Source organism: Leptosomus discolor, chromosome 4 (genome assembly GCF_034619465.1).
Source record: "Leptosomus discolor isolate bLepDis1 chromosome 4, bLepDis1.hap2, whole genome shotgun sequence".
Classification (NCBI taxonomy): Eukaryota; Metazoa; Chordata; class Aves; order Leptosomiformes; family Leptosomidae; genus Leptosomus; species Leptosomus discolor.
Window position 1 is genome coordinate 44531333 of NC_141394.1, and position 50914 is coordinate 44582246.

At 39.9% G+C, this 50914-nt stretch overlaps 1 protein-coding gene across 1 annotated transcript; it reads right to left on the minus strand.

Moving 5' to 3' along the window:
* Nucleotides 1-20788: 20788 nt before the first annotated feature.
* RBM46 (RNA binding motif protein 46) lies at nucleotides 20789-35619 on the minus strand. Its single transcript, XM_086464270.1, has 4 exons — nucleotides 35469-35619; nucleotides 29916-30383; nucleotides 28288-29070; nucleotides 20789-20814 (listed from the first exon to the last, which is right to left on the minus strand). Exons 1-4 carry the CDS (start codon nucleotides 35617-35619, stop codon nucleotides 20789-20791), a joined length of 1428 nt encoding a protein of 475 aa, XP_086320396.1.
* Nucleotides 35620-50914: the final 15295 nt, after the last annotated feature.

Here is a 50914-nt window from a genome sequence, read left to right on the forward strand (position 1 = left end):
AACTGTGGATGAGCGAGCTGCAGTATTTTGTCTCTCTCTCTGGTCTCTCTTTAGCCTCACTGTTGCTGAGCAATGTGTGAGAACATACTAATCCTAAATAGAAGCTAGTGATGCAAGTTGGACTCCCACTAGAAAATATCTTCTTGTTTTTAGCAGATGCTGGCAAGTGTAAAAATGGGAGTTGATGTTAAACTTGCCACTTAAGCTTTGTCTTAGTGACAGATATATTATAATCATTATTAGTTTAACTGAATTTAACGAACTTAAATAAATATATATTTTAAATATTAAGATCATTATTGTAGTTGTTTTCACATGTAGCTTTTCCTTCTTTGAGGATGGCTGTTGAGATGACAGTTTATTCGTCTGAAATGACAGCTGCGCTAGCCAGGAGAGCTGTAACAGTTTTTGTGCTACTGAAAAATAGACACATCTTCCCAAAATGGGGATTATTTTTCCTAAAAGTGACCATTAACTCAATTTTAACTTATTTGATTTCATAGATGGACATTAATACTAAGCAGATGAAGAATCCCTCTGGATTTGCATTTTTATATCTTTTTAGTACCAAAAAAATTCATCATGACTAAGTTCATTTTTAGTGTAGTAATAAAACTTAATCAGAAATGGCTGTCTTTAATTCTGAATGTTATAAATCACATACAAGTCTTACATCTTAAAAAAACTTTTTTGCGAAGAGGATTAGACAGGATCTTCTAATCCTCATTCCATTTCATCTGTTTTACTAATAAACTATAAATACTCATTCTAATTATGTCATGCTTACCATGGGCCTGATCCTGAGAGATGTCAAGTATCTGGCATGTGGACGGCCACCGACATCCTGTTCCAGCATCACTCCTGCTTTCTCAGCAGCCTGCTTTAGCCAGAGCTGTTTTGTCCTCTCTTGTCTTAGCTTTGGCTATATGCAATCAGTGGTTCTTCCAAGCTGACTACCAGCATATTGCAGTTCTTTAGATGTCTGTGCTTGAAAAGTATGGTGTAGCTGTAACAGGTTTCCCAGGACATCAAGCCTGCAGAGGCATGCCTGTACTTATATTTCTACGTTGTGTAGTCCACTGGGTCTTACACATCTGCAAGTAATTGTGTGGTTCAGGAAGTGTTATATTACATGAAGATAAAAATCACAGGTGTTCGCGTCTTGCTGTGGTTTATGCCAGTGGTCACAGGTGGGCAGGAGGGAATGCTCACATGCACAAGAGAAGAATGTGGGGGTTTAACACCAGGATTGTGACAGACATGCAATATATCTACAGCTAGAATTTGTCCGCTTGAGGTGTCATCACTGCCTGCCATTTGATAATACATGGCATTGGTGAAATTGGTAAGAATTTTCCTTTTGCATTTGGCATAGTCAGGGTTTTGCAAATCATTACTAATAATGCCAGGAAGAGGTGAGAGAGACTTGAAATAGATGCAGGTGGGGAAATAGAGGAAGGGGACACTGTATTGAGGGCACCTAGTGAAAATGGGATGGTGATAGCATAAGATTTCTACTCCTGCCTCTGCGATACATTCACGCAGTCAACAGGAGTACAGAAACAAGCTGAACAGCATATTTCAGGTAACTCCCTCCAAGTGGTTTTCCTTTTACTGCTTTTTACAGTCCTACAGTGCAGCTCTACACCAATAAATAAGATTCATAGCAGGTTTCCTGGAAAAAAGGTGCCCCAGGAATTATCCAGGACAGCTTGCCAGCATTCCTGGAGCCTGCCAGGAGCAAGCTATGAGCCAGATGTGACTCCTTTGGTAGCAGCAGTATAATCCAGACTTTGGTGGCTTCTGACCATACAAAGATGCGGGCACATCCAGTCATAGAGTGGGAAAGTTTGAGGAAGTCATGGAAGAAGAGGGTGGCTGGAAGCTCTTCGCATTGAAGAACAGTTCACCCGATATACCATTGTCCCCAGGCTGCTCTCGAGTTGTCCCAAAGAAAGTGGGAGCCATTGCTTGAGATGAGATGGACAGCACTGCATGAGAAGTTCTGGTGATGGCAAACTGCTCTTCCTTGGGAACAAACTGGAGGTAGTTGTAGGTTCAGTAAGTCTGAAGCAGTGCTCTTGTTGACTGAGGCTGGTCAAGTGAGATGGTTCAGGGATCTTCTCTGTATTCATGTGTCTCTGCTGCTATGTTCGACAGATAGCTCTGCTCAGACAACTCGTAAAGATAAATAGACATGGTCTTGGGAAGCTGTGAGGAAAACTAAATGGATGAAAAACACTCAGCAAGTCCTGTGTTCATCAAACCATGCCATTTTTAACTTTTAACAACCACCTGAAAGAAAACATTGAAATTTGCAGCAACCCTCAAAATCTCAAACTACTGAGACAGACCCCTCAAACAGCACCAAAATAATATACAGCTCACTTTGTAGATCTTGTTAAAAATTTATTATTTGTCTTCTGATTTTTGAGATGACAGAGTTCCCCTGAGACATACTTACAAGTTTTTCTTTGTAACTAGCATCAGCAGAAAAACATCACTTAATTGGTTAGATTTTTTTTTTCCCTCCAGCAGTTGGAGCTCAAAGTAAACCCCATGACAAAAAGTTTCAACAAATTGGTGAAAGCTGGTGGTGTTGGTATTTGAATCAGAGGTGAATTCATAAGATAATACAAAGGTTAGTTCTTTCTTTTAGTAAAGTAGTGGGGGCAAGATTAGTGCCTGTAATCTTCAGTGAATAAGCAGCTCTGTAGCTCTGTGAGTGGTGTTGGGAAAAGCACAGGAGAAAAATTTGCCATGAGTAAACCTTGGTTGCAAGATGTAAGAAAGTCCTATCTCTGAAGAGCAAAGCTCTGGGACAAGCCCTTATAGTAACAGGAGCAGCAGTGGTTGTCTTCTAAGAGAAAGGTGGCTTGGCTCATAGAGGGAACAGTGTTGGGTGCTCTGCTTCCTCTGTGAGAGTCTTAAGAGGGTTCCTGGTCCTCCTAAAAGAGAAATCCCTACTGTGGCAGCTCCCCAGTGGTGCCTATCTGAAATGAGCAAAGCGCTCCTAAAGCAAGTCCAAAATGTTTTAATTTTAACTCCACAGTAAGAGACCGAAATTTTCTTGGAGATGTAAACCAATAATGATCTATACAATGCTTAACTATGTATCCAACAAAAGACCTAATTATCTAAGTTAGATTGAGTCTTGTTAGTGTCTCCCAGATTATGCTGGGATGCTGGCCAGGCATGATTTCAGGAGACTTAGAAAGGACCAAAGAAAAGTAATTTGAACTTATATAATTCTAGCTTGTGGCTTTGTTGTTGTTCTGTGTTTAAAACATTAAACACTTGATAGCAGTCTCTTTTTTTTTTTTTCTGGTCATGTCAAACAAATTTTCTTTGATATAACTTGTTAGAGAAGAAACAGGATTTGAACCATGCCCTCTAAATGAAGACTTGTACAATCATTTCCTACAAATTATAGTGTAGTAAAATGCAATTAATATTTTGATGTGGCTCAAAAGTGACCTTTCCCAGTCTCCAACAGCAGGCTTGCTCTCACAAATGTGCTGCTCTGAAAAGCTGATGTGTGTGCTGGGCATAATAAAATGAAAAATATGAGCTGATTTCTCCCCTACCCCCAGTTCTCACTGAACTATCACAAGATATTATGAAAAATGGTGGAGGTCTCAACCTTCAGGGTTGAGATGCACTGTTTGCTGGTGTGCCAGCCTGCTGCAAGGACACACTTGCACCTTTCTGCATTACAGTTTCTGCTGGAAACTGGTCTCTTCCGCACAGACACCAACACTACCACACTACCAACTCCTCACTCCCCAGAGCAGTCAAGTAGGGGTGCAATTTGTAAATTTTGGATACATTAGGAGGAGTATACAGATGCAATTTTACATGCTGTCTTGATTTTAAAGATTGTGAGGCTCACTTTAACTTAAGCCAGGTTAAGATTAAAGCAAACAAAAATATTTTATTTGTGGAATTCAAACAGAGCTTATGGAGGTTTTTGAAGATGCAGGACAGAAGGAAAGGAAAATGCATGCAGTCAAGACGTTACACTATGGAATCTTTAAAGGCTTCTCTTCTCACATCCCAGTGAGAAGCAGACTTACCTGACAGATAGTGCTGGGACTCCTGCTGTGCTGAACATCCTTTGTCCTTGGGCAGCAACCACAGGAGGTACACTTGGATGGGCGGCAGGGGGAGTTTCCCATCCCTTTGGTTCATGGCTTGATGGGAGAGAGGGATGCAAGGATGTCCTTCAATCTCAGGCCTTCCTGCTCTCACAAATGTTATATTTCCTGACTCAGTTACCCTCTGGAAATGCTGATGATGCTGGGTATGGCCAGCTTATAACATCTCCCATCCAGGCAACTAACAGATTTTGTTTGCCTTACCCCATGTACTTTCTAGTTTCACAGCCTCATTCAAGTCAGATGGGACCTTCAGAGGTCTCTAGTCCAACCCTTACTCCAGCAAGACCAACATCTAAGTCCGATCAGGCATGCCAGCAAGACCAACATCTAAGTCCAATCAGGCATGGGCGATCTTGTCCACGGGAGTTTTGAGTATCTGCAAGGACAGAGATTTGACATCCTCTCCAGGCATCCTTTTGCAGTTCTTAACCACCTTCATTTGGGGAGGAGATGAAAGAAAAAAAAGTTAGTTGGAATTTCCCTTGCTCCTACCCATAACCATTGCTTCTTGTGCTTTAACTGTGCACCTCTGAGAAGGACCTGTCTGTCTTCTGTCCAGTCCTCCCCACCCTAGCAGCAAGGGCAGCCAGCCATCAGATCCTCCCCCAGCCTGCCCTTCTGGAGGCTCAGCACGCTCAGCTCCCTCTGCGCCTCCTTGTGCATTGTGTGCTCCAGCTCTTGACCATCACGGTAGCTCTCCATTGAGCTCCCTCTCTCCTGTGCTGGGGAAAACACAGCCAGACACTGTTCCAGGTGTAGCTTTGAGTGATGGGTAGCAGGGGAAAAAGACTTCCCTTGACCTGTTGGCTAATTCTTACCTAAACCCATGTGTAGCTAGCCTTCATTGCCACAAGGATGTACTGCTGACCTATCTGCCTGCCTGTGCCCTTTGGCAGAGCTGGTCCTCAGCAAATTCTGTGCTGAAAGCATAGGCAGCATGCTGCAGCTACCCAGCAGGACAGAGTTTGCCTTCCAGTTTACCACATAATCCTTTTCCCCATATGCTGAATTCCATTTTGCATGAATCACATTTCTTCAGTCACATACTACATTGCTGTGTACATAAGATTAGTGTCTACTTCTGCTAAGGACCACACTTGAGAGCAAAGAAATATACCAGAGTGATACTGGGTGACTTCAGACAACTGAGCTCCTGCATCCTCTTGCTGGCATGCTATGTGTAAATACTATGCATTTGACATTGTGTCCTTGAATACACTGGTTTGATAACAATTCCTCAGTAGATCAACAAGCTGTGACTTAATCCTTTTCCTAATGTAACGCACATTTGACAAGTTGTTGCTGAAGCTGAGTACTATTTATAGGTTGGTTTACTATTAAGTTCTGAACCCATGGTGCCTAATAACAAAAATGATACTGTACAACCAGCAAGTATTTTTTAAATACTTTCTGATAGGTCTCCCCTAACACTCTAATTTGATTTTTTTTTTTTTTTCCATGAATTAAGGAGGGGGGAAAGTTTAAAATAGTTGCTCCTTTCCCTTTTTTTTCGGGAAAAAGACACCACAGAGCATATTTCTAATCCAATGCCTATTAAAAAAAATATTGCATAATAAAATTTCGACACTGAAATACCAGCTCACTGAAAGTCAATGGGATTTTCACCAGCAATTTTGTTGCTGAGCTTCTTTTACACTCTTTTTCCTCTGAAGGAAGAAGGTTGAATTGGTCAGAAATGCAAGAGCATTGCCTGTGGGGAATTTGGTTTGTTACAATTCAGTGGAATTCTTCCCCGAGCCAGAACAAGACTCCATTCATCTTGCCTCCTCTTTTGAATGTTATTTTTAGCCTATTTTAATTGCATAAATAGACTGAAGTTGTACAGGTGTGATAGCAGAGGAATGCCTCTACAGTGGCAGTATTAGACTGTAAGATGCTTCCACCAGTGAATGTGGCTGTCACCACTGGGATGCATCTATCATGCTGGGAGGACCTTTTCCAATTTCCTTAACAAGTTAGTGGGGGGCAGGAGGTAGAGAAATACCACGGGATGGACCCTGCCACAGGAAGCAATGTTACCCTTCTTCCTTGCCGCTTGCATCTCATGAGTAAACTCCTCCATGCTACAGTGGTGGGTGTCCTTTTCCACAGCTGGAGTACTTCAAGCCTGAGGAGGGTGGACTGAGAAATGGGGAAAGAAGTAGGGATATGCTTTACACCTCAGGGTACAACATCTTGGATAGATCTCCAGTAATCCATTTATATAGACTAAACATGTACGAGGGGAGGCAAGTTATTAAGGGCACAGAGCTAGGACTCACTGAGATTTCTCACATCAACAGGATGAATTTGCAGCATCTATGCTAAAACCTGCTGATCAAAACTTCTGGGCTTGTGTAAGCGTTCGGGCTGAAAATTGAGGAGCAAGAGAAGTGGGAGATGGTGCTACTGCTGTAGGGCTGCCCCTTGGGAGCAGCTTCCTTCTGCCTGGCACAAGTTGGCACTCTGAGCCCAAGGATGCCCCCCGGCACCCACACATGCCTTTTTTTTTTTCACATCACAGGCTACTGCAGGATTATGGTTCATCCGTCTGGGCCGATTAAGTCAGACAATTAAAATGGCTTTTGTTTTCTGCTGTCAGATTAATCTCTTGGCCATAGTGCTAGAATTATGACATTTTTTATTCATCTTCTAAAAACTCGTTTTCTATGTCTGTGTGCTGAGACCCTGGTTCAAAGTAATAGCAGTGTAATAAAAAATAAATAAAAAAAAAAAAAAGCCAAACTTTCCTGCCGGAGAGAAGCCAGGGGACTTATTCAAAATGTACTCAGAACTGATAGGAACTGGCCATCTTAGTGACCTGAAAGGCAGTCTTAATTTTTTTAAAACTGGAAGTTAGCCAAATCCCTAACTTTTCAGTGTGCTGAAATTTATTGTACAGCTGGAAGGGGACGTTTTGCATATTTACAGCCCTTTGTTGCCCCTGGGGTTCCCACTAAGGCCAGCGTTCCTGCAGAGCTGCCCTTGGCTGCTTTGGGGACCTGGCGATGGCAGCACCCCCAGCCCCTGCTCAGGAGGGCAGCACTCTTGTTCACGCCCTGGGTTTTGCCCACCTACATTAGGATATTGCTGGCACTGTCCTGTCCCTCAGCTTTCTCCACTATACTTGTCTTCAACAGCAGCATAAAAAATTCTTCAAGCCAAGCCTTGCTTCTTTCCCCTTTGCCTCTTTTCTAGCTTGCCTGGGTATTTCAAGGTATGAAAATATAAGCATTGACTGAGGTTTATTAGGTGTGCACACCTTTCAAAACCAGATCTTATTTTAAACATTTGATACTGAGCTTTCGCTGTGGAGGTGTTATATTGAATGCAGGCTCTGGTCCAACACAGCCAAACAGAGCCAAGGCAGACTCAAGACTGATCTTGTTGCCCTTCTGTGATATGCATTCGCTTGTAAAAACTCATGAATTAGTGGCAGTATAGAAGCTTTGTTCAGTGAAAATCTAGTCTGAAATGTTATTGTAGTGAGTGTCTTTGATTATGACAGCATGAATAAGTGCTTTGGGGAAAAAAAAAAAAAGAATATTAAATAAGCAGCTCATATTCACATGAGAATCTGTTTCTTGAAAGCCTCTAAAATTCTTCTTCACTTATTATTAGGGGTTGCAACGCTGAAGATAAAAGTAGCCAACATTAAAAAAATTAGAATAGCTTTCATTTCATAAAGCTGTAAGTTAATTTAATAATCAGAGCCTTCATTGTCTCAGTAATTTAAATTGCCGTTAGTTGTCTTGTCATCGTAGGCTGATATGAATAATGACTGTTACATATTGCTCTGTCTGGTACCTTGCACGTACAAGTATTCATCGTGATACCACGTTTCATCTTTCATGTAACTGCTGCTATTAGTGCTATTACTGAGCTTGGCTGCCTTCAAAGCCTAACTTGAGCTACTGACTTTATTCCCCTGATTTCCATCGGGATTTAGTCCAACAGGGATAGTGCAGTCATACCAGAAATTCAGTTTAATAATAACAATGTTTTGAAAGCAGTGTTGGTTGAAAAGTAGAAGATGGGTTTTTCCCTTGTCAGGCTTGTCCTCATGTTCTTCCCAGCCAAGGTGTAACATGCATTTCCAGCACAAGTCAGCACGTGGTGTGAAGCTTCTAGTACCAAGAAAAAACAGGAGTAGAACTTTCTAGAAGAGCCTACACAGAAATCACAAGCAAGCCTCTGCTTTTTTCCCCTCATATTATAGTTTAATTGCTCAAGACTTTAAGATCTGATTCAGATAGGATTTAATTAGAACTGGCTTTAACATTTTGATGGGAAGTTTAAGAAATCTGTGTCTTCATTTTGCTCTCCGAAAGTTTGATGTATATCTGCCAGAAAATAAACTTCTCAGTGCTTTCAAAAAAAAAAAAAAAAGTCTGCTTCACTATTAACATTCTGTGAATTCAATAGTAGTAGGTTTGTCTCTTGATCCCTTATTAAATTAGTGCTTAGCCAAATATGCATATTTAGCTTTCATGATCTTTCCTCAAACATTTGTCCCTCCAGGACCACACTCCCTTTGATGCTTTTCTCTGAGCTCCACGTGAATGTCTTTGTTTTGGATTATTTTTCCCCAGAGGTAATAGTTTTCATATTTTCAAGCCAAAAAATCATGTTACTATCTGTTCTGGAATTGTACATTTTTTCTCATCGATGACTGGAACATTTCCAGGTTGAGGACGCTTTCTAACTCTAAGAATGCATTAATTTTCTCATATAGGTCAGGACTTAAGACGTGTGTTGGCAAATACACATACCAAATGTTTATTTCTGGTTTGGGTTGGTATTTGCTTTAAATGTTACTTATTTACATTTTTTTGGTTCTCCACTCCTAAATTACTTAGCAGAGAAATTACAGAGACTATCTACCTTGAGGGCTGCTGAGGGCTGCCAAGGGCTTTTCAGGCCCCCTGTTCTCTCCCTCAGCAGGGGATCTGGGATTATCCCAGCTCCTCAGCATCCTGCCTTTCCTGCAGTAAGATGAAGCCAGCAGCTCATGGATTAGACAGGTATACACTTCACTGGGTAAAAAACTGGCTGGACGGCCGAGAACAGAGAGTTTTGGTGAACAGAGTTAAATTCAGCTGGCGGCCAGTCACAAGCGGTTTTCCCCAGGGCTCAGTATTGGCACCGGTCTTGTTTACCATTTTTATCAATGATCTGGATGAGGGGATTGAGTGCTCCCTCAGTAAGTTTGCAGATGACACCAAGCTGGGCAGGAGCATTGATCTGCTCAAGAGGAGGAAGGCTCTGCAGAGGGACTTGGCCAGACTGGATCAATGGGCTGAGGCCAGTTTTATGAGATTCCACAAGGCCAAGTGCCAGGTCCTGCACTTGGGTCACAACAACCCCATGCAATGCTATGGGCTTGGGGATGGGTGGCTGAAAAGCCGCCAGGCAGAAAAGGACCTGGGGGTGTTGGTCGACAGCCAGCTGAACATGAGCCGGCAGTGTGCCCAGGTGGCCAAGAAGGCCAACAGCATCCTGGCCTGTATCAGAAATAGCGTGGCCAGCAGGAGGAGTAGGGAAGTGATCGTGCCCCTGTACTCAGCACTGGTGAGGCTGCACCTCGAATGCTGTGTGCAGTTTTGGGCCCCTCACTGCAAGAAAGACATTGAGGTGCTGGAGTGTGTCCAGAGAAGGGCAACAAATCTGGTGAAGGGTCTGGAGAACAGGTCTTATGAGGAGTGGCTGAGGGAACTGGAGCTGTTTAGCCTGGAGAAAAGGAGGCTGAGGGGAGACCTTATCGCTCTCTACAACTGCCTGAAAGGAGGCTATAGTGAGGTGGGTGTCCGTCTCTTCTCCCAAGTAACAAGCGATAGAATGAGAGGAAACAGCCTCAAGTTGTGCCAGGTGAGATTTAGATTGGACATTAGGAAAAATTTCCTCACCAAAAGATTGCCAAGCATTGGAACAGGCTGCCCAGGGAAGTGGTGGGGTCAACATCCCTCGAGGCGTTCAAAAAACTTGTAGATGTAGCACTTCGGGACACGGTTTAGAGGGCATGGTGGTGCTGGGTTTCCAGTTGGACTTGATCTTAGAGGACTTTTCCTTAATGATTCTATGATTCTTTGAACTCTGTGCATCAGAGACTGTATCTAACCAAGTCCAGGTAGCCTAACCTAATGGCTCTGGGTGTCGGGGAACACCAGACAAGTCCAAAAAGATTGGAAGCTAAAAATGAATGAAAATATAGATGCAAACAAATGCACGTCTTAATGCATATTGACTTGTTAATTTGTACATTAAAAATAAAAATCCAGCTCTGACTAACTGGACATCATGCAGGAATGTACATGAAATAGCTGGGAGATTGAAAATGCTGCTGCTGTTGCCCAGGCTAAGCAAGAGACTGGTAGAGGTGTTTACGATGTGGTGGGACAGCTCAGGCAGGTGAAACTCTGCAGGTTGGAAGGGAAATCTACAGGAAAGGAAGGGAAATCTGTTAAGCCTTTCTTCTTCCATAAACAAGAAAGATCTTGGCCTACTGTCATAACTCCGTGTCTACTTTTGAAAAAATTCAGTTGAACAGACACTAATTGCACAGGAACAAAGTTTACAATACCAAAATTAAATACCCATTTCTGTCTGTTACAAATTCTGTTAGGATGGATGGTCGGTCCTTCACAAACATAGTTCTCTGGAGAAGGAATTCCCAATGTGCTGCAAGAGCTTTTAGATAGGAGCAGCTAACATGGATGTTGTGGAAACCTGGGTGCATCCTGGGTTAGGGAATGCAGACTGGGAGCATCAGCAGTGAATTGTGCTTGTGCAGTCTGTGTCTTTTTGCATCCCCAGCTCGAAATCTCATTTCAGAAAGCTCTTCTTGGCTTTGGGGATTTTTACCCCCATATACCTCTGCCACCTGGAGACCAACTTAACTATGAACTTTCATGTACTTCCTCTGTACTTCACTTCTAACTTTCTCTTGCAATCCTCTGGTTCATTTTCAATAGGCATTTTGGCTGCCACGGCCTGAGTCTCTTTTATACATCCTCTACTCCCTGTATCTCCCAGAACTGACCAGATAGTGAACACTGAAAGTTCGTCATGTGCTTAGTGAATTGTGTTTGCACACTTGAAACGATTCTACAAAGATACTGTACTACTACATTACCTGTTTATTTGATATATTAACATAAAATATACGCAATGATTAATTTTTCCACTGAATAGTTATCTTCTTGCCAAAGAATTAGAGACACCGTAGATGTATCTAATTTTCTCTTTGTAGAACATCTGTAAAAGATTATTCATAATGAAAACAACTGAGATTATATTCAATACTTAACAGAAGTCTGTAATGTAAGCTTCCAACAGCACTCTGTTGCAGGCTCTGTTAAGGATGTGAGAAAACATAACTAGTGCCAGACACAGCTCTGCTGGTGGGAGACTGTGGGCTAGTGATGCTGAATCCATACTCAAAGTAATATTCTGGCACCTTATCTCAAAAGGACCCTTAAAGACGGACATAGTCTATTTGGAAATAGCCTGGAAACACACAAGCAGAGAGTATTTTGATACCAAACAGTGTAAATGAGAGCAGTCAGCACTGTTTTAAGTAAAACAATCAGAATAGACATGCTTGAGGGGTGTGCTGGGTTTTGGATTTCTTTTTAAAGACAAACCATTGTGAGCTGACAAGGAAAAAGCAGCAAATAGTTTTCATTTAAATACAGTAGCAGGCTGAAGCCCATTGTGGAAGAATAGCCGATGACCAAGGTGAGGTTGGACGGGGCTCTGAGCAACCTGATCTAGTCAAAGATGTCCCTGCTTGTCACAGGGGCAGTGGACTAGATGACTTTTAAAGGTCCCTTCCAGCCCAAACCGTTCTGTGATTCTATGACACAGAAAAATATTTGAGGGAGGAAAAATGCAAAGCAAGGTCCACAAAATTATGAAGGCGCAACAAAGAGAGGAGACTCTAAAGGCAGCTAATGAGAAAGGCAGTACAGTTTGAGATACAGCTTGCTGAACTGTCTTTGAAATTAGGCCCAAAAGAGCAAACGCACAGCAATAATGTTGATCATAGTTCACTGTCAGGAGCTGTAATACATCTGAGTCTTATTTACACTAAGATGTGTAGGATATTCTCCTTTTTAGTCAAACACCTACTTCTGCTAGCATTTTGAATCCTAATAATCCCAAAAGTTTTTAAAAAGTTATGAAACATTTATCCACGTAATGCAATTAAAATTGTCTACTGGTACTTAGATCTTTACCCCACTTTTCCCTTTATTTTTCCCATCTTCTCTACAACTCCCTCCCATGCAACAGTAATGAAATTACTTGTTTGTTTTTTATGAACTCTTAAACTGCCAACAGTATAGGTAAATTTAATTTAAAGTGAAATTTTAAAAATATTTCCCCCAAATCCTTCATAAATTCTTTGATAACTTTCAAACAAGATAGTGACATGAAGCTTCCTTGAGTTATGTTGGTTCTCATCTTCAGGCTGCTACTACATTCTTCTTTGATTACATGCCTCTCCTACTTCTGCTGGCTCCTGTTTTACACACAGTCCACTAGGATGTGAGCACATAAAATAGGAATCTCTCTACTCTGGCTGGCAAAAAAAAAAAAAAAAAAAAAAAAAAGGCTTTTAAATTACTGCTGGCTAGCTTGTAATGAGGCTGTTAAAACCCTGGGGAAGTGTCCAATAAGGTTGTCCTCTGCACTGAAGGCTATCACTATCCAGAATTTTCTGACATCTTGAAAGTTCAACATGTGTTCACGTCTCCCCAAAGCAGACAAGCTGCAGAACTAGTACAGGGCAAGGAAGGGATGTGGAAGGCTTAGTACCAAGATAAAACCCTCAAAATATGCAAAAAAATTTTTTTTCAGTTTTCTTCCCATAATACAGTATTCTCCATATCCCAGTGGATTGCTGAAAATTTAAGGAATAGCTTAGAAAAAAATCAAGTCATATGTATACTAGAGAGCAGCTTCTTTCCATTATGAAATACTGGTATATCATGCAATTGAAATGGATTTACAAGCACAAAACCGGTATGAAATGGAAAATAATAGTGACTTTTCTGGCAAATAATTCTAGGGTAGGACAGTAAAGTTTGGCGGAAACTCTACTACAGCAGGATTTTTGTGCTAGCCTTTCACCAGCCATAAAAGCAGCTAAGCCTGCTTGCTTTTATCAAGGTTTGAAATATGGGGGAGGAAAACAGGAAGCCGAGCTTCCAAAAGACTGTAGCATTAATCCATTAGCTCGCTTTGCACAGAAGCATGTGAGAGTTCACTAAATGCCTGCCCTAACTGCTATAGCATGCGCTACACATCCCTCACCCCCAGCATTACAGCAGGCGAAAAAAACATTAGTAAAACTGTTTACAAAAATGACAAGATCTGAAGCTCTCAAAGAATTCCTGCTCTACTTTAGGATGAAAATATTTCACATGTTAGATTTTGAAATACACATATTTGTCCAGATGATCCCTGAAAGCCTTTCTCTGACAGACATACTGTCCTTCCGTGAATACTTGCATCCGCACTTGCCCCCGAACTCTCCAGTCAGAGCACTTTGCTCCAGCTCCTCTCAGAAACTCGAGACCTGTGGTTCACCAGCAGCTCAGCTCCAGAGGCCCTGCGAATCAGAGGCCATCTCCCTCCTCCAGGTCAGATAAACCAAAATCAGGGGAGAGAGCTCTGCTAATGCACAGCCTTCACCAGTTCAGCTGTAGAATAGGAGCATCTCATGAGCTCTGTGGTGCAGGTTCACCAGAGCTGAATGGAGTCAAACTCCACATGTGTCACAGCTCACTGCAGTCCTCCTATAGTGGTATTCACACGGTTATTCAGTAGTTACTGAAATATTAGTCCAGCTTCACATGAGGTTGTGAAAGAGAAGCAGGGAAATACAGCTGACAGCTATTAATAGAGACAAGCTGTTACCAGTATGTAGAGCTGGTAGGTAGCTTTGAAAATTTCTTGAGCTCAAAGCAAGAGGAGATATTGAGAGCTTAGGAGACACTCTCTATATGTGGGAGAAATCAAGTATTTTTGCAATCAAGTGCTTGAGTCTGTTTAAAGTTAGGAAACCCTGATCCAATTTATATTGCAAGATTCGGCACCTTGTGGACTTTGACGCCTTTCTGGAAGATGTGCTTTCATCAGCTGTTATTGGGCTTGCTCCAGGGGCATGTAATGAAATTCAGTGATGTGTTTGGGCTGCTGGAAAAAATGGGTGATATGACTGTTTACTCTGGTCCTAATCTACCACTTTCATAGCTTAAATCCTTGACTAGGATGAATAGATAAAATAAATACGATTTCATGGTAGCTGAAAACCATATGCTTTTTTAAAGGAAAAATATATAGTGAAGGCTTCATCAAAACATATGCCTTCGTGTTAAAGAGAGTTCAGGAAGCTTTCTCTCATGAATGTTGCTTTAGATAGTGGAGGTGGGTTTTGGGGGGGGGGTGCGGTGCGGGGCTTGCCTTCTTTACATTTTTGTCTAGTTTAAAAAAAAAAAAAACACAACCAAAACTCAAACCTCTAATCAGTGTTCCTATAATCATAGTTTTCACTGTAAGACTTCATGTGTGAAAGCTGCTCACCACCGCTCCTTAGAAAGCTAGTGCTACAAATGAGCTGTCACTCATTTTCTGACATACCTCTATTCCCTGTATAAAATATATTAAAAACCAAACATCTTCTTGGATTACATGAAGAATTTGAGCTTTAGCTATACTTGTCTGTAAGACAGAACTGAAATTGGGCACTTAGACTTTGTTGTGTGGTTCTCAAAATGTGTCATCCTGTAGGCATCTTTGTGTTGTTTTTTTTTTTTTTTGCATGCACCCAAGCCCTCCTTTGCTATTTAGGTTTCTGAGGCATCTCCTCCTCGGCCAGAACCACCAAATTCCTGAAAGATCATGACAGCTTCCTGCCCATATAGACCTTCCCAATAGATGTTATTTTGCCTGATCTTCCTGAGCCTGTTTAATTATGCTGAAGGTGCATATGTTAAAGTACGTACCTACCAACAACAGAGGGATCCTTGTCACTTACAAGAAAAAGGGAGAGTAGGGGAGGGTCAAAGATCTCATCCTTCATCGGCCTGAATCCAACCTACTAACTCTGTCTTCTCTAGGAGTGTGTTGCAAACACTAAGCTCTGCCTGTGAAAAGGCATTGTGGACTCCGTAGAGCAGAGCAAAGGAGACATCAGCATTTGGGACAGACGGGCCCTGTTGCTGCCGTGACCAGCCGAGGCACTCAGCACAGGGAGGGAAGGTCCCACATGCTGCTTCAGGAATGCTCACCCACCTCAGGACAGCCCAGGATTCAGGAGTTGTGTTCTCTCCTCAAACACAAGAGACATCAGTTTTGGCAGAAAGGAATGCAAAGTTCAGATGGAAGCACGCACCCAGGGAAAAATAGGAACCTCCAGGGCCATTCTTTTTTAAAATAGTAATTATTCTTCCTTCTTCATTAGAGTAACATCAGAATCGCAGCCCAGAGGTAGGCTCCTAAATCATAAGGGGGTAAGATTAAAGATGCCTCTTTTGTATCTCCCACTGATCTGATAAGCTTCCTTCACTCAGAGAGCTATTTTATCACTTGAAATGTTTTGACTTCTCCTAAAAAAACCTGTTTAACTCAGTGAATACCATTCTTGACATTCTAGTCTTTTGCTCTTTGCTTACACAGAGACATTTCCAGCTTTAATAAAGATCATTTGACTCAATATTTGGTTTTCATACACTAGTGAATACTTCCCTCTGCAGGAAACTGTAAGTCAATAGCAGCCATAGACTTTGTAGAAAAAATGTTCGAGGCCTGAAGTGGTAACTCGTACAGTTAAATGAGTACTCATTCCTTGGCAAGCTGTCCCAGTGGTACTATTACGTTGCCTTCCATCAAGGTATTTCCATTGACTTTGGCATAATTTAAATCTTTTTTTCCAGTGAATTTTGACAGCATATAAATAATCTGCCACTATCCATGCAGAATATTCAAACACTGGTGCTTACAAATATTGCCCTCCTTGGATTGTCAGAGGAGAGAGGGCCGTCCTTCGTGTCAGTCATCCTCTGCCATGGCTTTCTGAAGGAACTTTACTTCCCAGCCAAACAGACCAGCCTGTGAGCTACAGCCTGCCTTTGTACATGCTTCCAGTTCCTGTGCTGCTTAATTTCAGTTTCTGATTGTGTCAATTATTTTGTGACAGTCAAAGTCCTGTACCTCAAGGCTTTCCCCTCCCCATCCAAAAATCATGGTATTATGCCTTCTTTCTGAACCACCACCAGCTTTAAAAAGCAGAGTACGATCCCTACTGTTTGATCCACAAGCCAGTGCTGCACTCGGTGGTTATTAGCCTGGGCTATTTGCCTCTTTCAAGTCCAAAACTTTAGCTGTTGACTTAGTTAAAAGCATCACTACATTCTCAAAACATAAGACTGGAAACATCTTTTTGCAGGCTTCTTTTTGAAGATAACTAAGTGTCCTTATAATTCTTGAAATTTCACCCACCTTCAAGCAGTACCTAAGATTTTCTTTTCATTCCCAGGAGCAGGTATTTGCATTCTAGAGTCCTAAAATTCCAACTGGTTAGACAGCACTTGTGTAATTTAATTTTCTATGGCTGCTTACATTTTTCGAGACAGAAAAGCTTCTTTTCAAGAAAAGGATCACCCTTACAGAAATTAGGCCTGTCTGCAGCAAGACCAAACTACGTCAGTTGGATGGAAGACCCTTTAAACAAAAATTAAGCTGTTATTGAGATATATTTATCTAATTCTTGTCAACTAATGCTTCTCTGTGGTAGTTTTGCAGTGCTTGTACTTTTGGAAAAGGCCTGCCCTCACCTCGCTCCCATGTGCCTGTGCCTTTCCTGATACCCAGTGCCATCCTGGTGGCTCGAGCGCTGCTTTTACGAGGCAACGCAGGCTGTTACTACTGATGCAGCCTGCAGTGTAGCAAGGAGGGCAAGTGTTTTCAGTCTTTCTGACTCTTAAGCTGCATATTCAGCCACAGGCAACTTGGAACAATGATTTCAAGTCACAGTGGCTCCTAACAGCCTTGTTGGTTAGCACGATGAAAAACTATGAGGGGTTGAGGAAGGAGCTCTAGAGGACTGCTTTAACCCATTCCTTTTCTCAGCTGTTTTGGGGCCCATTAGGGCTCTTTCTAACTGCAGGAAAGTTATATTTAAGACTGCTGGATCATTACCTGGTTTCTTTCCTCTGGTTGTTCAGTAAGTTGAACACAAAATAGCATGAAGAGATGCTAAACTGGTCATTCGTTGTTATGCACAGCAACTGTGCTAAGAAATTCACTAAGAGAAGACTTGTAACAGCTGACAGATCACTTTTACCTGAAGAGTGTGTGTTTCAACCTACTAACTCCTACCTGACTTGGTCTTTAATACTGTTTCCTGTTTAAAAGAAATTCCCATTAATGTAGCAACTCTTGTTCGTCTTACTATATAGGACACGCTCTTGGTGACAAATAGCCTTAGCTCTCCCCACCCCATCTACTGGGGGTTTTTTCCCCCATCAAAAAACAGGGGTTGGAAGATAGAGGCTGCTGCCCACAACGTGCTTGCTCCATAACATGGGCTTTACCATCTGTCACCAACCGCAAGGTAGTAATAATATTTTTAAAAAAATTAAAAAAAAAAAAAAAACAAAACAAAAAAACGTAAGCAAGCAGATGAAAGGTAACTGAGTAACTGTAAGAGTAAGGACCGCCTTTTCTTATTTAGGGCAGGTTTTTAATGCAGTGGGTTTAGCACAAAGGAACAGAACTTTGTTTTGCTGAAGTCAGTGACCCCTACTTTCACAGGGACTTCTAGTTTCTACACCAATTATAGAACAGGATGGTATACAGATTCACTTTTATCAGTTAGTTACACAACAGCACTGTAAAAAATATGCCAGACCATATTCTCCCTTTGTCACACTTTAGAAGAAATACATGGGGTTTGGTGGTTTGGGTTGTTTTAAGGTTAATAAGCTCCAGTGAGACTCCTATAAATATGAAAAATATGCTTGCAATCTTGCACAGTGATTAGAGATTTTAATGATGTGTTCTAATATAACTTCAAAAACCCTGAATTACAGCTACTGAGTGCTACTGCTGCTTCAGCTGCTTATTCCTTACACCTTTGTTCTCACCTGCAAAACAAAGACCAAATTCTGTCTGAGGGCTGTAGTTGGCTTACATCCACCCAGGACTCATTACACTCAAACGTTTGATCATGGGTTTGTAGTCACACTTGTTGGCAGTACTGAAAATGATTGCTAAAGTACATGCTCATGTCAATAACGATGGGAGTTGCTAGTTAATAGCAAAACTGCTTTTTGCAGAAGACTGCTTCAAAGATCGGAGCACAGTGAGAAATCTGAAAAAGAAGGATGTTACACACCTGAAAAATACACCCCCACGGCTTACTACAGTATTGGTCAGTACCTCCTTTTGTTCACCAGCTAAGTCAGTTCTCCTACAGGTGTTCATTTTAATGCTATGCAGTCTTTTGGGCAGCCCGTTGCACGGTTCCCTTAAGCAGCTAACAATACAAATTCTACCTCACTTTGGTTGGCCCAGATTTACATTAGAAGTATTACAGAATACTGTTATATCAAATCTTTCTTTCATGTGCTCTCCTGTATGTTCAAGGTGCCATTAAAGATGTCCATATTAAAAAACACTTGTAATAAAAAAAGTGAGTCTTAATCAAGACACCCGAAAAATAAAAATAAAGCGTATTTCAGCAGTCTGTAGACTACAATTCTCAGACTGCCAGGCAGAAATACCTTTCAATTAGTTCCCCCATATCTTATCAGCATTATACTGTATTATTCTATCTCAAACACTGAGTTTTGTCTTGGCCTCAGGGACCACTTAGTTTAAACATGAAGCAAGCTCCCTCTTCTTTCCTCCCAACAGAGTTTTTTAGGAAATCATAACAGTTTAACAACTTTCAAATGTGACAGAAGGTACTAAGCAAACTTGCTTTTTAAAAATGACCTTCAAGGTTTCACTAAGCCATTTAATTACCCTTCCTCTTGTTCAGCAAAGCACCTGCACTGGAGCCTCTGGCCGAAGCCTGCTACTGGAGAAAGTAAAAAGAATCCTGCAAAGTAAGTTTGTGAAGGCACCATGTATAAAATAATAATTTTTTTTTGTTGTTACACACACCAAATACCAATTGCATAAATTTAATGTAAATGTTAATTCAAATACATAAGTCAAACACATGATTACAACATTAAAAATTACAACACTTAAAACAACTGCTATGTAGCTAATACCAAATGCAAATAACATTGAACTGCTGTAACTGCACCTAAATTAACACCAAAAAAGACAATTTAATATGGTGACAAAACATGTTGAACTAAGATACGTAATGGACAACAATAGTTCAGTGCTTTTAAGAAAAATTATTCAACTTTAAATCTTTCCAATACATTGTTTTCCGTCTACATAATATTCCTTTTTGACAAATACTTTTCAGACAAAACAGCTTACAAGCAATACTTGCATAGGTGAGGCCCTTAGATTCTTAACGTATGCCACATGGCCCACTCCTTGACCAGGAACTGAAACTATATACCAAATTCAAAAAGAAGGATCATTTACTGTATTAGTTTCAGATCTTAAAAAAAAAAAAAAAAGCCTTTATTTTTAGTCATTCAATAAATAAAGCACTTTACTGAGAAACGCTAAACAGTCACAATAAAAACAAAGATGGCTCACTTCAAAATGAATTATATATACCCGATTTCAAAAATTTAAAACTATGTTCAGTTTAATGCTAAACAATGTTTTTTAAGAAGAACATGGCTTGATTAGAAAGTGAGCAAGCTGCTGTTCAACCTGGCTACCACAGGCAAGTAGAAGTGCTGGTTAGGAGGGACAGCCTGGGTAAGAGTAAGGCCTCTGAGAACACCGCAGCACCCAGGTGTCCCAGCAGAGAGGCGCTAACAACCAGACATGCAGCTTGGTGAGCTGTACATAAAAGTACATGTAATCTGTATGGGTCAAGAATTTTTTTTTTTTTTGCCCATTTTTATCTCAAAGAATTATCTAAGGTACTGAACCTCAACGTTACGACTACAGCAATCCATCTCACATAGCCTGATGGTACGCTGACATAATAAATCTGAGTGTGGTATTTAAGTTTCACATTATGTATGTCTATGTAATGAAAAGGCAGAGTTGCCAGGGTAGTGTGGTTTTGGTTTGTTGGGTTTTTGTTTTGCTTTGTTTTGTTTTTAAAATCTTTGCTTAAGATTTATTACTTACAACAGAAGCTATAAAAATTCTGCATGAAATTAAAAATATAAGAGCAGGAATTGTAGCAAATTATTTCAACACTAAAAATAAGCTACTGTTGTATAAACTATTACAGGTAATAAAAATCTTTTAAACAAATTATCCGTTCAAAACAAATTTAATCAAGCTAACCAAAACAATTTAACATTCAGTTTCACCAATCTTTAAAGTGAAATGTTTAATACACATGTGAAGAATTATTCATCAATAAACACATATTTCTGGTAGTTATGTATCAGTGTGGTGTTTGTTCGTTCTTCCTTTGTGGCAAGATCCAAAGCAACAAATTCTGGACATTTCTCCTTCAGGGCAATTCAAGCCAAATACGATGTACAGTTGGCTGCAGAAAAAAAGGGGGAAGAGGGGGAAGAAGGAATTTTTATTTCAGCAAGCATATTGCATTATCCATTCCAAGATGGACTTAATAGTTAAGGAACTCAATGGTGTAATGAAAGCATTCACAGTCTTATGCCAATGCTGCATTCCTCCCTTTCCTCTGCATTCCTAATACTAACTCAAATCAATAAGAAATTATTTAGTCAGCAGTTCAAGCAACGTCAGAAAGGACATAGTAAAAAAAAGAGAGAAATGAAAAAGAGAACATATTAATCTCAGGGGTTTGTTCCTAAAAGCATCATACTTTAAAAAAACCCACCCCTTCTTTGGTATCGACTGTGTTTTCTCAGCCTATATCCCTATTTTTTTTAACTGAACTTTACAACACTGACCCTTTGTTTCACCTCCATTGAACAAAAATATTAATGAAAGCAACTTTAACGTACATATTAGATCACTTTTCTGAGTTGTATTAATTTGTGACGTATATATACGTATCCTAGCATCAGCCTTTCATGCTGCATATTTAACACCTTAGATTGGAGTGTACTATTAACTAAGTACCAAGTTCTGCCAGACATACACCGCATAAACAAAACCCAGCTTCACTGTGGTCATCAATGGACTAGAAAAGGGCACTAAATTCAGTCCTGTTTTGAAATGACTGACTACTGAAGTCAGTCAAGTTATTCCATGGATAAACATAGTCCAACATTATTGTATTTTTTTTTTACTTATTTTTCACCAAGTTCTCCTACACAAGTCCAGATTTACAAATTTATGTTCCCTGTCCGTAAGCAGCAGCAACAGGAAAATAACTGAATCTTCAGGACAAATCCTGGGTGACTCAGATTAGAAGCTTCCAGCAGTAAAGTTAACACTGAGCATGGAATTAATGCTTTCTTCAAACTGCCTTATAAGCTTTTAAAAACCAATATCACGACACTTGGAGAAGATGGTAATCCCCACCGTAAAAAATGAAAGAGAGACCTCAGAAGTGGCAGACAACCACACTTAAATTCATCCACAATAGCATATTCAAAAAAAGACAACATTTACCCTTGTAGCATAAAATGCAGAAGGTCAAAAATAACACTTTTTGCAAATCAGAGCCCTCTCTGAAAAGAAACAGTCTCTTTCTCTTACATAAAACTGACAAGCCAAAGAAATTGTCCCAAGTCACCAGTGTAGTAACAACTCTACTTCTGAACATAAATTTAAATCCAAGCTGGAGATACAAATAATTCATAAATGACTGAAAAATTACTCAAGAGTCATTTTAGGAGCAAAAACTATAACCTTCGTTTGTGCTGCACAATCTGCATGAACATCAGACTGCGTGACCCATCAGCAGGTCTACAGCAGCAGAGCTATGAAAGAAAAACCAAACTGGACAGAGTACTTCTACGAGCCTTCTCAGAGGTGTTATATGTGGGAAAATAACCTTGAGACCAACTTCTCTAACAAACAGCCCAAACAGTGCAGCTAAGACAATGTCTCTGAGGGGTCAAAAACCTGCATCAAACACAACCCCGGGATGTTTACTCACCTCTACTATCCCACTGTGCTGCATTCAGGGACAGCAAAGTTATATATGCTTGCTCGGGGGCTGTGATAAAAAACATTACGTATAAGTCATCTGATAAATATTTAAGACTTCTAAATTCACACTGTTAAGAACATCTTATTCTACATTCTGAGCCCTCCTAAAAATCACTAAAAGAAAAAAAACACCACTTATCAGCTGTATTTGCTAAACAAAGTCAGCAATTTCTGTATTTTTTTAAAACATCTTGCATTTTGTACCAGGCTGTTGCTTGTTCCAACAGCAATATAGTTAATTTTGATAAAGCAAACCAAGGCAGTGTTGAAGTAAAGAAAATGCCTACAACAAAACAGTAAAATATTTAAAAAAAAAAAAAAAACAAACACAACAGAAAAGTAAAATAAAAACATTTCACTTGAGCTTTACATTTAATGTCCAAAATCTAGGACAGCATTCTACTGAATACATTTGTCCTGAGACCCAGATGCTGAGCATAGACTCCTGACCTAGTTCATACAAGTTTTATCCTTGCCTTGTAAATTTCTATTGCATGCAGTATTTAAGAAGCTTAAACAAGTAGTAAGATATTATGCTTGTTCCACCTGTTTCAGTTTACTATAAACATTCTATATTGTGAACTGGAATGAAACTGTCATTTACGTGCTATAGTTACTTTTTAAAACGCTTTTCCTTGATTCAGAGATGTATCAGTATATTTTTCTTTTAAATCCTTTCTGAGAAATACTTTCAAATACTCTCTTCTACCTAAAAATTAATTTCTTAAATTGTGTCTCGGTGAGATGTCACACAGAATAGCATGTGTGAGCAAACAAAAAATACCCTATTGTGAAGTGGAATACACGTCTAAAACCTGGCAGATCCCCCAAACTGAGGGAACTTTACTGAAACTTCTTCCCTTCTCCATCACCCATAAGTCAGACTCAGTAGGGAGAGAACTCCGACTCAGCTTTTGCTAGAGAGGGTGTTATCTTAAGGACTAGAAAGAGGTTCTGACATCTTCTGGTATTTTCTTAAAACAGTGGAACTCCTCTAGCAGTAAGTTGAAACAAAATATAAACCAAAAAAAACCCCAACAATCATTCTCCAAAGAATGTTCTGCTTTTCCAGGCTTCAGATGTTTGCTCTTACTAAAGAAAGGGAGGTGGAAGTGCTCTGAATTGTCGGAGAACTTCTAGACAACTTTAAGTTCTCTTCTCCCTCTACTTCAAAGTCCTCTGGATGAGCCACTGTGACTCCATAAGCTACAAAGCTACATTACTGATGCAAAACACCTGAATGACAAATGTTTCCTATCTTGGGATTGATTCTGCATGAACACTACTTCTGCACCAGAGGTGGAAGAGAGTCTGTGTTAACTAGCACAACTATACAGGCTCCCAACTGGAGCTGCCTCACATCTAGCTAGCCTCCAGGACAGGCAAGAGTAGGAAGTCTTACCTGGTTTTCTAACTGGATACCACACTTAACTGCCAAGCTCCATCTTGCAAACACCACTAAGGCGTCGTGCAAGTTCTAAAGACACAGACTTATTCGTGTTGAGATTAAATTAATGGGAAAAGTATTAAGTTTTCTTCTACGGGGCATTCAGGCTTTTTCCTATTCTGTCCCATCATCCGCCCTGCCCCAACATTCACCTTCTGGAACTTCAACATGTATCTCTGCTCCCCTTCTCACAAATGGATAGCCAGACATCTAATTTCCATATATTTAAACAAGCCCAAATGTTTTCCACTCCCTTGATCTGTTCATGATTTATCTAGCAACATTAAAATATAGCTTATTCATCTTTCAGTGAAATCACAGCTTTCTGTATTTTCTCCACATATCGTTTTCAAAATATTCAGTGACACCAAGTGGATAACTGTTGTACTGCTGGCTGTTCAGGACTGCTGTATGCAGTAACAACTAAGTATTCCATTATGGGGAAGTAAATACAGAAACATGTATCATCAAAAAAAGCTAACAGTGCTTCAAGATTATTTATCATAACAGTCCAATTTTAAAATTCTATCAAAGCAGCCCTTTCTCATTCACTTACCTTAGTCTGCTTATATGCTTTAAAAAGAAAAACAAACCTGTACACATCCTAAAAAAATTAAGTGGGCAAAAACATTAAGGTCCTGTAAGAGAAGTTACTTACCAGAAGGAATTATTCCCTGTCCTCTTTGTACATTCATGCTCACAGTAAGTTGCTTACAAGAAAAAACACACTCAGACTTTTCTCAAAATCACTGCTACTTATAAAAAATATACAAAAAACCCCACAACACATGCATCCATGCAGCATCATTCAACATGCCAAGTCATACAACAGACACTTCAGTGAGAAGAAAGGATTGTCTGTCACATCTAATGACTCTGCCTTCTTTAGCGTCAGATGTTTCATTCAACATAGCATATATACTAAGTTGGAACAAAACCAACTTCTGTAGATTACACAGGGAAAATAAATTCTATTTCTAGACTCCTTAGGACTATGTTTCAGTGTCACGACAATGCCAACATCAAAAAGAGGGGGTTTACCAACACAAAAGAGGTGTATCTTTCAAAAGTCAACCATGCATATTTGTGCAGGGCCAAATCCTCAGAAACAACAATTAACAGAGGCCACCAAAAGAAAAAAGTTTTACAGTTCAAAGATAACAAGACAGCATTACTAGCAATAGGCCATTAGGTGGGCAGCTTTTAAAAACCACACCTGGGATTTGGGGATTCTGCCAAGTAAGAATTCACGTTAGCTGTGATCATACAGCACACGAAAGTGCTTAAAAAAGTTTTAAAATACTGTTAATTTAAATTCACCTTAAAATGTTTTCCATATAGCACTTTTAACTCTAATTTAAGAGAAAAAAAACACAACACATACTTTCTTCATTGTTTTAGACTTGTTTGCATTCTGGATTTGACCACAGCTGTGAATAATCATTCTTAGCCTAATTTTTTTTTTAATTTTTCTGGTGATTCTTTCCTGAAGAAGTACAGGAGACAAATTATTATCTTTAGATAATGCTATCTGTAAGGCACAAAATGGGCAGGTATGCATAGTCAAGCACAGAACCCGAAACTGTCATCATTCTTCTTTAAAGGACAGCCTCACACCGCTATTTTGAGCTCAGCATCCTTTTTACTTTCTGTCTTCAGGATTACACAGGTCATAAAGGCATGGCCCTAATTTTCATAGCTAGAAAAAAAATGGAAACAGACACTCCCCAGTAAAATATGTTACACACTGTATGCAAAACCAGGCACAGATACTTATCCATTTTATTGTTAAAAATAAATAACTCTCATCACTTTGACCATGTGAAAGTATCCACTTCTGGAGGTGACCTACTAATGCAAACCAAACACATCACTGCTGAAGTGGAGACAATGCAGAAGGCTTTGTGTTTTGGAGATTCTTCTTTCTGCAAGATGTTTTGGGCATGCAAAATCAAAACCAAGGAGAAGCAAGAGTCTAAGTAATAAGAAAAAGCTTGTTTACATTTCAGTCATGCATTGCAAAAAAAGGCATCGTAGTCAAGCATGAAGTATGTCTGCTACAAACTCATCCAAAAGAAATAACTCACCATGGCCTAAGTATCAAGAGACTTCCAGAACAAGTGCTAAGTAGCAGCATGAGGAAGAGAAGGATGGCAAGACTATTTTCAGTCTGCTATCAGCAGTAGCTTTTCCAATCCACAAAACTAGAACCGGTGAGAAAAAAAAAGAAGAAGAAAAAAAAAAAAAAGATGGCAGGAGGGGAACAGGAAAGTCTTTCTTAAAGCATTTCTTAGGAACAGAAGCAGTCATCACTAACACATGACTCTACTTAACCTTTCAGTTACTATTGCTGCTTCCATTTTCCTGAAAATTTAGTTTCACTGGGCCAAAGTAATAAAGCAGAAGCATTTTAATGAACACTACTTTATCCGTTCCCATCTCCTCCTTACATTCCTAAAGTAGAATCAAGCTTTAAATCTTGTGGATGCAATACTGGGCCCCATATGCATGTACAGCTGATCAGAAAAGGATCAGTTACTGTACTGTATGATCTCACTGTGCTTCTATCCAGAGCTGCACTACACAGGATCACCAAGTCCAATGCCTCAGACACCGCCTGGCCCATCCAGAGAGCGTGCTGCTCCCTTCAAACCTGGAAGTCCATGGCTTAAGAGAGCTGATATTCTAAACTAGAATGTGAAAAACCACAGTAGTCTATTAACAAACAGAAGTAATAGTAATTGAAGCACAACGTGTTTGAACTTTCTAGATATTATAAGAAACTTGAAAAGAACTTGCCTACCACGACTCCAAAAACTCTCCCAAACAACTCTGGCTTTGCTCCAATTTTGAATGAAAAAAAAAACCAAACCCAAAACCAAACCAAAAACGCAACAAAACAACCGAACAATGACAAAAACCCAACAACGACAAAACTAACAACACAACCCAAACCCACCCCAACTTTATACACACAAGTAGACAGTCTAGTCTGTATTATCTGAACAAGCCTGTCATCTTCAACGTAATTCTCCATTTGGAGAAAAAGAAAAAAAAAAAAAAAAAAAAAGAAAAAACCCAAACCTCTGGCTCTGGAATTCATTACAACATTTTCTGTAATGATAGAAAAGTATTTATGTTGTTCTACAGAAGACTAGCAAGAATTCATTTCATGATACAGCATCTACTGATCTATACCCGCTGAAAGAAACCACGCCAACAAACACACAAGAACGTTACTCAGCGGATCACAGAAATTATGTGATGGTTCATAATACTTGCAAAATTCTAAAGAGCAGTCCTATCTCATCTTCAAATATAGCAGGATATAAAGGCCAGAAAGATAGCTAACTAAGCAAAAGAGAAACTGTTCAAAAAAACAAGTAGAATAAATTATACAAAGCTTTGCTGGAAGTACAAGGGGTTTTCAAGCCATTACAGTACAGCCCTGCAACAGCCTTCAAACCTGAGTACCAAAGAGACATAGTTCTGATTTCTTTGAGGATGAAGTTTGATCAGGTGATGACTACAATTAATAATGAAGCAACCTGGCCCTAGAAATCAGTTCTGTGTTCTGAATGCTGTGTGCTGAATGTTCTGAAATCTGCTGGGCAGGAACTTGATGGCAAAGTGTTACATTTTGTATTATGTATCTATTCTGCTTTATAGAGCCATCAGGATAACACTGTCAGAACTGCAGTGATCTGACTTCTTAGTTACGAAAAGAACATATTTTGCCATAGCTTTTTAGAATATAAAACCTTTCCTTTTCCAGTAGTTGCATTCTAATTTTAAGAAATAGAATATATACAAATGAAGATGCTAGACTTAGAAAGTAATTAAGAATAACTTTACCCCTATTTTGCCCCATTTTCTGGTTAAAAAAAAAAAACAAAAAAAACCCACTAAGTGACAGTACTCTACCTAAAGATAATATAGGTAAGGCCGTGTAACGATACTCTGCTACAGCCTTACGAATTTCTATACAGAAGAATCAAAAAACCTTCCAACCTTCCCAAACCTATTTATTTACCTGAACACGGACATTCCACTTCTGTTTTCCCTGTTGATAATAAACCAAGAACACAGCCAGCCTTTCAAATAAGTTTTCAGCACCATAACCATCAGACAGATGACCTTATACCTGAGTCACATAATGTGTCATTTAGTTCTTCCTTACAAATCATTACAGTAGACAAATGGAAGCAAAACCGACTGTAAAGATGGCCACACAGTGTTTCTTCAGTACTGTCACCTGATGGTCCAGACTCAGCTGACTATACAGCAAACAATAAACAATTCCTCTGCAGGTAACTTACACTTTATAGAAGATACACATGCAAGCCAAGATATATACACAAACAACAATTTTAAAATAACTTTTCTAGCTTCAGATCTTAAGAACTAATTGAAAGCAAGTATGCTTACCTATTTGTAGAAGTGTGAACCGTGCTGCCAATTCCCTTGCACCTTCTACTGTCGTACACAGTTTGTCTGGCATGAAGTAACTCTGGGAACTACCTGCAATACTAGGAATAAACACCTTGTACACCAAGAGTACTTTCCCATCCTGACTTGTGGTTGAATACAAGTAGTATTCTGGTGGTGCCCAGTTATTTTTATTGCAAAAATAATCCAGATGCATTGCTGCAGAACTGAAGTGACTGGATTTTAAAGAATACATGCTAATTGGAGTAAGCTTTATTCCTGGAAAAAATGGGTACGTACATCTTTCAACTTTAGGTAGGCCTGGACTGTGCTGACCGTTAAGATGAACTGAGAGACTTGCTGGTTTCCCTAAAGATTTTTGATGACCATCTTCTTTGTTCGGAAACCCTAAGAGACTTTCTGAACTGGGACTTATCTGACCATTGAAATGGTGCTTCCAAGTATTTTCTTTGTTAACTGGCTTTGCCAGTGTTACCTCAATACTAGCTCCATCAATGCACTTTCCATTCATTACAGACATAGCAGCAACTGCATCTTCTCGGTGGAAAAAATGAACAAATGCATAGTCTCGCAGCTTCTTTACACGTTCAACTACTCCTGGCTTGAACTTGTTGAATTCAGCTTTAATTGTGTCCTCCGTAGTAGATATCATTAAATTTCTTACATATAATACTTTAACTCTCTGCATTGTTTCTTCATCAACTTCTTTCTCAGGGTCTGCCCAGTCTACTTGAATAGTATGACCCCAGAGCTGGAATGTTCCTACAGCAAAGAAGCATTACATCCATAAGAAATATGCAAAGGAAAACAAAATCATTCTTATCATGATGCATGCCACATGAAAGTGGTTTCTGTTGCCTGCAAAATATGCAAAATATTGCTACTTGAAATTATTAAAGACAGTAAGACTGCAAAAATTCAAAGTGTTCTATCTGTACCCTTTGGGTTCATTAAGCACCATAAGCTGTCAAAACAGATTTTGTGACACGCATATACACACGTGTACATAAAGCAACTGTAAGCAACATACTATTTCACTAGTTAGTAAACACAGCCTCTTCGATAATATTATAAAAGTACCGTCAATGCCTGGAAAAAATCATCTAAATGTATATGCACGAGCACAAGCCTAAAGATTAAAAACCTACTTTCAAACATTTTTAAAATACGAAGCATCAATATCACCACTCATGACACTCAAGAAAATCAGGGACACATTGCCAGCATCTTATTTTTTAAAAGAATTTATGTGCAGGGACTTGTGCCTGCAAATGAAAATGGACGTGTGCTCAAGCAAATACGTATCTTGGTGTAAATTACAGTAACTCATGTTTATAAAACAGATGGCTGCACTTTCATTCTTAAAACTGCTTAAATTTCAGCTTCTTCAAAAAAAAAATTCAAACAAAAAAGAAATAAAAAACTCTGATTCGTGAACAAAAAAAAGCCAAAACACTGCTCTCTGTAGCTGAAAGGCACTACTGCAGTTTTGTAACTCTCAAAATACCTTAAAGAAAGGAAAACAGGGATGATCCACCATACCACCCCCTGCAAAATGGAGACAAGATACTCCCCAAAAACCTCAATTTAATTACAGATAAATTTACCTGGGATTAGCCGCCTTCTAGCCATTGCAGCTGCTCTGTGAGATTCATATTGCACAAAAGCAAAGCCACGATTTTTAGTTTTGTCAGCCGCATTTGGATAAACGATGACATCCACCACTCCTTCTGTAACTTTTTTCATTTCATTCAGTATTTCTTCTTTCTTCTTTTCTTTTGGAATTGCTCCAATAAAGAGTCTGCAGTTGTCCAAGCTTACGCAGACACCAATAAATTTCCCTGGACGAATTTCATAATGATTAAGAATTTTGATGGCCAGCTGGGCTTCCTCTTTAGTAGTGTACATCACAAAAGCATAGCCTCGATTCTCACCACTGAATTCCATCATCAGTCGGAACTCATAGATCTTCCCAGCTCTCTCAAAAACAGGAACCAATTCATCTTCATACATATCACGAGGAATCTTCCCCACAAAAACTTCACATCCCCGAGGTGGTGGAGGACCTTCCCAACCTTAAAATAAATTGTCCAACAACAATCTTAGTACAAATGCCAGAGAGGCACACATGCACGCATGCACACACACAGACACACCCCCCATAATTTGGAGGTGGGAGTTATTTATTTTTGGTCTCAATTTAAACCTAGCATATTCTCATCCATTATTTAATTCTTATTTTTGTTATGTTTAAGTTAAAAAAATGCCATTAGCCCAAAATTTGTGTTTCTCTTAATTCCACCTTCTGGGGTTTTTTTCCACTGGAATCTGTATGACAACCCACTGAACCTAGCATTATTTAAAACTCTGGTAAATAAGAACTTAAGTTGCATTTTCTACCCGTAACATTTTAAAGTTGCAAATATCTCTCTGCACTTCTTGCCTGTATTTTAGGAATTTTTGGTCTAGGTCCCCAGTGCAGGTTATTTTTTTTTCTTCCCTGACATCATTCAAAAGATCCTAACATTCTACTTCCACCTTATCCATTCATCCATTAAAACAGGACTCCCTAAGGAAAGTAGGATATGGAGCCATTCTTTCTTCAATAGCCAAAAAGACTGAACACTTTTAGTCTAAAAACAGACCGCAGTTTTCACTGGCTGGAGCTGGATGGTAGGAAAAAAAGGAATTAAAAAAACACAGAACAAGTAAGTCCCTAGTTCACATCTGAAAGTTACAAGATTCACGCTTCTGTCCTTAGGTCAAGGACATTCAGACACTCCTGTATCTCTGCCATACATGCTGAATGGTATGTTCAACAGATAACGTAAAAACACATACACACATTTAAAAATACAGAGTTACGGTCTGCAAATATGTCACTCCATTTTCCCAAAATATGTGTTTAAAAAAAAGTTTGGACTTTTTGTTGGGGTTTTTTAAAAACAAATTAGACAAATCAGGCAGAAGTTTCAAAGGCAGGTAACGAGTTAAATCATTACCAACAGCTTTTTCTAAAGCTTTGACAAGAAAGGTTCTCTGCAGGAGAGAAAGCTGGTAGAAAAAAATAACATGGAATTTGGTAAGTATTAGTATGAAATGACAAAGCATAAGAAGGCAAGGTGAAAAAAATTACTGTTGACAAGTTAAAACAAGAAGATAATTAAATATTTTACTTTGGCTCAAAGTTCAGAATAAATTGTATTTAGATGATCTTGCAATTAACCTAAAATTTTTCCTTCATTTAAGTATGATCAAAGAGCACATATTTTAATCGTTAAAATATTTTTTAACAGAATAGGGAAATTTTTGTGTTCTGACTGAATAAATTTTCATCTATAAGCTGTACAATAAGAACTACACGGTATACAGGGAAGCCACCAAAGCATCAGAATTGACACGCATTTGAAGCCAGGCTGCCACAGCTTACCTAGGAAAAATTCTGACTCTGTTCCACACAGCATTCAACACCTTTAGCATTTTCAGCTTTATAAACATTTATACCACTTCAGCTGAGGTCTGACGGGACATGGCAAGTAACAGAGTTTGCGAGCTAGTACTGCCATCACTCACATCATGCCAGTCAGCTGCCCCCATAAAAAAGCACAAACCAACAGTACACCATTTAGGAGCTCCAGAGACCAAAGCAACTGCACACCTTAATCGGGGGAAAAAAGGGAGAAGGCTATGCTTGATTGTGTAGGAAAGTCATGAAATTAAATAACAATGTTCATTTATTAACTAGATAAGCTTTTACCATCATACTCAGCCTAGTCACTGATTAAACAGTGACTCTCAGCAAGTAAAAGCCACCTACCATTCAAAGAGCCCTCCTAATTTTACAGCTGCATACTAACTTAGCATCATAGCACATCACTGCCAACTGGGAGTAAGTTAGGGCTCCCGACTTAAAGAAAACCTGGTCTGTATCACATTTGCCAATGTGTGACATGTATTTAACAGAGTAAACATGAAAACAGTTAACCGCAAGCACCGTTCCTCAAGTAGTTACTAACTGACCAGGGAGCCTCCTTGACTGGGTACTTCACTCATCACTGGACGACAGATTATGGGATTCCTTTTTTTGCAGAAATTCAAGTAATCAAACTTGAATCAACATTATAGCTGTAATCCTTCCACTGTTAGTGAGATGCCTGCCATCTCAACTTTTCTTCCATATAATTCTAAAGACTTACATACTTAACTTACCTAATGACATCACTATGTCTGCCGCAATCTAAGCAGAGGACCCAAAGCAATGAAAATTCACTTTCTTAACCCTTTTTTTTCCCCCGCGCTCTACAGATACATTTTCCATGAGCGGCATAAGTTGAACAAGAACTGTGCTGCTGCCAGTTAAGGTGAAAAAAAAAAGTTTTAGGTTAATTTTCAGGTAGATCAGCTGCTTGCTCTGGGTAACATGCCGGTCAGATAAACAAGATGGTAACAGGAAAACAGAGCTCACAGTGAGACCACCTCCTCTGGCAGCAACACAGAAACAGTGGTTTCTATTACTTCTTAAACAAGCAATACTCACAGTGAAACTTTTCATTTACAAACAGTTATTGTAATTTCTTACAAGCCTTCTCAACATTCAAGTCTCATCTGGCCTAGCAAATGATTTATAGTAACTTCGGGTAATTTCCAGCCTAAGCAAGTATGAAAATACATGAAGATTTAAAGCAGAGGTATATAATTAATGTCAATGAGCAGATTTATGGAAGATACACCTCATCAAACACATCTAGTTTCAGAAAAGATTAACAAATTTCATTAATAAAAGTAACTTTGCCAAACAAATACACTTAATACTGCCTAATGTTCTAATTAAATATCATAATTATAATGTAAAAAAAATGTATTGAATAATTTAAGAACAGGCTGAGCCCTCAGGAACTTGTCAGTGATGCCCTGCCATTCTTTTTCCAGGGCCATTTTCAAAATAATTTTGCAGGGCTTCCTTTGGCTATTTTATATAGGCTAGTAAAAGTATGTACATAATTTTTGACAGGAAAAAACTTTCAACGCGAAATAATTTTGACACAGCTGTATCTTAAACTACATATAGCAAAGAGCAATACAGTTCATGCTTACGAGCATGACTTACAAAGACAGGGAAGGGATCACAGGCCCCAACTGAGAGTGACCTAAAACAGCAGCACAAAGAATTTTCCTTCTCTCTGCTTGTCAAAGTGCATAATCTGACTCAAAAAGAAGAGTTACTGTGGTCTGTGTGATACAACCAGGACTAATGACAAAATTCTTGTACATCACTGATGTCAACCACACTGCAAAAATTATTCAAAATAAAAGAAATGCTTCATAAAGATTTAAAGCATTTGATTAATTTTATCAGAATAACAAGAAATGTTAAAAGTAACTGACACAGCATTATTACAAAGAATTACAGGTATTAGGTATTTCATCAAGAAAATTTGAAAAAACTATTTCAGACTAGAAATAAAGCCCTAATTCAGCAGGAAAGATGCTAACCATTTTAACAAGCTAAGTAGATAATCCCAACCTTTTACAGTTCTCAAAATCAAACCCAGACACTTTTCTGAAAATTTGTCTTAGCCAAAAAAAGTCAGGCTCAACACAGTAGTAACTGAGCAGCAACTAAATCTGTAAGATACACACAAGTTCAAACTTAAACAATCTAGAAGCCACTTCTTTCTTAACGTGTTCTTGAGAAGAACAAAATGACATTTTGGTAGGGAAAAAACCCCCAACATTAATTTTAACTCTCGAATAGGGGAATAATGACAAAAAAAGATAATTAGGAAAACAAATATATATCTACTGAACTATTCCTCCTCCTCTGTTCAAGAGTCTTCACTCAAAACAATACCAAATTCAATCATTTGGGTTTTACCCATTTATTTCACAAACTTTCAGTCCCATTGGTTTCCAGCATTTATATAAGCATGGATTAAAGTTGAATGATCTTGCAACACCTTCAAACAAAAACACGCTTTATCAGTCCTACTTAAAATTTAGAGTCATTTTAATTTATTTTGGAAAGCAAGTTTAAAGTGCTGAACAAAGGCTTTTCCTTGGACTACCTGTGAGCGTTACTTGTTTTCTGTAAACTAAATCTGCATCAGCAGTTTCAGCAGAAGTATTTCAGCAGAGTATAGGGCTATTTCAAGAGATTTATTATTGCCAAGTTACTTAATCACAGTATCAGACACAGTCTTGAAAGAGCATTTAATACACAAGAAAAAAATTAAGTCTTCCAGTGCAGCAATATCCCCAATAGCCACTGTTTCCAAATTGCAATGTACATATTCCATATACTGCAGGACTTCATTCTACTTTTTTTTTTTGTCACTGACTTTAGTGGAAATACAATTGGGCATACAGGAAAACATCTTAGTGACAAAGTCTGTTTTCACTGCAGCAGTAACGCTCCAGTTCAAGTGTGTAAGTCTCCCACTTGCACCATGACAATAAACCCCAAACCACCATAAATAAACCAATAAGATGACTGTAGTTTTTATAGCATTAATGCAATCTCTGTTATTCTCTGGTACTTTTATCAACTGTTATTTTCTGTTTACACATGGGTACTTACTCAACAATTTCTGTTTTCCAGTGTATTAAGTGAAAGAACAGTAGCGCATGAGCAATAAACTCTTAACTGTTGTCCTTCACTGTTAAAAACACATCCAATGAATTATAAAAGCTCCAGAAACTCAGCATTTATCAATTTTTCTTCTCAGAAAGAAGGGGTGGGGAAGTAAGTTATGTTAGATATGGATTAGTCAACTCTGAAAACAAAATCAGTTAGATTATCTTCACTGGTGCTATCTCAGAGAACACCAGGTTGTAAAACAAAAAAAAAAATTAAACAACAAAACACACTCAGTATTTTCAGCTCTACATTTGTTTTGCTACCTGTCAACTTTAGCTGTTTTTAAAGCTGTGAATTCTTAATTCCACAAAGAGCAAAAGTTCAATGCAGTGTAGCACAAGAGATCTTCAGCTCCTGGAAACTGTAACGCTTATCAGGGTCCTGTATGTGTTTCTTACACTTTCTACTACTGGTCACCGTCAAGATATAGGACATGGGGCTACACAAATTTTCAGTCCGATCGTGTATGGCTCTCCCTACAAAAAACAAACTCCAACTTCATAACCTCAAAAGAAATGCTTACCTGGTGGAGGACCACCAAATTTTCTTTGCCCATTTTCTTGAATCATGCTGTACCCAGTCTTCTCCATTAGGGCCAGTAAAGCAGCCTCATTCTGAGTGCCACTTCGGGTTTTGCCAGATGCATTTGCTGCAGCTTTATTTTCCTCATGCATATCTGCAACAGCTTCAACAGAACATTGCAGATATTTCAATTCAGATAATTCTAAGTTGTTATACATACACAGAAGCTACCAAAGCACAGAAAAACAACTTAGGCTATACTTGCCTATTTATTGTGACTTTGTTTAGCACAAGGCTTCAATTCTACATCCAACTACTCTCATCTATATATTTGCTTTTAAAACATTGTTCTGTAACTGTGTTAATCTTAAACTTTAACCAGCAACTATGCATTGTATACTCAAACCTTCCTAAATAGCATCACAACTGTTTTCTAAGTATGCTGCCCTTCAAGTAGAATAATGAATTCTTTCATACACCATGTTATCACAGTATTTGCTACATGAAGTTACAAGTTCCACTTTCTTACTACTACATTTCATAGAAACACCAACAATTTTAAAACTGTATTTTAGTACAAAAATACTTTGGAAATACATTAAGTCCATGCCTAATTACTATAAAGAATTTAAACAATTCGTAAACAAAAGTAATTTAATGAAAACCAATATATAATAAAAATAGGCAGAACCATCTTCCAAAACTAAGAAGTTGAAATAATCCCACCTCTGGCATCCTTATTTTCATGACTTTATCCATTTTCACAACTTCCAAAACTACAAAAGGTTATCAATATGGTTGTTGCTGCTCTATCCACTATTTCCCTGGTACATCAAGATCTCGTGCAACAGTTTTAGGTTTCCATCAACCAGGCGACGGGAAACAATCACACCAAGGAACCTTTCTGGTAATCATCAAGTGTACTAGTCAAGCCCGTAAAAAAAAAAAAAAAATTTAACTTTCAAGTCAGATTTTTTTTTGCACTGCCTCTTTTTCCTTCCTGAATTTGTATCTTCTTTTCCCAAGACTTCCTGCTTTAAGGTCTGCAATATTTAAGCAATCTTGGTCAACACTTCAATTCTTTGCCCAAATGGTATATCACTAGTGCTACGCCACTCATTTTCCAAAAGAAATGCTTCCCTAAAGATCACCACCAGAAAAAACATGCTACAACTCCTGTTTGTTCTTTAATGTCCCTTGTATTTTCAGCTTGCTTAGCCTTCAGGATCAGGCTCCCACAAACCACGTCCTGAGACATCAGCAGTTTATTTTTTTCCAAGAAAAATGGTTAAAACCAGCTTAAATTTCACACAAATGTTTCTTGCCAGCCCAATATTACTTGCCGAACAATGAGGCTTCCTAGTTAATGCCTCAGTTAATAAAGTATCTGGAAAGCAGATAATAAAGGAAACCAAACCAAGGACAGTAGAGTGCATAAGCATTCACTTGTCTGTCTCTTCATTAGACTTCCACTACTCAAGGTTCCAAGAAACCAATTATCTCAAGTAAACTCAAACTTGTTGCGCTGAACTGAACAGTTCCAAAAGGGAGGGAAGAAAAGTTCAAAACCAGTTACAATGGCATCCTTTTTCTACAGTCTGAACCTGAAGCCACCTTCTCCTATTCAGCTTGTCTCTTCTGGTGCTTTTGCACTATTACTTTTAGCTCAGTTATCCAAATGAACACCATTATCTACACGGATCATTTATTTTAAGTGCCAGCTGACTATGTAACTCCCTATCACTAGCAGAAACAAGAATTAGCAAAAATAAAGCCATACATAGTAGTTCATGTACTAAATGTTATCGCACTCATCTCACATAAAGGTTTTCAGATGACTGCTGGTCACACTAAGCAAGTTTTTGCCTCCTAACTCAAAACATTAACCATCCCCACGGTTCCTAGTCCTTTTATTCTTCACTTACATATTCCACTGAAACCTACCCCAGTATCTCAAATTAAAATGATTTTGCATAAATTGAAGTTTTTCAAAATATTATATACTGTATTTATGGCTTTGAATCAAAGCAATAATGAAACTACTCTTCAGTGCATCCTTTTCACAACAGCCTTCATACCACTGTAACACGCTCTACGCATGCCTTAATTAGAAGGTTGATAGAATAAACACAAAGGCAATTTTTTCCATCGTAGAAAAACACAACTTTTGGTAGAGGTGTACATATTTTGTCATTTCTATCTAGCTGGTATTGATTTTGGGGCAGGAATCCATGCAGGCAACAACTCTGGAGAAGTCTGTAAGACACCAGTCACTGGCCATTAAAAAAAGCCATTAAAAAAACTCCAAACAACTGGTTTCATCAAAATGAGATCCCGAAAGGAAGCAGGGTAGAGCACAAAAAAATCCGCTACAAGCAACAGCAGAAACAGCGTGACTCCTATCTGCTACAAACGGTGTCCCGCTTCCTTTCAGTAAATGAATTACATTTACTGTGTTTCACAGCCTACAAGCTGCATGGAGATTCCATACTCAGGACATCTCTTGGCAGTTTCAGGCCTAAGGTATGGAAGCAGACAACGAAGTTGGTGCCAAAAAGAAGTGAATTAATTTTCCCTTCTTCTCAGTGACTTCAAGCACCCAGCCAAGGTGGTTATCTGTAAAAGCAGCGAAGGGGACAGCAAGATCAAAATCGTGGGGGTTGATGAGGGTTCCCACAGTGCTGCCAGAGGCGACAGGGCACTGAGGAGTTTGGAGAAGAGATAAGTGGAGGAAGCTGGCGGACCACGGACGGGCCCTTGGACGAAACCACCACCTGAGGAGGGAAGCCGGGATGTAGGTCAAGGAGAGAAAAGGGGGAAAAACCGCAGCCCCGGAAATACCCTGCGCTACTCTCGCCGACTCGCACGTTGCGCGGGCGGCCGCCGCAGCCCCTTCTCCACACGCCCTCGTCCCTCTGCCTTTTTTCCAGAACACACCAAAGGCCCGAACCCGCCGCTCTCCCCGCAGGGGCCAGGCCGCGGCACGATCCCTCGCTCTCCGTTACGAGTCCTGCGCCACACCGGCGGGGCGGGGCGGGGCAGAGCCGAGCCGAGCCGAGCCGAGCCGAGCGGAAGGAACCGCCACCCCGACGCCTCTGCCAGCAAGTTCACCCGCCTGGCCCCGCCGCCACAGCTTTCCCTCGCTCTGCCCCGGCCTAGCCAATCACCAGGCGGCCAGGGTGGGCACGGGCATAATTGACGGGCTGCAATACCCAATCATAGCAAGGCAAAGGGCGGGGCCCGGCACGCGAGCTCTTTTAAAACAGGCGGCCGTTGGCACCCCCTGCGCTGGGTGTAGCTCTCGCGAGTGGAGCCGCAGCGGAAGACGTTAGAGCTTCGCGTGGTGGCGGCAGCGCCCTGAGGACGGGGGTGGCGCAGAGCCCCTCCTGAGGCGGGCCGAGGGGTTGCCGCCGCTGCGCGCCTCTCTCTGTGCCTGAAGGACAGCCAGCTGTTAAGCTTTTCAGAACCTGGGTGGTGGGTTTTTTCTGTTCCAGCTTATATCCGCTGTTGTTGGGGTTTTAGGATGTGCTCTGGTGTGCACTTGTGCTTTAGGGAGCCTTTAGTGTCGGGCAGAACCGCGTTGACCAGCAATACCTAGGTAAAATAGGGCCACTTTCAATCCTTATTGTTTTAGTTAACATTTCAATCTCTTAGAAATGAACCCTGTTAGCTTAACAGCAGCTATGGGCGCTTCTCAAGCCGGTTGGGCTGGAGGCCTTGCGCTTTTAGCACTGCTCCTGAACCCCCATCAAAACCCCTTGAGGGTCACAGCCATGCAGCTGCAGCATGGCACTTCAATGGGCACAGATCAAATGCATCGGGGTCGATAAAGAGTAGGGGATTAGTTTGCGAGTGCTTCAATTTGTTGTTACCAAAATGTTGTGGCCCATTTTCACCATCTGGCAAATGAAAAGTCTCCCAAAGCCAAAATACTTTCACAAAAGACTTCTTCCCCTCCCTTTTCCTAAAATTTAAATGATCAGCTGTGTTTAGTAATAAGGCAGACAATCCTGGAAATTTTAACTTAAGGATGTGCAGATTTGTCTTTTATTAGTAGTATGTTCCAGAGCTTTTAGTAATCTAGTTTTAAATGTGTACTGCCTTAAAGTTTTAACAACATCATATTAGGCATTTACCTGTTCAAGTTTGCTTTATTTTTCAAAGAGAGAGCTTACTATCCTTTTATTTATAATGGCATAATACACTAATCATGTATTTTACAAATAGTACATCTCCATTTAAAAGCTCTGAATGACCAGCATACTAAAGCTATTGTCTAAGATTAAATTTCACCACCATTTCAGGTGTCCACTGCTTTTTGACCATGTTTAAATCAGCCACGAAGGCTCTAATAGGAATGAATTTGGGGTATATTAAGTTAAAGTTTGGGGCATTTTGACTGGAGTTCGGTGTCCCTGTTACTTTGGAGACCACTTACTCCCTGGCAGAAAATTCCTTGTGTGTCAGTTGTTATTGCTGGTGGGGAGTACTGAAAGAATGCGGGCAATCTCTGCTAAGTGAAAAAACCAAAACAAAACCAACCCACAACTCCTCAGCATTTTCTTTGTATTTCATGTAGGTGACATCTTACTGGGCGGGTTGCCTTGTACAGCCATCTCTGGAGTGCAAGTGACTGTTCGCTGCTCTAGGATGGAGGAGCTGAACGAACAGCTGCTCAGCTGGAAATGTTAACCCATTTCAGCACTTAACAGCAGAAGGTCTCAAGGAAAACATACAGGTTTGCTATCAGGTTTTTCACTTTATGACATGACATGAATAAAAGAGAAAATCAAAATAACTAAAATGTGTTCAATGTCTACATTATTTTCTCTTATTAAGCATCAAAGTCAGACACAGGAACTAAAGACTCATTTGGTTTTCTCTCTGACCCCTGCCTCTCTAAAAGAATTTAATGATCCTTTTCTTCCTTTGTTCCCCACGTGCTAATTGGGAATCAGAGTTCTCACTGCCCCCTTGCCCACAGGTGCCAGCTGCTTTTTTCTCTCTGATAGTCTAATTGTTTGGTATAATTACGTTTTACTAAGAACAACTGTTTCTAAGTTGTGTTTCTCTTGGATTTTGCTGTGACTCGTGATAAAGTCTGAGCTAAGGAGACAAGATTTACAGGGGAATAGAGTATTTTTATTAAATCAAGCAGTATCTCTGATAACTTCAGGTCCTCAAAAAGGTGTTTGCACACCTCAAAGCTTCTCATGGCATAATCAAGATTAGTTATTCACCTCAGCACTTCCTGAAACATTGCTTTGCTTGCGTTACAACAAGCAGAATCCTCCCCCAACAAACCCTTCAGTCAATCTCCTGTGTAAAAAGTTAGTTTTAGTTACTTTTAGCTTTTAACACAACGTGTAATTCTATCGAGTGGGAACAGCTGTAGGGGATAAGCTGCCTCTCTCCTCCTCCCAGTGAATTCCGCATTGTTTTGATTTCTTCCCCTTTCTCTCACATGGTACTTGATTGTGCCTTCAGACCAGTCTCACTCGTTTATCAGTAGCCAAATGGGGTAGAAGGACAATGAACATTTTAATTCCCATTTTTGAAATGGGACAAATGTGGTAGAAGGAAAATGAACATTTTAATTCCCATTTCTAGGAGTGACGATTGTTCACAGCAGAGTTTCTCACACTTGTAATTTCTTTCTCTCCCCATACGTGTATAAATAGTGCTCATCCAAATTAATGCCATATTTTAATTCACTTATTTTTGATGAAGATTTACTAAAGGGTGGGAATGAAGACCAGGCCCAGAACAATTTCTGTTATTTATCAAAGTATTTAGTTTTTTACTGCTTTATTGAATCAGTACCTTAGTACATAACTGTTCAACTTCTAAGCCTGATAAATAGAAACTTATTTTAAGATTATTTTACAAGAGTTACAGCATAATTTACAAAAATAATTTGGCACAAATTCTGGTTAGAAAATTACTTTAAATTGCAAATAATATGGTATTTGCCCTAAAGTTTTGTACAGTTCCTATTCACGTTGAGTTTGTTTCCTCACAAATGTCTTTTTGAAACTCATGAGTCTGAATGATGAGAAATGAGGGCAGAGTCCTGCCAAGATTATGACATTTATTCCTTTGGCTAAATTTGAAAATGTGAAAGAGGTCTTTTTCTTACACGTTTTATTTTATAGCACTGCACCAGACAGTTGCTTTTCTTTTCCTTCTAACTCATTTTAGGTAGCTGTAACACAGAGGTCCTTAATGTTTTTTAACTTCTGTTTCACTGGAATGCTAGCAAGCCCCAGCATATATATTCCTGGAGTGGGTTATTACTGCAGTTGTAATATACTTTAGTAGAAGCATACATATGCTTTTTTTGTCAGTGTAAATTCTACTGTGTCCTGGAGCAGGAAAAGAGGGTATGTAGTATTTCTGCACTCTGACAGGTTTGATATGTAGGTGGTGGAAATACTTTAAAAGGAAGCAGACATCCTTTGAAGTTTAGACAAAGGTCTCTGTAGAAAACGTAGACATAATATGCTTGTAAATCTAATTATAGTAAACTGTCTAGAAAGACCCCATTTCAGTCAATCAGTCCGTTTTATTTTGGGTTTCGTTTCATCAAGTAGCTGAAACGCCTGTTTAGTACGATCCTCCTAACAAGGCATCCTAGTGCCTAAAGGGTCTTTTTTCTTGAAAGGTGCTGTTTGCTCTCGTTCAGCTTCCTGCCTTAAAAGAGCTGGAATCTTTTTTAATTGTAAAATTACAAAATCTGATACTGCTGGAATAAACATTTGGGGAAACAGAATATTAATTGTAGAGACAACACCATAAGGAATTGCTTTTTTTTTTTTTTGTAAACCACTTTGAGACACACATGGCACATGATTTTAGCATGCAGATGTGCAATGAATACGAACAAATGGGTCCTGAAGCATGTTCTGTCATTCACACTACTAGATGAGTATGAATATCAACAATTTCACTGGTGTAAATTTAATTAACTTTAAGCCAATATTGCTGAGTGCAGAGTGATGTAAAATGAGCATAACTAAGTGTATAAAATCTCTTTGCATGTTGTTGCCCTCAGTACCTTGAGAACTATTGCTTTCTGCTCCCTCTGTATCTCATTCTAAAGACCTGGACCCTGTGTGACAAAGCCATACCTTTAATCACTGAGCAAAATGGCAGATTTCTGGCCACACAGCTAGCCCCCAGAGGGGAGGAGCAGATGCAAAGTGCTGAAAACAGTAACACTGCAGAGGGTTGGTGGAAGGTGAATGTCAGGAAACAGAAGTGAAGGAAGGATGGAAAGGAGGGAAGGGCCGAGGGAGATGGAGAATCCTGTCCTGCAGTACTGCGGCCTTTTGACACTCCACTGCTACAGAATGCTTTCCCATTTTAGGCTGAAGTTTTAAATGAATTCTGCAATGGCAGTATATCCTCCGCCTGTCTGTACAGCAGCAATTAAAGAGGTTTGGTGTTTTCAGTGCTTCTGAAAGCATCTACTGCCCAACAACCTTTGAACCAAAGTTTTCTTTCCACAAGGATGTAAAGCACAAAGAGCTACAGAGCAGGCTTCCTTTTGCCAAACCACGGCTGTCTCAGTCCTCGCCAGAGGGCTCAGGAAGCTCAGAGACAGTCCCTTCTCAGTCACTGCTCAGTTTTTTATTTCTCTGCAAATATTGTCAGAAAATACTTGAATTTATGGTAGCTTAGTGAAAGTCTTACAGTGTGTTTGAGCATTGGAACCAAACAGGCATTGGACATCAAACCATAAAGTCTTTGGTCATACCTGATCTGACCTAGACATTAACTGGAACTTTACCAGGGAGGCTAAAGATTTTTATACTACATTGCCTTTTGAATATTTAATCATTCTGGAAATAAATTAAATTGAGTGCAACAGTGGAGAACAAGACTTAATTTTTACTTTTCCTAGATTTAAATGTTTAAAATACCTTAACTGTAGTTTGAAAAGTGGAAAGAGTCCACTCTTTATTTAGGCTGTTCATCCTTGGCTTTGAATTCTAGTTTATTCTGAGCATCCTAAAAGGCATTGATTTATCAAGCTCACATCCTTTTCATTTATAATCCAGCTGCCATGAGCTGCTAACTAGCTTTTAAGTCAGGAAACTCTGGACTGTCAATGGCAATTATAGTTAAACAATTTACGATGCTTCTGTGTAATTTTCTTTATAGATTTAAGGATATAGTGCTATGCTTGGAAACACAATTAAGAAAGTCTGAAACAACGTAGCCTGTGGGTTTGTGCGTTTTTTCATTTATTTATATATATATATATATTTCTATATTATACACACTTAGAATCCCATGACTTATCGGGGGGGGGGGGTGATGGTATTCATTAAAAACAGCCAACAGAATGATTTTTAAATGCTTTTCTGTATCCAGCTGTTGTCTTTCCTACAAAGTCTAGTGGCACAAACAAAACTGTGATGAAAAACTAAAGAACATTGTGGGCAACTATAAGCAAAATCAGTGTACGCGGTTCAGCTGCTCCTTACTGATTTCTCTTCAGATGTTACAACAGTGAAACAGGAATTCAAAATCAGCGTTTCTAAACCTACTGAGCAGTTAATGCCAACTTAGTAAACATCTGATTTACTCCTTTCTTAAATGCGAGTTTCATAGTCAGCTTTTCCCAGTTTGCTGGAGGTCTGCACAGTGCATTTTCCTGAATGTAAGAGAGCCGCTAGGTGGGAGTGTGTTATCTTAAAAGAAGGTTTGTCAATGCTGTCTTTTTATTTTGAAGGAGCTCTGCACCCCACTTTTCCCAGCATCCAGGAGATGCTGCAAGACCATCCACACCAATATCAAGTTGGTGATCGATTTGGGATTTTTCGATGCTCGTGCCCATGCTGGACCCTGGGGAGACACCTCCCACCTTGCTGCTCCGTCAACCCAGGACTCAAGCTGGAGCAAAGCAGAGGCAAAGGCTTATTAGAAGTTATACCCTGCAAAAAGCAGATCTCGTACCCAAACAAGGCCCACGAGTACTCTGCATAAGCTAGTTGTGTAGAAAGTCGCAAGGACCCAGGCTAAAAAATGATTCAGAGAATCACCTTACTAACATACAAGCTAATACTTAAAAAACCCACCTTGTTAAAATATATCAAAAGCCAGGCAGTTGCCAGGGAGAGAGCTGACAGATCATAAAGATGTAGAAAGTGCCTTTTGAGTACGATTAGACCATAGCAAAACCAATTTTTTTTCCCAGCAATATTCAATACAAAAGTGATAGAGGAGTTTTCAAAATAAGCCCATTCTTTTCTACAGGAAGTGCATCCTCAACGTTAGTCCTGAGGGGGCAATAAAAGGCGCTTTAGGACTGATGAATAAACTCAAAGTAACAGACTGACAACACTGGGTGTAGTCAAGTCTGAAGAAACTCCAGGATGATATTGTTAGACTGAGAGGTGTAATGTATAATAAATTCTGAGGGCAGCCATGGTACTAGAAGGACGGTGCCAAATGAGCCCTTTCACAAGAATTTCAGCACAAATTTGTGGAAACTGCAAAAGAAAAGTCTGACTTCCACACCAGGAATATCTGAGAGTTGTAAGACTGTAAGTGGAAAAAATGAACACAAAATGATTATTCATTGTTCCCTGTAGTACAAGAAGGGGAGGGACAGCTAATGTAATCATCAGGCAGCCAATTTAAAATAAAGTGCTTTTTCATATGTCGTAATTAATCTTGCCATAGAACCTTTCAGAAGCCAGACAGATAGGCTAAAAAAGGAGTAAGCCAAGTTCACATAGACTAAGAGTATTAAACGTGGTGAAATGAATGCAAGCGTTAAAGCTGGAAGTTTCTGAATTGTTGCTTAAGGAAATTTTTGAGAATATATCCAGACTCTGTACCCATGCCCTGTCCCTGAGTGCTCACTGTTGCTCATTGGTGGAAAATGATACAGGGCTAAACTGACCTTCAGATATTGCCAAGTTTGTTCCCATGGTGCTAAAAAATTTGGCCTTTGTCTGTAAGCGCAAGGCTCTTAGGAGGCAGTTGTTAAGTGTCTGGTTGTCTTGCTGCAGGTCTGGATTGAGAGTCCAGTTTTCCTAAAGATTAATGGGAGTAGTTGTGTTCACAGAAGATCTCAGAAGCCAGATGAAGAGCACATTGCCTAGACCACAAAAAAAACTAGATAGAAACACTGGTGGCAGCGCAGAAGCAACCATCTGTAGGCAGCTGTCTGAACAGATTTGAAGGACTAAAAAAAAAGCTGCACAGTTTATGACCTGTAAGGTTCTTCAAATCATAATTCAGTGTAAAGTTCGTAGTGATCAGGGGTTCATTTCTGAATATCATTAACAAATTTCCTCAGGTACAAGATTTTGGGGAGGTCAGGGAATGGGGGGGGAATATCTCATACTTAATCTTGCTCTCTGTGAAGACAGTGACAAAGCTGTTAATTTTAGCTGAAAGAAACATAACCCAATGACGCTGATGCAATGAAGAAACTTGGAGTACTATGTACTCAATTACTGAAAACCTGTCCGAATGGGATAATTTTTAAAGATGCAGTGCTAGTAAGGTGATTTTTCTCAAAGTAACTAATCTCACTTTTTTTTTTTTTAATTAGGATCAAATGGTTTTTGTTTAAACAGATGTCTTGCTCGCGTCCCATGTTCCCTTCCTGCTGAGTTGTACAATGAGCTCATGATTTAAGTCACAAATTCAGTGTCTTTCCCATAAGAACAGGGTGTTGTTGCAAGCACCAGTTTGTATTTAATTGCAGGATTGTGTACTGTATGTAAGAGAGCTTTTAACACAAACATTTCCCAAACTGAAAAGTGCAAACTAGAATGTTACTGAGGGAAGGTAATTTCTGTGACTAGTTTGGGTGGATATTTTCAGTTTGCTTGTAAGAAAACTCTCTGCAAGTCATAAAAATCTCAGTATAATTTTGAAACACATTTTGTGACTATGCATCAGGTCTACTGCCTGTGCAATTCTCAGTGCTTTAACAGTATTAGAGTTACTGGAATTGCGCAAAGACATCAGAAATAGAAACACTCTCTTCCTCACTGGAATTTCAGTTCGTTGGCCAAGCAGAATTACTGCTTTCTCCAGGCAAGTTTTTGAAAAGACATTGTTCCCAGTCTACACCCTGTCTGTCAACAGATGATCAAATTGTCCTTCTAAAATAGTTACCTGGACAACAGAGTGGTTCTTTCTTACATACAGCGTGACCAAACCTACTTGCTATCAGAAACTGGGAGTACTAACTAAAGGAAAATAAAAAGCTGCCTTTACCATGAGGTTGTCAGTGCTAAATGGTTAATACTGGGTGAAGAGATGTTACTTTTGCCTCTGTTTGCCAAGGCCACGTCCTAGTTTATGACACATTGGGATTTCCAGATGAGCTGAGTTTCGTGCACATCCTGAGCTTGATGAAAGACTGAGGAATGGAACATGGCAACGTGACTGTGGATATTGCGGGCTACATCTTCACATGTACTTTAGGCATTGCAGCCTTACACACTTACCAGTCTGTGGTGATTTTCAGCCCTGAGTGAGGCCTTCGGAAGCTTGGGAAGAGTTACCTACTTTGGGAAGGACTCCTCGGGAACCAGCAGAGCTGGAACCTGTGTAAAGTAACCTGTGAATAAAACGGGGCTTGGGATGGAATTTAAACAGTCAAGTGCATATCTGCATGATTCAAGGCTTTTGCTTCAGGTGAGTTGGTATGACTTCAAAACAGGACAGGATCACGAGGTGCTGTTGTTCAGGCTCCAAAAGCCACAGAGCTGCGATAGCATGATGCTGAACCAAACAGTCTTCTTCCCCTAGGGCTAAACGCAGCTCTCCGTTTTTCACAGCTGTGCTGTTTCTGCTTCTGGAAGGAGCAAAGTCGTCGGTGGCTCCACGCTCCTTACACAGTGTCGTTTAGACAGACTCGACATGAATGTGGTTGAAAGCAGGCGCCTCCCTCCTCCTGAGCGTTCACTTGGAGCTATGTACAATCTCGTCGGGAAGCAGAAACAGCCAAAGTTACTGTTAAATATCTAACTCTAATCTTTCTACCAGGGGTGCAGGAGACTCTCGTTATCTTCACCCCCACATTTCTTCACTTCAATTAGAAGTGATTAGTAACTTTTTACCTACTGTGTGGCAGTAGCAGACCCACCCCTCCCTGTATTTCTGTGCAGTACAAACTGGAAATATGCAAGTACTTTCTGCAAAATGGCAAGGAACACAGGTGCAAATAAATCTGAGTCGGGTCTAAGACTATGCAGAAGATAAGGTGGCTCGGCAAATTTAGCAGAGCACAACCCTTTATTTGCATGTGTTTTTAATTATATAAAATACTATACCTCCTTAGCCTCGCAGAAAACTGGTTTCACAAGCAGGGAAGTTGCCTTCTGGTAAGGAACCATGCATTTTATTTATTTGGTATGTCAAATGCAAGGAACCCACAACCTTATGCAAATATTCACCAAGTCTTGCAACTGGCTAGAAAACAGAGATTATTACTGTCCCAGTTATAGAACTGGGAAAGAATTCAAACTGTAGGCAATAGTTAGAGAGGTACAGCAGGTATCTGCTTTAATTAAGTGTTTGCTTTAACTAAAGCAACACTGCAGCAAAGCAGCAAACCTTTGACCTAGCCTGATCATCTCTCCCTTATTTCTGAATGGCTGCAGTTTGTGTTGTGGCAAAGTCAGGAATGTCCCAGTCTTAGCGTTTCTAGTTCCTGGCTGCATCTAGGGATCTGTTTCCCACTCAGAACCTCACTGGGGCCCATAGACCAAGAGAAGCGACACCCCCCCTTGGAGGGGGAAAATACACAGAGACCAAACAGAGCCTTTTCCAACACAGTGTGGCCAGGGAGCCATTTTTTTCCTTCTGACTCAAAGCCACTGGTGTTGCCTGACTTGATTAAAAAAAAATAAATAAATAAAATAAGATCAATAATCCCTGTCCTAGCCATGAGATACAATTAGAAAAGGTGAGGTGTAGCCAGCTCACAGCCTGATCCAAAGTCCACTGAGTCTCCTGCAGGATGGACTGAGAAGGTCCTAGGAACAGGTCTCCCAAATCCCCAGAAATGCTGTAACCATCACATTTTTGCACTCTAAAATGGTGTTCCTGTTTCCATTCAAAGTGCTGCTCAACCAGGAAGGGACTCAAGGTTTTGTGTAACAAATGGGGATGTCCACCTTAAAATTCTGACCAGGTTAATCAGCTAAACAAGGTCACAGAATAGGTTTGCACATTTGTATACAGTCATCCATGTTTGCAAGGACGCTGTTTGCATGATGCCAGTTGCAGCCCCTGGTAACTAGTGCTCTCTCGGAGCGTGCTGTGGGACAAGGCAGGCCACGGAGCATGGCCAGTGGCCACTAGCGGTGAAGCTACGCTGTAGGGGTGAGAGTGTTTAGCTGTGCGGACATGAGTCACAGTGTACCACCACATAGTCAGAAGATGGACCCCAGCCCATTTTATTTACTAGGTTAGATTAGAGCCTGTGGCATTGACGACATACCTCTCAATTTAAGGGAAAGCAAGTTAATCCATTTAATCTCAGCCCTAACATGCAACCCCATCTCAAGCCCCCTAAAGTACAGCTGGGGACAGGAGAGCAGCCACATCACTGTGCCCAGTGTGCCCAACTAAGCAGCATCTGAGCCTTCACAGGCACACACCTCTATGTTCACTGACTGGTCCTTCAGCACACTTAATGTGCCCTGCCCTTGCAAGGAAAATAAACCTTCGTTATCTTCCTCTTGTACTTTCACTGCCTCGTTCAGACCCAGCACCTAGTTGTAGGTGGTGTGATGTGGTTTTGGGGACTATGCAGCTGATTTGCTCCAAATCGCACTACCACAGAGCAGCCACCAACTGTTTTCCAACCCACAGAAATGCTATAGAGAAGAGGCAACTACTAAAACAAGGTCAGAGGGCTACGTAAAGTTCCCTAATAAACAGGGAAAGCATTAAAAAGCTACAGAACATCTTACAGAGAGTTTTCTACCCTATGAGGCACAGAACCAGCAAACATAAATTGCCAGTTTTGTCACAGACAGAACTGTGGTGCTGCAATCAACGTAATTCTGATTTAAGTCTCCTAAAGATCACCCTACTTCCCCCCCCTTCTCCCACAGTCTCTGAGCATTCAGCATCATATCCTAGGTGTTCCCATAACTTCAGAAGCGAAGCTAAGCCACAAAACACAGCACAGAATTGATTTTTAAGAATTATGCCAAAAATAGCCCTCAAATACTTTTAGCAACCTATTCCTACAGCAGAAGAGATCGTTTATTTTACCAGCACGGTGGTCTGAAAGATTTCTGTAAAGCTTACCAGCGAGTGCAATGCACTAAAGCGAAGAGCCTCAAAACTACTAGGCTTTGTACCTTCATTTCCCATCAGTAAGCCCATTCACGACAGTTAAGTGCTCAGAGGAATCGGGTCCTAAGCTATTACAAAGCGTAAGGAACAAATGGCTCCTAGAGTCACCTGAGAACTTTTTTCTTTTTTTTTTTTTTTAAATTTCAGTGGATAAAGGAGATGGTAACTCACGACTGTCTAACACAGTTCTGTGTCATTCAGTGGTGTGTGATGCTTTATTTAATGTGAGAACATGCAATAAATAACACAGCACCTTATCATTTCTAGAGATCACAGTTCCAATGTTTCTTGTTGCTGCAGCTTGCTTTCTAAAACCTGTCTGGACGATGTCAAGTCACACACAAGTTTAATTCCCTCTTCCCCACCCCCTCAGACTTTAACAAGTATTGCTATGATTTTGTTTTCATTAAAAGCCTCAGTGGTATTTATATGTAGCATTCTCCTTCAGCACAGGAGGACCCAAAGGTGAAATCAAGCAGCAGATGACTGTTCACCACAAAATGAGTAATGATTCATGTTCCAAGCTAAAATAAATACAAACAGAAAGCTCACTGTTCTAATGTCTTCATTTAGCAACTTCTTTTTTCTTTTTTCTCTTAAACACAGGTTTTGTGCAAACATTTCAAGCCTTATGAATGCTCATTTTATTTTTGTTTTCTTTGGAAAGCTTGAAGTGAAACATCTATCCTTTTAACTTGATGTCTTCACTGCTTGCCTTTCCCAGTGGCACAGGGGTGATGGTTATACTCCTCCATTACATATTCTGGTTTAACCACACAGCGTTTCCAAACAGCCCCACCACTGAGATGAGCTGCACCTCTCGATTTACACTCCTCATCACCGTCACTTACGGTTACCTATGAACAATTTCACTTCTAAGCACACACATTTCCGAACAGCCGAACTGCTCCACAGTTTTCTGTGTTTTTCTTATTGTAAGTAGCTCCTTCATTTCAATGGCACCACAGTTGAGCTCAAGTCTGTAATGCATTGCTCCACCTAGGGCAAGTGCTTATTTTTACTCAAGTAATTACAGAAAAAAAGTTGACACTGACATTTACCAAAATATTTCAGAGCACAAACACCACCCGCTGAGCTGAA

What these genes read in the sequence shown, in the direction of transcription:
- RBM46 (XM_086464270.1), bottom strand. Translation starts at nt 35,619, where the DNA reads ATGCATGAGGAAAATAAAGCTGCAGCAAATGCATCTGGCAAAACCCGA. An exon ending in ATTTGGTGGTCCTCCACCAG is followed by an intron (nt 30,384 to 35,468) that starts GTAAGCATTTCT and finishes ATTTATTTTAAG; the next exon opens with GTTGGGAAGGTCCTCCACCA. An exon ending in TAGAAGGCGGCTAATCCCAG is followed by an intron (nt 29,071 to 29,915) that starts GTAAATTTATCT and finishes TCTTTGCTGTAG; the next exon opens with GAACATTCCAGCTCTGGGGT.